Here is a 72,089-nt window from a genome sequence, read left to right on the forward strand (position 1 = left end):
CAATGAGTTCCCCCTCTTGAGGTGTGGATAGTACCATATTTAATTTTAGAGAGAATATATAATTATACCTTAAACATACCCTAAAATTATATCGAATGATTTTTTAATAGCTTTTTGATTTTTCCATTTTTTTTAATGTCTTTACCTCTATCTTGACTAGATGGTAAGATGTTAAGCCTTATATAAACCCCATGTTGACCCTAAAACCCATTTTATTGAGTGAATACATCTCTATTGTTATGTAGGCTAGAACCTCTCATGCTCTCGTTTTATTATAATTGTACCCTTTGTCTCCTATACACACACACACACACTAAGGAGACCTACCTTGAGAATCATCAAGTATTATATTGTACATTGTATTCATCACAAAGGATGTTTCCCCCTAAGAGGATTGTTCCCCCTTAGAGAAGTTAGAAAATGGGAAAGAGACCTACCTGGAATCTGTAACAAGCTTTCCTTCCTCCTTGCTTGTAAGCTCCAATTGCAGCTCCAAGTGCTATAATTAAAACCTGCACACATGACTAAAACAAGTAAAGGATCTACAACAACCAAGTAGCATAGTCTAACATATCTATTCAATGAATCAACAAGGAATTAAAATACATGAATGTAAAAAGAACACAACACATATAGGAAAACAAGATACTCTTCGTATTAATAAAAATAGGGGAGCGTTTACAACCATAAATAATATCTGATCTTGCATATGTCTCCCCAAGTTGACTTGTCCTTCCTTGTCACAAAGCACACCTCAATATCAACCATAATACATGAAGACGATGACTCCTTTAGGCTCAAGGAAACAACGTGAGTGAACAATCAACCTCCATGAGCTAACCCTGATGCTATGGATGGAAGTAAATTTATAGGAGAGGGATGGTAGTTTAGGATTTACCATAATGAGCTTAAGATCCACTAATGATGGAAGGATGAGATCAAGGGATAAGGTGTGAAATCTCCAAGGTAGGATCAGATAGGATTCAAGCTTCTTATCAATGGTAAATGGTTAATGCGTTTTCTTCATAATGAGTAGAATATGATACCTTTCTATTTGATATTAATCATAACTTTATTCAAAGTTATTTATTATAGTTCACAGTGTTTCCTCTTTGTATATTATACTTGCTTGGCTTTCAAATCTATATATCTAGATATATATCTATATATATATATATATATATATATATATATATATATATATATATATATATATATATATATATATATATATATATATATATATGCATTTATAGTGATTATATTATTTTCATACAACTATAGGCTAGGGTCAGCAAATGTAAGATGCTTTTATCCAAGTTTCTACATTTGATCCTTGCAAGGCCATTATCAAATAGAAAAGGACTGCATGCAAACACATGTTAGCACATAAGTTATTTTTCTTACTACCAAATTGTACACATGCTAACCTTATCTCTTTTATCTATCACTTAGCCATTTCCGGAAAATCTTCCCGACTGGGCAACTTGTTGGTGTCCAAGTATGAACGATTTATTCACCCTATTCCGACATTAAATTATCAATCCAAGTGCGTATCCTTTCAAGACAATGCGCAAGGTATATGCAAGGGAAAACGCATAATCCGTTTCGACCAAGGGTTCGCGGGTTAAGATTCAAAACATGGTTGTAAGATTGAACTAATTACAAAACTTCAGAAATAATCATAAACAGGAAAGAACTATAACAACAAGCATAAACTAATAAATGTCACACACAAAAAGACGCAACACCTGATCAGAAGAGCGGGCCCAACTCTCTGATCAGGGTTGTGTTAATCACGGAAAGTATTGGAGCAAAAAAATAGATGGTATTTTATTAATCTGTAACAAATGATTACAATAGCAATGGGAGAACCCCCATTCACAGGAACAATCTGCATTTTATACACAGCGAGGGAGATTAACAGAGCTCCCTGAAACATGGTAACCACATCTTCAAAATGTACATCAGTTGGAACAACACCATCACCAGATGTCCGAGATAGGAAAAAGGTCCAAGAATAGTTCCAAGGGAATCGTGACTCCAGCTGCACAGCCTCCTGATGGCTGGCCATTACCAGATCTGTTGTGAGGTGCTGAAACGAGGGTTCCTGTTCTCCAAGCTATGGTCAAACAGATGTTTTAGTACCACAAATAGATAAGACTCCGTGAAATTACTTCATTAATTAAAATATTCCAATTGCGCAAGTCAGGGGTGTTTACCTTGTAGGTTTAATATAACAACATAGGTAAATGAGTACAAAAAGGTCAAAAAGGATAATATAAATGAACGGAAAGATGACCCGATTTGGTACCCAACATCTCCCCCAACCTAGCTTTCTGCATGTCCTCATGCACTCCACCGCCTCTTCAAGTCTGGGTTTTGCAAACTATAAGTCTCATGAAGCCCAATGAGATCATATTCTGAGGCCATCTCTGTTCTTGGAACTTTAAACCCATTCGAAAGGAGAACTTCCTTCCACCAATCCCTTGGAACATCATAAGATGGAGTGTAAGTTTCGGCAGGTAGCCAAAGATTAGGAAACTGAAACTAGATCCCCATCCACCGGGCCCCACATGTCTGGACACATGCCACATATTTGGGCACTCTGGTAAGTACTCGTGCAAAATTTGGTGCCCCAAATGGTTCCCTGTTCTAGACAACTGTAGGTGACATCATCCACCTTCTCTGACAACGATCAAGGGCCCCTTTTTGAAATGTGGTGAGTTTCTTGACACAAATATCAAGACACCATCTTTGTGTCCTCACCATTCTATCTCTGTTCTCCCCAATTCCCAAAAATGTGTTATGCTTATTGAACATTGTGACTGACCTCTCATGCTCTCCTCTTACTATAAATGGCTTTGTAACTTGATTGGATTCAAAAGTGTTACAAGCCTTCTGCCAGTGAATCTGATTGAAAGCATAAGAGGTGAGTGCCCTTAAATGAATGTCCCCTACATATCTCTGTCCAGACGCAGTAGATACCTGTGAAAGTAAAACTCACACATTAGATGTTGAGTTGGCACGTCACGACTCTTCAAGATTCAGAGGAATTGTACTCTATCTTCTGTCTCATAGCTGACCTTGTTTCTGATGCTTTCCATGCAAAATAAAAGGAAACGTTCATGCAAAAATAAAGAATAACAAGAAGCAGGGGGATGACATGCCATAACCTCTTGCACCAGACTGAACATCTGCTCCTTATCGGCCTTCAGTTTTGCCATTTGCTTTTCTAGTTGCTCCATCTTGAGCTACTGCTTCACATGCCTTAATCTCATAACATCTATGCGCTCCACATATCCAAAGATGGTTGTGGAGGCTCTTTCCTCGGTCCTTCTGATCTCATTTTTGTATTGAGCCGCAGTGGATTTCCAAGACTGTATTTCAGCTATTAAGGCATATTCCCGGTCTTCAAACAGTCGTTCGACCGGGTCTGTTTGAGTGGCAGCAGAGGTTGTGGCTGTCAAGTCCACTTGAGTTTCTGCTTCAACCCCGATGGTCTTGGACTTTTTGGCTTGCTGCTTGTACTTCTTTATCTGTTTCTACATTCTGTGCACCTTCTTTCTCAGTTTCCTTACCTCCATTTTGAGCCGCATTGTCTGAGGATTCATATTGTAATTATTGAAATACTGAGATGGATCTGGGTACATACCTTGATTTCCCATCGGTGGTCGAGGTTGCCATGGATTCTTGGATCCCATGAGGTACAGTTGCTCCATGTCCTCACCCATTCCTTGAAATATTGCTTTCAGGCCTGGCAAGGAGGGGCATGAGCTTGTCACATGATTGAGCTCACAGATCACACATTCCTCTATGGAATTTAGTGGACATTCCCTTTCCGGGTGCTTCTTCTTGCACTTCAGACAAAATATTTCCATGGTCCTATCCAGTTCTAGCTGCTTCTGTTTTACTTGCAGAGTGTCCATTTGTGCTGACAGGGTGCTGAGGATATCTGTCCTCAAATTGTCTAGCAGGTTTCCGATTTCTGCTTTTGTAACACCCCCGCCAGATCCTTTCACTGATCAGATCCCAAGCTTATTCCTTGCAAGCCCCCTCGAACACTGAATACATAAATTGCAAATATCTTCGAATGTCTCCTTGGAGATGTCTCCCTTTCCCACAATGTTCAATAGTTCCATTAAGTCCTCTCGAAAAGATCGAAGGAGGATAATCTTTAAAATTTCCTTATCCAGGTTAGAATGACCTGACCTTTGTAAGGTGTACTTGAACCTCTCCACACAATCCTCCAAACTTTCATCTTCTTTCTATGTGAACTTGAAGAGTTCCTCCTTGATGTTCTGGGATTTACAGTAATCCTGGTATTTCTCCAGAAAAGCTATTTGCATATCATCCCATGTGGAAATGGATTTTCCTCCAAGGCCCATGAACCATCGCAGAGTCATCCCTTTTAGTGTAGACGGGAAAATCTTTAACTTCTGGGCATCTTTTGTGTAGTCATACCCTCGACACACTATATCAAACTCAAATAGAAATGTGTTGGGGTCTTCTGAAACGAGCCCATGAAAGTTTGTTAAGGCTGCCAATGGAATAGGTTTTGTAGGCATGCCAGCTCCTAGATCCCCGATCGGAAAATTGATGGTGGAGGTTGTGGGAGCCATAAATATCTTCCAATACTCGCTGGGGATTTCAACAGGCTCTGTGGAGGGTGGCTGAGGATTCTTTACTATTGGAACTCGAGTTGCTTTAGTAGCACTTCCCCGGTCTCTTGGTGATGCAAGTTTTTCCTCGTTTCCTTCTCCTGAGGCCTGATGGCTTGACCCCTCAGCTGCAACTTCCTTTCCCTTACTGGAGCAGTCTGACCCTGTCAATGTCCTACTTGCAATTTCTTCCTCTGCTATCACCAGCGCAAGATTCTCTGGATCAGGTCTACTACTAGATATTTCTTCCACTACTAGAGGAACCTATTGTGTCGAATTACCAGAGAATGCCATAGCCAACACTGGTTGCTCTACCGACTATCCTTCGGACTTCACTCTCCTTGCCCCTGGTCTCGCAGCTACATGAGAGGATGCTTCTGATTCAGCCTTTGCTATGATCTGTTGGATATAGGTTTTTCTTCCCAGATTTGGTCCTGCCCTCTTTGGGGCTCTCCCTCCGCCCCTCTTATTTGATTCTTTGTTCATACAAAAGTTGATATGATGGAGGGTCTTAGTATGAACCTATAATGTTTCAATCCTGGAGTAAGGTGTTAGAGGACCATTCCTTCCCCAAGATGAAAAAAAACTCACAAAAAGAAAGGCATATAACAAAACAAAGATCTAGGGTTTCATGCCCAGAGCAGGGTGTCAGAGGACTCCTCCGTCTTCGGAACAAGAACTAGAAATAGACACACGCTACGGGAGCCCTAATACTTCTAGATTTGAAGCAGGGTGTCAAAAGACTCCTCCCTCCCCAGGGTAAAAGCTAGGGTTTTTCCGAAAAAGAAAACACACAAGGGTTAAAAAGAAACAAATCTCGCTCAGGGCCTGGAGCAGGGCATCAAAAGACTCCTCCCTCCCTAGGACAAGAGAATGGCCCAAAATAAAAAAAAATAAAAAAAACAAAAAAAAATAAAAATAAACAATCAGAAAGAATACCTACGCTCAGGACCTGAAGCAGAGTGAGAAAACTTGTTCTCTCCCTAGGACGAGAGATTGACCCTCTGGTTGGTCCGGATCGTTGTTCACACCTTGTTAGCCTCCCTGGCAATGGCGCCAAAATGTTGGTGTCCAAGTATGAATGATTTATTCACCCTATTCCGACATTAAATTATCAATCTGGGTGTGTATCCTTTCAAGGCAACGCGCAAGGTATATGCAGGGGCAAACACATAATTCGTTCTGACCAAGGGTTTGCAAGTTAAGATTCAAAACATGGTTGTAAGATTGAACTAATTACAAAACTTCAGAAATAATCATAAACAGGAAAGAACTGTAAAAACAAGCATAAACTAATAAATGTCACACACACAAAGATGCAACACTTGATCAGAAAAGCGGGCCCAACTCTCTGATAAGGGCTACGTTAGTCACGAAAAAGATTGGAGTAGCAAAATAGATGGTATTTTATTAATCTGTAACAAATGATTACAATAGCGATGGGAGAACCCCCATTCATAGGAACAATCTGAATTTTATACACAACGAGGGAGATTAATAGAGCTCCCTGAAACATGGTAACTACATCTTCAAAATGTACATTAGTTGGAACGACACCATCACCATATGTCTGAGATAGCAAAAGTTTCCAAGAATAGTTCCAGGGGAGTCGTGACTCTAGATGCGTGGCCTCCTGATGGCTGGCTGTTACCAGATTTGTCGTGAGTTTGCTGAAACGAAGGTTCCTGTTCTCCAAGTTGCGTTTAAACATATGTTTTAGTACCGCGAATAGATAAGACTCCATGAAATTACTTCATTAATTAAAATATTCCAATTGGACAAGTCAGGGGTGTTTACCTTGTAGGTTTAATATAACAACATAGGTAACTGAGTACAAAAAGGTCAAAAAGGATAATAGAAATGAATGGAAAGATGACCTGATTTGGTACCTAACACAACTCAGCTTCATCGAGCCTTGATTGAGCTGCACACTGTGCAGTATCAGCCCTCATTGATTTGACCTCGCTCCCTAGAACTACGTAGTGCGCAGTCACTGTCCTCCAAGTTTGTTGTACTACCCAATCCCAATTCTCATTAGCCTTCCTTAACCCCCATAATTACGTAGTTGTGCCTCCCAGTCTGCCTTGAACTGCACACTTTACACTTTTAGTCCTCAATCTTTTCCCTTTCCTGCTAGAACCCTGCAATGCACAGAGATATCAACCTCCCTTGGCCTCCAGAACTGTGCAGATGTGTCCTCGAGTGCCCTTCCTTTAGTCAGAGCTCACTGCCCTCATGAACTGCGGAGATTTGTCCTCTAGGTCTCTCTACTGCCTAGTCCCCCTTGCCTCTAAAAACTACACATAAAAAACCTCTCAGGGCCTCATCCCACATCAACCACTACTTGCTTGAACTACACAATTTTGACTCTCAGTGACCACCGCACAATTTTTCTCCCTAGTAGGGACTATGTTGAAAAATTCCTCGGTCAAGCCTGAGTTGCGCTCTCCGCAGTCTCAGTGATCAAGCTCTCTCCCTATCACCTGGAACTGCATAATTTGTAGTTACTAGGCCCTCTCTCCCAGCTTTTCATTTGTCCCGGGCTCATTTCATGGATAATAATACATCATATTAGACTAGGGAGTTTTCATATTGATGTGGTCCTATCATGAGTGAATTGCAGGAAAATGTACACTATCAATTCATGGCGAGATGATGAATAAGGAGAAGAATGAGGGAAGCATGCCTAAAGACTCACTTGTAGGTGAACAGAAAATGGGACCTACCAAGAGAAAGCAAAGGAACACAAGTGTGGAACCACCTGCCAAAACCGAAGATCATTGAAGACCCCACATTACCAAGCTATGCGGAGGAGAAGGGAAAGCATATCCAAGAACACATATAACACTCAGCGATGACAACGACTTGACATTGCCACATCATCAGGCTAATCCATGTCAACATTGTCATGTCAAGCCATATCATGAGTTGTCATACGTCACATCACTACTGTGGGCCATGTATATTGTAAATAAGATGTATTGTGAAGCGAAAGTCCAATGGACACACATGAATATGAAGATTCATGTAAGTTGAAAAGTCATAGGAAGTTGACCATTCATGAGGGCTGTCAAAGAGTCACAAGGGGTAAGCATCATCTCTTGGTTATATATACCCCCTCATTGTATGAGAAAAAGATTTTTCACCTTGTCTCCTCCCGCAAGGCATTAGCGAGACCAACTATTTCTTTGAGGAGCAAGGAGTGGCTCTAATGTATCACTATTGGGGCTAGTAATGTACAATGTAAATATGTGTCTTGGAACTTTTTCTTACTAACATAAGCCTTTCAAGGCCAGTACGTTCTTCATGCATGACTTATGAATGTTTGTAAGACTATTATGTGGACATTTGTATTTCATGTTTGCTTTCACATGTACTAAGATAGTTGAACTATTTTGGTTTTTTTAGTGCTTATCTTGTTGAGAATGTGCTGCAATGGTCGTTATAGATGTCCCATCCTTGTGGACTATTTCACAGGATACTAGAAAAATATTTCTTTACTTATTGGTTATAATGACTGTCACATCCGTCATGGACTATTCTGCTAGATGTTAGACGAACCTTCCCTTATTTGTTGATTGTAACGACTGTCACGTCCGTTGTGGACTATTCCGCTGGATGATAGATAAGTCCTTCTAGTTTACGTGTGTCTCTTCGTGGGTGGTACTATTACCTCTCACTTAGAGGCTCACTTTGCTTCCCCCTTTTGTAGTAAGAGAACCTAGACACAATTGTGCTACACAGTCACTAGACACACTTACCTTTCTTTTCGAAGATACCATTGCATCACTCCCTTGTGCTAACAGCTAGAGCCAAGGAAAATCTTTAAGGATTCGACAACCGAACTTTATACCATATGGGACTCCTACACCAAACGTTGTGAGGTATGATTAGGAATTCATATCAGGGAGATCCCTTTGGTTGATGAATTTCTAGCAACATTAAAAAATGGCACTAAAAGGAGGGCCAGAAGACAAGCTAAGCCTATTGCATCTGTTTTGAATCTCTTATCCAAAATCGCTCATACACAAATCATACTCCTGAGGTGTTTCTCCAATTTTTCCCTTCATCAATTTTCAACCTTCGATAAACCTCTCAATCACTTGTCCCAGTTAAAGTTTGATGGTGATGATGGAACATCCATATCCGAGCACATTTTTTATTTTCTTAAATTTTTTGAATCTTACAAAATCGATGATGAAGATTTGGCTTGTGTTATTTTCTTCCCCGCCATTGAAGGTTATGCTAATCGGTGGTGCCATACCTTTCCATCCACTTCCATTCATTCCCTTCGTCACTTCCTCAGGGAGATTCATCAAGCCTTTAGTGGGTATAATTACCAAAAATAATTGTAAGAGAATCAATCTCTTAAGAATGGGGCCTAATGAATCAGATGAGAATTTTTTTGATCGATTCCTTCACATTTTCTATGAAATTTCAGAAGAAGATTTGAATTGGGAATTCTTGAAACAAGAGTTTGAGCACTTGGTTCTTATTACTTCACGCAGTGAACCTGAACCCCCTGATTTTTCTGCTTCCCCAAATCTTGTGGATCATGAGACACCTCTAATTTCAAAGGAGGAATTTACTGTCCCTTTTGTTATTTGTCCTCCTCCTTTTCCAGTTTTGATAGGGGTGCCTCTTTACGATGGTAACAAATTTGAAAAGTCCAATAATAAAATTCCCAATCCATTTTCTCATTCTTCCCCTACCTTTCATGACTCAAATTCAATGGAGGAACTCTAGAATGGCTTATGAGGCCTATGACGAAGACTAACTCCTCCACTCCACAAGATGATGTCACTGTTTATAACTCGAGTCTCAAATATGACCTAGATTTCTGCCATCCTCTATCATCTACAGGCCATGACTCTTTGTACCATGATCCACTTGAGCAATTTGTTCCACCAGCTAGTCTTCCACACTCTCTTGATTTCTGTGTTGCTGGTTCAAATTGCGATAAGGTAGAAGGCAGTCAATCTACACAGGCAAAGGAGCAGGAAGGTGAAGGTGCTTTCAATATTTCTTATGTGTAGTGCCCCACTCTAGTTGACTGACAGTGATATGACACTAACATTTATTTAGCCCTAAGGCCCACACATTATTCTTTGAGGACCTCAGGTTGAGGATCTAGGCACATGACTCTATTATTAGTGGTTGAGATATTAGTGGTTGTGATGTTTATGTATGTTCTCCATTGATATTATGATGAAGATAGCATTAATGGTTATGTATGTTATCTATTGGTATTATGATGATTGTAGCATTATTGGTTATGCATATTCTCTATTGATATTATGATGATGGTAGCATAAATGGTTATGTTTGGTCTCTATTGAATTTATGATGATGATGGAAGTAAAGGATATGTATGCTCTTTATTGATATCATGATGATGATATCTTTGATGGATAGGTATGTTTTATATTGATGTTAGGATGTTGATAACTTTGATGGATATGTATGTTTCGATTGATGTTATGATGATGATAGCCATGATGGATGTGTCCCCTATGTTACCTACTTGCATTAGTTCTGGTTCACAATGAACAATGATACGAATGACTAGGTGATGTTGATGATGCTATTATGAAAATGAATAACAACGAGAAATCTTGTTATTGATGATTATTGAGTATGGTAGGAATCCAATAGAGGCACTCGCATATGACGAGTTGACGACACCTGGTTTGATGAAAATTTATATTGTGTCTTTGAAATTCTAAGTCAATTTTGAAACCTGCTATATATGTTTATCTATATTTTGATGATATGTTAGTGGTTTCAGGCACAAATTAGTTGCTTGGACGAATGACCCACATATGGGTGATGGGGTTGTACAATTGGATGGAACTGCATGGGAGGGGTGGGGTAGTGTCCCTGACATCACCCACTAGCACTCCCGTCGTGACTTGGGCTGGAAAGGTTGAAACACCTTCGCCTTGAAGATCACGATGTCATGAGCGCAGGTCCCAAAGTTGGGTCGCTCATGAGGATTTTACCAGGGGGCTTGCATCAAGGAAGATTCCTTGATCCCCGACACCATTAGTCTCACTATATCAAGCAACATAAGAGATGATAGTGGTCTCTGTCGTTGTGCCTATACTTTCCCCTCGTAGCCACTGAATGCTTGAAGGGAAACTGGCGTGGAACCCTTGGAACTTCAAGGGAATTTCTTGAAGGGCACGACCAACTTGGCACCCTTGGCATCACAAATAAATTGTTAGGCATGACACCCTTGGAACTTCAAGGGAAGTTCTTGAAGTGCACAACCAAACTTCGCACCCTCAAAATCATAAAAGAAAATTTAATAAATATAATCAAGATATGAAAACCAGGTAAATTCACATCAAGGGTAAATGATGTTATAAACCGAGGTAATTAAATCAAGAATAAAACTTGGGTTAAGAGGATCATTGGAAGAAATACAATATTTTACCTTAAAAACTCTACCTTTCCCATGTTGGAAAAGATTAGGTAGATAATGTAGTTTAATTAGGTAAAAAGCGGAAAGAGGGACATAAATGTAAGGATAAATATTAATCCTAAAATAGTTAAAACTAATTAAGATAAGTGGATGGTGAATTAAAATAAGATTAATAAATTAAATCTTAGAGAAATTTATAGAACCTCCATGTGGCAACAACCAACATAAGAATATCCATCTAAGAGATAACTTGAGTTAAATTAGGGAGTAGATAGGGGATCAAATCTTGACTTATCAATTGACTTTAGTAATGAACACAAATTAAGGAGTAAAAATGGGGATCAAGAGACAACCAGGAGAAGAAATAGGAATCTTGTTTAGGTGAGGAAAAATATTATTTTTAAATTAAAATTTAAGTAAATAATTTTGGAGACCCTTGATGAGAGAGTGACACATGGGTGGGTGAATAATGGAACTATTGAATTATCAAAAATAATTAATTATGCATGAAATGCCAAGTATCACCTTTGAGGACTCCTATAAAAGAAGGGGCAGGCCATGGGAGAAGGGACTTTTTCTTGACCCTATTGTTGGATGCATGAGACTATGTCAGAGTAGTGACTATGACCTATAGTGTGTTTGGTGAGGTAGAGGACTTTAGAGAGGGGACTCTTGAGCCAAAGAGTGCTCTCCTCTACCAGCTATTACGTTCGTCCATTGTACAACCCCATTGTAGCTCGGGGGTCCGCGGGGAAGGCGAGTACCCAAGGAGTAGGCTGGGAGGTCAACTAGTGGGTCATTGCATTCGGATTAAGCACGTCGAAATTCACACTTGGAGGTGACCGACAACAAAGGAGGGCAATTAGCGGCAAGTCAAGTTTGAATCTCATCTCCTGGTGAATGGTACCTATGTTGTTATAATATTCTTTTGTATGACTTCATTATGGTTTAGTTAATAACATGTAAATTAGATGATATGTTCAATGAAATGAAATTCAATAAAGTTTTATATAATGCTTAATAATTTTTGAGTTCCCAATTCTATTTTCCTATGGTTGTATTTTTAGTATTTAAAAAAAAATTAAAAAATTATAGGGTTGGTCCCTACACTTGGTATTGGAGCTATGTTGAACCCTTGAGACCTATGGCTCCATCCATGCATGACTAGTTTTGTTAAAATCTTTCAAGATATTCCATTCCAAAATATGCATAGAATAACTATATAGTAAATGTGGGTGGAGTTGCTGTATAACATAAACATTAAGTAAATGTGGGTGGAGCTACTTGATAACATAAATGGTGTGGCTATTCTCTATATAACATAAACAAGGTTTTCCAAAACTTTCCCCGTATAACATAAACAACAGTCAAGCTTGTCAAAATTACTCACCATATAATACAAGCATTTGTTGCGCACTGCAAGCTTGTAAAAAATAAAAAACAACCCCCAAATGACCCAAAGCACTAGCCAAGCCAGCTGTAACATTGTCCAAAACAGTGACCGAGAGACAATAAGTACTATTGGGCTTGACAAATGGGGCTACCAACCAAATTTTGCTTGAATAACATTGGAATCAAATGACGTGTAGTGGACACTCATAATTTATTTTTTGTATGACTTTTTTCCTTTCTGTTCGGTCTGTTGCTACAAACATCATCCAATACCATATGCGTAATAAATGTAAAAATAACACTAATCCAAACATTAATGAACAATTTCTTCGGAGTAATTGTGAAAGAATTCAAAAGACGTCATTCCATTTCTTCAACAGTGGTAGAGGGTTTTCATTCTAAAGTTCCTTCATGCGGATTACATTATAAACAAAGAGGAAATCAACAACTTTAACATAGATTACAATGCAAATACCTGGAAGAGTCAACCCATTGGGTTCTTGCTTGTTATGCCCAGATCTCCGTGGATGCAACATGGGTTTACACTACTGAGAAGTTAATAAATGAATGTTTGTATATGTAACATAGATTAGAGCGCAGATCCTATGAAGAGTCATTCCATTCAGTTCTTGATTGTTATGCCTAGATCTATGTCTTGAAGGAAAAATCACATTTATGGATATTGCAGGGGTTTACACAGTTGAGAAAAAAAAATTAGATAAATAATTGTATATATAGATAAGCATGGCGCCCAAGGAAATTCGTATTCCGTACAAACATTGGATCAGGCACAAATTGAATTGTCTGTGGTTTCTGATTCCGGTGAATCGAATTTGAGACCTAAAAATAAAGAAACAACTAGATCTGGAAATAATAATAATAATTCTAATAAGAGGAAAAAGCAGCGTTAATCCACCCTACGTAAAGCCAAATCAGTGGCCTGCATCGATTTTGACAATGTGTTGTGCATATGAACTTGAGATCAATTAACAAATGTATAAAATTTCTAGATTCGCTCTCCAGATCCGTAAACGAAGTTGTCGGAGCTCAACCATTCGTGTGAAGCATGGTAAGGAGCAGTGACATTGGAACTCGATAGATAGTTGTGTTATTTCATGTGAATATCGAGCCTGAGGCTTATTAACAATCCTGCTTTTGAGTTCTTGTTGTTGATTTTGATTTTTGGTTGTGTGATAGTTTCATCTAACTTCCAATGTAAGAATCTCCAAATTCTCCCATTTGAAGGTTCAGGATGCCCACACTTGAACAGCATCATGTGATTCCTTCAAAACAATTTCAAATTTCTAACCATTGTTCCAATCCAGTTGTCTGACATCTCTTCCTTTAGCTCACTGTTTAGGGCTTTCAAAGAGTGATCAGTGCCAACATGAACCATATAAACATCTATATCAAATTTGGCTATCATTACAACCTATGAAATTTTGGTAGTCATTGCTCCTGTTGTATCATGTGCTGTAGTGGCCATTTTCACTGCATTGTTCATATGAGGCAACACTGGTTACACAATTGACCAACTGCGATCTTCATTCACAAATGTGCCAGAAAAATGAAGTCATAATCACTGATTTCTTTTAGCAGCAGAGAATTTGCCTCTGTTGGGGGTTGATCAAACACTCCTGGAACATCGGTAAGGAAGACAACAAATTATGGCATTAGTTCTTGTGCAAGTTGGCGTATAATGACATCCCCACTTAAAATTGTGCAACCCTGAGCGCTGTCAAACACCGCATCTCCATGTAACACATGAATGAAGCCTGAATCAATGATGTGTGCAACTTCAGAAATATTGGCATTTTCAACATTTCGTTTGTGAAGATTTTTGAACCTAAAATTGACTGGTTTTCAAAAGAGTTTTAGCTTTAATTTACATACTTAAATGATTTGATGAAAAATTTCAAAGATTTTGTCTCCTTCGCTGTTTAGAGGTTTTAGGAGAGAAGCGTGTGTGGATTTTGCTTGAGGCTAGGTTATAAGAGATAAACATGTGGAGATTCTTCTTTGAGGCTAGGTATAAGAAAGAAACGTCTATGGATTTTTCTTTGAGGCTTATTTTTCGCTTACTCCATGGGTGTAGAACTTGTCGTGTGTTTATTTATTTTCTATAGTTTAGAAACACTTGTCGATTTCGCTTCGAAGTTTATTTTTCGCTTGCTCGATGGGGGCAGAACCTAGGTGCATTCAATATCTCTAGAAGCAATCGAATTGGTACCAGGTGAGTATTCTTTATATCATTTCAATTTGTAGTGTTGTTTTTGGGATAGCAATGCAAAATGTTATGGTCTTTAAAGTAAAAATTCAAGATGGATTTGGCACATAAACAAGCAATGCGTTGCCCTATGAGGTCTCTAAAAGACAATTAAGGATACAAGAAATCATTTCCTTGGAAAACAAACCAGACATTGCTAAGGCTCAAGAAGAAATTTGGGACAAGAAAATAGCTCTTTCAATGAAGATAATGCATCACCAAAAATAGGACATTGTGGCGCTGAAAAGGGAATGTACCTTGCTCAGATGCAACCAATGAATTAATGAATCACTGGAATATGGCACATCTCTCAATTGGATCTTCAAGTAACAAGGAAGCTAAAATAGTTCAGCAACATCTTGCTAACATGGAAGTGGAAACGGTTGGTCAGAGCCCAGTAAGCACAAACTTCAAGCTTTATTGACTCAGACTGTTCTTTAGTATTGTTTTTTTATGTATTTCAAAATATGCCTTTTATTACAAGCGTAGAATTCCATGAACTGAAATTCTAAATACTAAAACCAGTTTATGTGATCTAACATCAGCATATCCACCATGGAGGTAATTGAGAATTGAATTAAGTGTAAGAATACATATAGTTAAACTTACTGCTTACATGAAAATACAAGGATAAGTTCATAGAAACAAATTCTAGTATTGTCATTTCTGCCAAAGTTTTGGCATACTAGGATGGAGATCCGCTTGCTCTGCTACTAGGATTAGTATCTTGCCTTGTTCAAGTTTTCTAGTATTTCTCAACATATTTGCATGAAAATCGCTGAAGCCTGAAAATAATCATTTTGCTAGATTTCCAACAATCTCCTTTCAAAAGTTAGGATCAGCTCCTACAAGATCTGTAACTTTTCCCCCATTTTGTGGAAGTGAAAGGTTGGCTGCAAAACAAAAATTAAAAACAATTCATAAGTATTTCTCTTTTGCTGGGATCTAAACAACCACAACTGGTTTTAAAGATGACAAGTAAAACAAAATGTGACTTGTGATCACAAGGACAATACACAAACATTAGCAGGCATCCAATGATCTTAAAACACAAAATTCATGAGACAGAGTGAGATATGGGTAGATGCTCATTCAAATCATGCAGGCTAGGACTCTAATAAAAAAAAATTATGGGATTACAACAATTCTTCTGATGTTAGAGTATCAGCAATCAATGGATGCTATAAAACTCTTAAAACATCACAAATCAGTTTCGTCATGTATAACATCTTGTTTCCAACATCTTGAGGCAGTAAGAATTGAACAATGACTTCATCCAATCAAATTTTATTTGACCAATGAAAAATACATTAGGAAAAACTACATCAAGATTCATTTTTAGTGGATAGCAAAAGTCCGCCATTTCCTAAGGTATTGACAGAGCAACAAAGGATATTTTTAAGCTACATAGTTTAGTGTAGGAAAAAAATGTATATTTAGATAGACGAGAAAGAAACTAATCAACCATGACACTTTCATAAGAAAAAACATTGATGATGTAATTATCACATACTATACTGTACCTAACGATTGAATGTCATCCCCCACAAATCCTGCTATGACATAACTTCTCTAGCACATAATAATATCCAACTATCCATAGTTCATTGCACCAACATAATTTTAATATGATAAATACCGAAATTTACCATTTCCCTGAATATTGATAGGTTGCAAAGGATATATTTAAGTTCCGAATTTATAAATATTTCAAAAAAATAAATGTTCTGATTGAAAGACATTGGATTTCAAAATAAGAGACTAATCAACTATGACACCATACTATATATTTGCCACATGCAAAATTGACATGTAGAAATGGCATGTGGTATGAAAATAAATGTAGGAAGGATGGTAAAGGATTGTGAGGTGGACCTGGGTGTATGTAAGACCAAGGTATCCTTGCACTCTACAATTTTAGGAGTCTATGACATAGTTATTGGAATGGATTGGTTGGAATGACATGAAGCACTCCTAGACTGCAAAGATAAGATTCTACATTTCACAAACGATGACGACCAAAGAAAATAATTAAGGGGAAAGAACCAAGAGGTGTCCCTGAGGTTCATCTCCTCCATACAACTAATGAAATATAGGTGAAAGGGATATCAATTTTTCTCGGTGTTAGCTCTAAACGATAAGGGTGATTCTGAAAACCTTGATAAACATCCATTTCTTGTTGAATTTAAGGATGTATTTCCCGAAGAACTACCATGGCTACCCCGAAAAAGGGAAATTGATTTCACCATTGACCTTAAACCAAGCACTGAGCCTATTTCAAAGGCACCCTATCGTATGTTGGCTCCAGAGATAAAGGAATTGCAGATCTAATTAAGGAATTGTTGGACTTGGGTTCATATGACCTAACATATCTCCGTGGGGAGCCCCTATGATTTTCGTTAAGAAGAAGTATGAGTCTTGGCGACTGTGCATTGAATACCTCCAGTTGAATAAAGTGACGATAAAAAATCAATACCCTCTGCCAAGGATAGATGACTTATTTGATCAAATGAGGGGGTGACTATGTTTTGAAGATAGATTTCAGATCGGGATATCATCAGTTGAGGATCAAGGAATAAGATATCCCGAAGACAACCTTTAAAACAAGATTTGGGCATTATGGATTTGTAGTTTTACCCTTTGTACTGACAAATGTCCCAAGTGTTTTCATGAGTTTGATGAACAGAATATTTCAAGATTACTTAGACAAGTTTGTACAAGTCTTTATCGACGACATTTTGATCTACTCAAAGACCCCAAAAGAGCATGACGAACACTTGAGGATAGTTCTACAATGTCTTAGAGAAAACCAATTATACAGGAAGTTGTCAAAGTTTTCCTTTTACCAAACCAAGATTCATTATCTTAGACATATTATCTCTAGGGATGGTATCGCAGTAGACTCGGTAAAGATTGAGGCCATCATGGAATGGCCAACACCAACCAATGTTCATGAAATACGAAGTTTCATGGGCATGGAAAGGTATTATCGTAGATTTGTCGAAGGGTTTTCGAAGATTGCAAGCTTCATTACCGAGCTCCAAAGAAAGAACAAGAAATTCATTTGGACTGAAAAATGTGAAGAGACATTCCAAATGTTAAAGGTGTTGTTAACGACATCACCAATTTTGAAGGCGTCGGATATGGAACAAGAATTTTTGGTTTGCACTGATGCCTCCAAGGAAGGGCTGGGTTGTGTTTTGATGAAATAAGGAAGAGTAATAGCTTATGGATCGAGGAAACTTAGAACCCATGAAGAAAACTATGCAACCCATGATCTAGAAATGGCAACAATTGTTTATGCACTAAAGATTTGGAGACACTACCTTCTAGGAAGGAAGTTTGATCTTAGGACTGACCATTGTGGGCTACAACACATATTCACTCAAGACCACTTAAATGAAAGACAAAGACAACGGTCTGAGCTACTTAGTGAATATGATTTTGATATCACTTACGTAAAAGGAATGGTAAATAGGGTGGCTGATGCTTTAAGTAGGAGGCCTCAGATACTTCAGTGATTCCCTTAAAGAAAAATTTGAGGGAGAAACTGCTTGATTTACAATTTAAAGACACCTGGTATCAGGAGGTTAGCAAAATTTTGAGGGAGGATGAAATGAGGGTCCCAAAATATGAAGGATACTTCCTTGATAATGATGAGCTACTACAATTTCGGGGAAGGATATATATACCACCAAATGAAGATATACGCCAGTTAATCTTGAATGAAGTACATCGCGTAGTATACATGGCACACCCTGGTGTTAAGAAGATGAGTGCGGACCTGAAACCACTATTATTTTGGAAATGGATGAAGAAGGACATCGTGAACTTGGTAGCAAGATGATTAGAGTGTTAATGAGTAAAAGCTGAACACAGACATCCAACAGGGTTATTTCAACCCCATGAGATACAAAAATCTAAATGGGAATTTATATCAATGGACTTCATTGTGGAACTACCAATGACCTCAAGAAGATATGATTCCATATTTGTAGTGGTGGACACGTTGACCAAGAGCGCCCATTCATACCAGTTAAGACTACATATAAGGCACCTAAAATAGCCAGAGTTTTTATTGATGAGATTATGAGATTGCATGGAGTGCCTAGGAAGATCATATCTAATAGGGAAGCAATGTTTATAGGAATGTTTTGGACCAGTTGCCAAGAAGCCTTGGGAACCGAGTTGAACTTCAGCAATGCTTATCACCTTGAGACAGATGGGCAGGCAGAGAGGACTAATCAAATCCTTGAAGACATGCTTTGGATGTATGTGATGGACCAACAAAAGAGATGGGAGGAGTTTTTACCCCTCATGGAATTTGCTTACATCAATATTTATTAAAGTTCCATTAATATGGTGCCATTTGAGTTCTTATACAGAAGACCTTGCATAACACCTCTTAGTTGGGACTGACTAGAGGACCGAGTATTAATAGGACTAGAAGTGGTGCAAGAGATGGAAGAACAAATGACTATGATTAGGGGGAGGCTAAAAGAAGCACAAGATCGACAAAAAAGATATGTTGATGCTCATTGGGTAGACCGAAGTTATGAAGTGGGAGATAGGGTGTTCTTGAGAGTAAGGCCCCAAAAAATCTCTATAAAATTCGAAAAAGGGAGAAAAATTGTCTCCACGGTTTGTGGGACCTTTTGAAATCTTAGAAAAGAAAGGGCTAGTGGCATATAGGCTTGCCTTACCTCCATATTTACCGCGTATGCATGATGTGTTTCATGTGTCTGTTTTGCGTCATTATATTTCAGATCCTTCGCATGTTATTGAATTTGGTCATTTGTAGGTTTCATATGATGGAACAGTATTGGCCGAACCAATTTGCATATTGGACCAGTGAACTTTGCCGCTTAAACGATGGTTAGTGGACCAGGTTAAGGTCAAGTGGGACAATTATAGTCCCAATTCAGCTACTTGGGAGGATGCCGAGGAGACGCGTCACCGTTTTCCTTACCTATTCCAAGGACTTCGAGACGAAGTCTATTATTAAGAGGGGGTGTATATAGTGCCCAGCTCTAGTTGACTAATAGTGATATGACATTAACATTTATTTATCCCGAAGGCCCACACATTATTCTTTGAGGACCCCAGGTTGAGGATCCGGGCACATGACTCTATTATTAGTAGTTGAGATATTAGTGGTTGTGATGTTTATGTATGTTCTCCATTTATATTATGATGAAGATAGCATTAATGGTTATGTATACTATCTATTGGTATTATGATGATTGTAGCATTAATGGTTATGCATGTTATCTATTGATATTATGATGATGGTAGCATAAATGGTTATGTTTGGTATCTATTGAATTTATGATTATGATGGTAGTAAAGGATATGCATGCTCTCTATTGATATCATGATGATGATAGCTTTGATGGTTAGGTATGTTTTCTATTGATGTTACAATCTTGATAGCTTTGATGGATATGTATGTTTCCATTGATGTTATGATGATGATAGCCATGATGGATGTGTCCTCTATGTTACCTATTTGCATTAGCTCTGTTTCACAATGAACAATGATGCGAATGACTAGGTGATGTTGATGATGCTATTATGACAATGACTAACAACGAGAAACCTTGTTACTGATGATTATTGAGTATGGCAGGAAACCACCAGAGGCACTCGCATATGACGAGTTGATGACACCTGGTTTGATGAAAATTTATATTGTGTCTTTGAAATTCTAAGTCAATTTTGAAACTTGCTATATATGTTTATTTATATTCTGATGATATGTTAGTGGTTGCAGGCACAAATTAGTTTCTTGGCCGAATGACTCACATATGGGTGATGGGGTTGTACAATTGGATGGAACTGCATGGGAGGGGTGGGGTAGTGTCCCTGATCTCACCCACTAGCACTCCCGCCGTGACTTGGGCTGGAAAGGTTGAAACACCTTTACCTTGAAGATCACGATGTCATGAGGGCAGGTCCCAAATTTGGGTCGCTCATGAGGATTTTACCGAGGGGCGTGCATCAAGGCGGATTCCTTGATCCCCAACACCATTAGTCTCACTATAGCAGGAAACATAAGAGATGATAGTGGTCTTTGTCATTGCACCTATACTTTCCCCTCGTAGCCACTGAATGCTTGAAGGGAAAGTGGCGTGGCACCCTTGGAACTTCAAGGGAATTTCTTGAAGGGCACGACCAACTTGGCACCCTTGGAATCACAAATAAACTGTTAGGCATGACACCCTTGGAACTTCAAGGGAAGTTCTTGAAGGGCACAACCAAACTTGGCACCCTTGGAATCATTAAAAATAAATAAATTAATAAATATAATCAAGATATGAAAACCAGGTAAATTCACATCAAGGGTAAATGATGTTAGAAACCGAGGTAATTAAATCAAGAATAAAACTTGGGTTAAGAGGATCATAGGAAGAAATAAAATATTTTACCTTAAAAACTCTACCTTTCCCATGTTGGAAAATATTAGGTAGATAATGTAGTTTAATTAGGTAAAAAGGGGAAAGAGGGACATAAATGTAAGGATAAATATTAATCCTAAAATAGTTAAACCTAATTAAGAGAAGAGGATGGTGAATTAAAATAAGATTAATAAATTAAATTTTAGAGAAATTTAGAGAACCTCCATGTGGCAACAACCAACATAAGAATATCCATCTAAGAGATAACTTGAGTTAAATTAGGGAGTAGATAGGGGATCAAATCTTGACTTATCAATTGAATTTAGTAATGAACACAAATTAAGGAGTAAAAGGGGGATCAAGAGACAACTAGGAGAAGAAATAGGAATCTTGTTGAGGTGAGGAAAAATATTAATTTTAAATTAAAATTTAAGTAAATAATTTTGGAGACCCTTGATGAGAGAGTGACACATGGGTGGGTGAATAATGGAACTATTGAATTATAAAAAATAATTAATTATGCATGAAATGACAAGTGTCACCTATGAGGATTCCCATAAAAGAAGGGGCAGGCCATGGGAGAAGGGACTTTTTCTTAACCCTATTGTTGGATGGATGAGACTATGTCAGAGTAGTGACTATGAGCTATAATGAGTTTGGTGAGGTAGAGGACTTTAGAGAGGGGACTCTTGAGCCAAAGAGTGCTCTCCTCTACCAGCTATTACATTCCTCCATTATACAACCCCATTGCAGCTTGGGGGTCCACGGGGAAGGAGAGTATCCAAGGAGTAGGCTGAGAGGTCAATCGGTAGGTCATTGCATTCGGATTAAGCATGTTGACATTCACACTTGGAGGTGACTAACAACAAAGGAGGGCAATTAGCGAAAAGTCAAGTTTGAATCTCATCTCCTAGTGAACGATACCTATGTTGTTATAATATTCTTTTGTATGACTTCATTATGGTTTAGTTAATAACATGTAAATTAGATGATATGTTCAATGGAATGAAATTCAGGAAATTTTTATATAATGCTTAATAATTTTTGAGTTCCTAATGCTATTTTCTTATGGTTCTATTTTTAGTATTAAAAAAAATAAATTATAGGGTTGGTCCCTACATTATGTTTCTCAAGATCCTTCATGTCAAGATAATGCACTTCCATTCTTGGATGCTTGTCAATCTTCCAATCTTGGTCGTGAATCAAATGTAATCAATTCTTTCGATTAATCCATATCCTTGGGAAAAATCATTCTGATGAAGATAATTTTTCTGTAGTACGTGGTAACAAATGCCAAGTGCATCATATGATCTTTTTGTTAGAAAATTATATATTATGGAGCAATGGAACACATAAAATATTGTAGAAATATAAACACAGAAAACACATAAAACAAGAGAGACACAGATATATGTGGTTCACCCAGTTTGGGCTGCGTCCATGGAGAAACAACCAGTCCTTCCTTTTATATTATCCAGCAAATTGAAAAGATACAACCTACAGCAGATCCGCTGTAACACCCTATTCGCTCTCAATCTCCTCTCTCTTTCTCACTTAGAATACAGATCTACATAGACGCAATACAATTCCCTCATATATAGTGAGGAGTTGCCTTCTAGGGCAAAAATTCCCTAAATTAAACATAACTTCTACTGTCAGATCTCCGCCTAATGAACGGCCCAGATTGACTAGAAATTACTATACTTTTACAACGCAATTTTACATCTATTCTTAGCTTCGGGGGCGCTGCCATTTCGAACTGGGGTCCATTGTGGCGATACCTTTGAATACAGAAGATAATCAGGCTCCACACCCAACACTTTCGGTTCTCATGAAGATATTACCTTTGATCCAAAATATGACTCGGTCAAAGAAGATGTTCATATTGAAATTTCCTCTTCACCTCACTATCCCTAGTGTCCTTCCGTTTGCAATGCATCTAGTTGCGACCGAGATACTCCATGTTCTTTAGTTTCTTCATCTGATGAGTTATCACAAGGCGGTGAGGTTATCTATGATGAGATTGAAAATAATCAAAACACAGAGTATCCTTACCATCCCTCATCATCTATTTTCTTGCATGAAGACAACTCTTTAACTCATCTTTCTCATGAAATTTCCCTGAGACATTTTTCTTTGAATTTGCTATCAAAAGAGCCTTTCCATTTGAGTAATATGATTGTTGAAGTTGAAAAATCCAGTTAAACCTGTGACAGAGGTGGCTTCCATCCAGTGAGCATTATTGAAACCAACAATAACATCTATCCTCAAACCATGCATCATCTAGTTCAAGCTTCAAAATGTGATTCTACAATCCTTGGAAGTTCTGGGACCTGCCAGGGAGTCAAGGCACTTCAACTTCCGTTGATGGTTATGTCAGGATCTCGTGACTCTGGTAAGCCCCCCGAACTAAGTCAGATCTGGTTTTTCTCACACAATCCTTATTTTTGCATGGTTTCATTCAATGTAAATCTCTTTCTCAAATATGTTTGGTATTTTGGATGTAATCTTTCAAACTCTCGAGATTTTACTTCTGACCAAACTCGAGAATATTTTTCGGTTCATTCATCTTCATACAAGTCTCTTGGAAAAATCGAGTTTAGAATGTGTACCTCTCATGGAAGTTGATCATTCCAAAGACCATCTTTGGCTGAAGGAATCATATCTATCATATGTATTTCATGATGAGCAACTCCTAGCTTTCCTTGTGAATATCATATCTCGAATCTTGTCCTTCATTGCACCCGAAACCCTCTTAAGTGCAAATGTATGTACAAGTTATTGTGCGAATCAATCTCCTTTCTATTTATTCCATCCTAACTGGTGCCATGTGCCCATTGTACTAGAATCCCTTCACACTTCTCCCGATGATTATGATGCTAGTACAGTGTGTTACCAATTACGAAGAAATGGATTGCCATATTCATCATGCAAAGAAGATGATTCTATTATTCAAAACATTTGTGAAACTGTTCATCGCAAACTGGGAATTTAATGCTATGATCAACTCATTTGATCATTCCTCTGTCCTTGATGACTGTCATTCATCTTAATATTTTCCCATCAGCACATCCAAGGACAATGGTTTTAAATCTCTTGACTTTCATTGTTCAATATATCATTGTTCATATTTTTGTCGAGTAGTTGAAACAATTCAACCTTCATTGATAGTTATGTCATGTCCTCACTGTCTCAACGTGACTATTGAAAATGATCAGATATATTTTCCCCTACAAGATTCTCATCATAATCCCTTGCTTCTAATTGAAAACTCAAATTTTCAAAGATTTCAAGAGGGTTGTCATGAACTGTACGATCCAATCGCTGAATGGTTGGAGCAATATTACCTAGAAAGTTCTATCACAAACAACAAGTTTTGATCTTCTCTCGCACTTGCTAAAGAGTTCAGTGTACATGGGGACACATCAATGAGAAGCTTCCAAGGTTTGTTGAAATATGGTATTCATTGGAAAGGTAAGAATGCAAATTGGATGAAAGTAGCGGTTGTGACATATATTTCTGCCCATAGGCAAGACCTTCCTTTTATTGTGCAAGTTATTCAAGTCCTTATCTTTTCCATTGCACATTTATTTATATCTATTTTAACTGTTCGTATCTCTGTGAATGCAGGTCAGGAACAACTACAGTGGCTTCACTGGAAATTTCATTATATGTGACCCCGACCTTCTAGCTGTTAGGTTAGGAGTATGATTAGTTGCATCCTACTGTTCCCTTTTTGCACTCAATCTGCATCCATTCCCTATACTTTGTCCTTGTTTCCTTATTCTAGTTCTACATAATGTTTGCTTTAGCCATTTTGTTTTCTTATCTTCTAGTTTTGTTTCCTTGTTGTGTGTTTTCTTTCTTTTTGTCTTTTTTTCTTTCTTGTTGAGTTTTTCCTTTCCTTTTCATCATGTGATAAGTGTTGTGCCTGGACCTATTTTGGCTTATTAGTATGTGTGTGGCCGAACTATAAAAAGTATTGTGACACATACAATGATTGGATAGCCTTATGACCTTCTTCCTTGTGTTGGTTGCATCTTTTTGCCAATGAAGTTCTGACAGAAAATATGATCCGTCCGTAAGGAGATTTTTGGTCCAACCATGAACCCATGTCTAGCCTGGAAACTTCATGCCTATACTCAATTTTCTACTTTGGTGTTTTCAAGCCTATCCAACTAGTATAAATGGAGAAGGGGAAAAATCTAAACGATCAAACCTAAATCAAAGGTATTTATATTCTTCTTTGAAGAGGCAACCTCTCATGCTCTCAATAAGTCGGGATCCCTCTTCCACCCCAAAATAAATAAGTGTTGATGCACAATTATCTTTAAATAAATAGATAAATGTGAAAGAAGAGAAACGATTCTTGTGCAAAGGTGAAAAAAACAACTCCGTCGGGGTACTGTCCAGGCTTGTTGGCAGGGGAGCAATGTTTGTGTTCTTGTGTGACTGTGCCAGGGTACTCTCCAGGCTTGCTGGTAGAGGAGCAACACCAGAGATGAAAAACTACACTCTGAAAATCTTAAGCTCGCGAGCTAAACTACGCTTCCCAACTCGAAATATTGTGATTATGATGAATCTTATTTTGTGTTCAACCGAGAAGGTATAGAGGGGACCATGTCTTCCCATGGGGTAAGTGGGGAAGCCAAAGTAATATGCATGATGAATCAATACTCCCTAAAGGACCAAGGCCCCACATAGAAGAAACTAACCAAGACAAAGAAGTTGGAATTCAACCAGTGTGTCGCCAAGTGTTGTAGCTGTTGCAACACCCTCCAAAATTTTGCTTGCACTTAAATTTCAAAGCCTTCCTTGGTCTTTCCCTTGATTGTTGCAAACACTTAATCTCATTTCAAGATATTTCCCCAAGTTATTTGGACCCTTTCACTTCTTGGATTAATTTTCATCTTTTGGCATGTTTGTGAAACTTTTATGGTGGTTTATAAGGTTGGTATTTGTGTATACAAGTTGTCATAGCCATGTAAACACCTGTCACACTCATACACCTAGTCTTTAGCATTGCCGCACAAGTGTTGTCATGGTCATCCTAAAGTCTATCTCAAGTGTCACACTTGTCACTTCTTGTCATGAGACAGTCACACAGAGGGTAATGATTTGTTTGTTGTTCCGATGGTCTATGTTGTCATGTCGTCAAAGTATGCTAAGTGTGTGATCACAGTTCAAGTTTATCACAAGTCTATCTTCCTCCCACACTTAGCCATTTTCGGAAAATATTCTTGACTGGGAAACTCAACTTCACTGGGCCCAGACTAAGCTGTGCACCGCGCAACCTCAACCCTCATTGATGTGACCTTGCTTCCTGGAACTACTTAGTGCACAATCACTATCCTGCAGGGTTGTTGTACTGCACAATCCCAAAGCCCAACAACCTTCCTTGACCCCCAAAATTGCGCAGTTGTGCCTCCCAGTCTGCCTTGAACTGCGCACTTCGCACTTTCAATCCTCAAGATTTTCCCTTGCCTGCTGGAACCCCAAAATGTGCAAATATATCAACCTCCATTAGCCTCCATAAATGTGCAAATGTGTCCTCCAATGCCCTTCAATTAGATCTCACCGCCCTCATGAACTACGCAAATTTTTCCTCTAGGTCCCTCTACTGCCCAATCCCCCTTGCCTCTAAAAATTGTGCAGAACTAACCTCTCAGGGCCTCATCCCGCATCAACCACTTCTTGCTTGAACTACATAATCTTGACTCTCAGTGGCCACTACACAATTTTTATCCCAAGTAGGGATTGTGTTGAAAAGTTCCTCAGTCAAGCCTGAGCTGCGCTTTGTGTAGTCTCAATGATCAAGCTCTCTCCCTGTCACCTGGAACTGCGCAATGCACAGTTATTGGGCCCTCTCTCTTAGCATGTCACTTGCCTCGGGCTTAGTTCATGGATAATAACGCATTATCTTATACTATGGAGTTTTCATATTGATGTTGTCTCGTCATGAGTGAATTGCAGGAATGGGTACACTATCAAGTCATGATGAGATGACGAAGAAGGAGAAGAAGGAGGGAAGCATGACTAAAGACTCATTTGTAGCTGAATGGAAAAGGGGACCTATCACGATAAAGTGAAGGAAAACATGTGTGAAACCACCTGCCAAGACCAAAGATCATTGAAGACCCTGCATTACCAAGCTATGCGAAGGAGAAGAGAAATCATATCCAAGAACACATATAGCACTAAGTAGCAACAACGACTTGACATTGTCACATCATCAAGCTGGTCGATGTCAGTAGTGTCATGTCAAGCCATGTCATGAGTTGTCATACACCACATCATTACTATGGGCCATGTATGTTGTAAATCAAATGTATTGTAAAGTGGAAGTTCAATAGACACACATGAATATGAAGAGTCATGTAAGTTGAGAAGTCATAGGAAGTTGAACAATCATGAGGGTAGTCAAAGAGTCACAAGGGGTAAGCATCACCCCTTGGTTATATATACCCCCTCATCGTATTAGCAAAGGAAATTTTCACCTTGGCCCCTCCTGCAAGGCATTAGAGAGACCAACTAGTTCTTTGAGGAGTAAGGAGCGGCTCCAATGTCTCACTACTGAGGCTAATGATGTACAATGTAAATATGTGTCTTGGAACTTTTGCTTAATAAAATAATCATTTTAAGGCTGGCACATTCTTCATACATGAATTATGAATGTTTGGAATACTATTCTGTGGATGTTTGTATTTCATGTTTACTTTCACATGTACTAAGATAGTTGAACTATTTTAGTTATTTTACTGCTTACCTTGTTGAGAATGTGTTGTAATGGTTGTTATTGTTATCCCATCCTTGTGGACTATTCTGCAGGATACTAGACAAATATTTCTTTATTTATTGGTTATAAAAATCTTCACATCCGCCGTGGACCATTCTATTGGATATTAGATGAACCTTTCCTTGTTTTTCAGTTGTAACAGTTGTTATGCCTGTTGTGGATTGTTCTGCTGGATGGTAGACATGTCCTTCTGGTTCATGTGTGTCTCTTCCTATGTGGTACTATTACCTCTCTCTTAGAGGCTCACTTTTCTCCCCCCTTTTGCAGTAAGAGAACCTAGACACAGTTTCGTTTCACACTCACCAGGGACACTCACGTTGTTTTTCGAAGATACCATTGCATCACTCTCTTGTGCTTGACGGCTAGAGATAAGACAAATCTTTAAGGATTTGGAAAATGAGCCTTTATACCAGATGGGACTCCTACACCAAACAATGTGAGGTCTGATTGGGACTTCAAATCAGGGAGATCCCTTGGTTGACGTATTTCCACCACTGTCATCAGGATACCAAGGTGTAAATGCACAATTGTGATCACTAGATGTTCAAACATATATATCCTCTGCTCAAATAGATCTCCAAAAAGTTATCTAAAATCATTCTAAGTTATTTGGAGAGATGACTAAGGGTCTTCCACCTGTCATAGATCATGACCATGTTATTCATTTGCAACCAAGAAGTGTACCACATAACATTAAGCATTACACGTATCCACATGCACAATATAGTGAGATTGAGTGTATGGTTCAAGAAATGTTGGAGGCGAGAATCATTCAACCTAGATAGAGTGATTTATATTCACCAATGGTGATAGTTATCAAAAAGGATGTTTCATGGTGTATGTGTCTATATTACAAAAAACTCAATAAAATTACAATCAAAGATAAGGTTCCTATTCCTATCATTGATGAATTATCAGATGAATTACAACGAACAATTTTCTTTACTAAGTTGGATATTCACTCTCGATATCATCAAATCATATTGAGGAAATAAGGCATTCCAAAAACATTCTTTAGAACACATGAAGGTCATTATGAATTTTTTTTTATGCTATTTGGACTTACAAATGTGTCTTCAACATTTCAAAGCTTAATGAATTCTATTTTGAAACCCTTATAACATTTTTATTAGTATTTTTTGATGACATGCTAATCTACAACAAATATTGAAAAGAGCATGTACAACAAGTTCATAGGGTCATAACAATATTGGAAAAGAAAATATATATAAAAATCCTTCCAAATGTGCTTTTGGGATTCAATAAGTCGCAATATTTAGGTCATATTGTATCACATGAGGGTGTTAAGGCAGATCCTAAAAATTTCAAAGCTACGAGGGGATGGCCAATTCCTAATACCTTGAAGAAAATCAGAGGATTTTTAGGATTCACGCACTGTTACTGCAAGTTTTTCAAGAATTATGGTCAAATGGCACCACCTCTAACAAAATTATTGAAGAATGAAGAATTTTCTTATACTAAAGAATCAAAAAAATCTTTTGAAGAACTTAAAGAAGTTGTGTACAACTCTCAAATTGGCGACACCTTACGTCACAACAACCTTCTTTGTGGAATGTGATGGCTTAGGACATGGCATTGGTGTAGTTCTAATGCAAGAATGAAGGCAAGATTAGAAGGAAGACCCCTTTCCTTTGAAAGTGGCAGACTTGAAGGAAAGAACTTACCCATCTATGAAAAGGAAAAGTTGGCCATTATACATGTAGTTAAGAAATGACATCCATACCTAATAAGAAGGCACTTCATAGTAAAATAAAGCAATGATAGTATGAAGTACTTCTTGGAGCAAAGATTATCTTTAAAAGAGCAACAAAATGGGTCACAAAGATGTTGGGTTATGTCTTTGAAATTATCTGCAAAAAGGGAAAAGAAAAATTGTGGAAAACACACTCTTAAGGAAAGAGGAAGACATAAATGGTTTATTATGCGCTATTTCCATTCCACAATCTAACTAAGTAGAAGAAGCAAGGATATATTGGGAACAAGATGAGAATATATGCAAGATAATTCCACAAATATAGGAGGACCCCAATGTAGTTTAAAAATTTATGTGGAAAAATGACTCAAATAGAAGGTCCTTTCAAAATTACACACTTCTTATATAGGAGGACTTTCAAGTTTTTTGAATACATACTATAGGATCATTAAATATTTTTTGGGGGAAGGTATCAAACAAGATGTGAAAATTTTATGGCAAAATGTGTGGTATATCAACAAAATAAGGGACAAACAATGAAGAGTCCAAGGTCCTTCATCCATTTTCCATACCAAGCCAACATTGGGAATAGATTTCAATAGATTTTATTATAGGTTTACCCAAATCTGAATGAAATAGTGTCATTATGGTACTGATAGATCGAATGACAAAGTATAACCATTTTTGCTCTCTTTCTCATCCTTTTAAAGAAAGTACAATGGCAAGAAAATTCATGGAAACAATCCAAAAGCTACATGGAATACCAAAGATTATTGTAAGTGACAAAGATCCAATTTTCACTATAAATTTTTAGGCTAGACTGTTTTCTTGTTTGAGTACTCAATTGGATCATAGCTCATCTTTCCATCGTCAATCTGATGGGAAAACTTAGATTGTGAATACATTTATGAAAGAATATCTACGTTGCTTTGTGTATTTAAATAGACGTAATGGGTTCAATGGCTTCCCTTGGAAAAATGGTGGTACAACATATCCTTCCATACTTCATAAAAAATGTCACCATTTATGGCACTTTATGGATATCATCCTACATCCATTATGAAAATTCAGAAACCTGGATCCTATTGCAACAAATAGAAATGATTCTCCTAATTCTTAATTTTAATTTAACAATTAATTTATTGTTTGCTACAAAAAATACTGAATAAACCACACTGCAACCTACACAAATAAAATTGCGGAAGAATAAACGTTCGAAGAAATGCTAGCACACAAATAAAAAAACACAACTATTTTTGGACAAATGTCCTCGAAAAAACCCAACTTAGGAAAATCGGTGCAACAGTGAGGGTTTTATTTTATTATGCAACATTGATATCTGAGTACATCTATGGATGCCCAAATGGAAATCCAAAAAACAAGAAAATATGGTAGATATATTCCCTAAGAAACCCCAATAATTGCGCTTCCCGCATTCCTGTTGACTGCACTTGCAATGCTGCACTCGTACGTTCTTGCACTCGTGCATTCCTTCACTCATGCGCTCCTGCACTCACGCATTTATATACTCTTATGTTCCTTCACTCTCGTTCCTGCACTTGCGCATTCTTGCACTGGGAACAACTCAACCTCTTGTTGTTGCCTCTCTGGATCTGAAAATATTCCTCCAGATCATTGTCCTTGCCCCTCACTGACACTAATTCCCTCTCTGGATCGAACTCTACTGCTGCTAGCTTGATCTGCACAAGGAACTATTGCTCAGGTGTACTCTCCAAGTGCCCATCGACTTCTTCGTATAATCCTTTGTTGGGACTCCAACGACTAAGATTAAATCTTAATCGATGGCTAGGATTAACTAGAAGTCGATTTGTGTAAGTTTCTAAAAGATCCACACCTTGAATTAATTAATTTTGATTAATTAACCATATTCCCTAAGTTTAGATTTAGGAAATATTTAAAACTGGCTAATAATCTAATTAAGTCATTTCTAGGTGGAATTTCCATAAACGATTTTTGGGTTTTGGAGATCTCATGTATTCTAGCCTCTCCACAAAATTTTGTGGCTAGAACACATTCGATGCTACAAAAGATAACACTCCCTCTTAGCAAGGAATGTGTTATAGTGCTCTACTACACATCCTATGAGAGCACTCTGTCTCTACATCATCTTATGTCACATTGCTAATGTTTGGCACTACTGCCCACCAACCACTGCACAACTTTGATATTCGTTGCATCTGTGTTGTTGCTGACCCTAATGAACTGCTACCAACATTGCATCTGCACTGCAACTACCTCTCATCTATTGTTGCTGCAAATGCAACAAATGTAACTAAGAAGAATCCAAAATATTGAATCAACTGTGATCAATATGATGCATCTGTCTCCTGAATCCGTGACTGCTAATAGCATCTGTGTTGTCACTGAGAAATCTATGTTACTGTTGACTCTACACTGCTGCCAACTCTGCATTGTGCTCCTCAACATCTGACTGCTACTAGACTGTACATCTGTCACTCTGGCATCTAATTACATCTACTACCACTGATCCATCCTTCTACCGAATATTTTGGGCCCTTATAGCAAGTTATTGATCCAAGAGGTGGACTTCCTCAAGGATCCTGCCCATCTAACACACTAGAGTCTCATACTTCTCCACCTCATGGATTTAGTGCTCAACTATATCCTTTTGAGCATAGTCCTTGGTTGGGACCCTTCCTTTATTTGGAACTCAAACTAGTCAAATTTCACTTCCTATGGTACCTATCTCCGACAACTGGAAGTTGATCTACTGCCCAGATTTGCATTCTAGCTAAATTGTATGACCTCCTACGGAAATCTCGTAAGATCATCCCTGCAAAGATGAAAAATCCATGAAACTAAAAATTGGAGAAAATAAACTCGAAAATATCCCTCTTTCGCTCTTCTTGGCTACTTCTTCTACTATTTGCACTCCCTTCTAGAGTGAGAATATCTGCTAATAACTACTGCCAATCTGCCTGGAAAATTCATATCTTTAAAGCTCGAGATCCCGTGAGAGAATTGCTCCCTCTGTGTGTGCTCTTCTCCCACCCGACACTAGCTCTACACTAGCAAATTGCTACAAAACCACTGTGTCAAGCTAGAGATATGCTATGCGAAATTACTAGGTTTCTCCCTCTACCTTTGGAATCCATCGATCTGGAGAGATCAAATTTTTATGTGCCTCACTCAGAAAAAATCGAATCTCCACAAGAAACTCAACCTCTCAGCGAAGTGACTACGTAGCCTCTGGGTTTCGATCTGTTGCCCACACTAAACATCAAAACTCCTTCTATCTTCGCTACTGAGCTCTCCAGCTAATTAACTAAGCTTTGATACCTTGTCAAAATTTGGAAACCTGAATCCTATTTCAACATCTGCAAATTATTCTCCTAATTCTTAATTTTAATTTAACAATTTATTTATCGTTTTCTACAACAAATACTGAATAAATCACACTGCAACCTACACAATAAAATTGTGGAAGAAAAAACGTTGGAAGAAATGTTAGCACACACACATAAAATAACATAGTTATTTTTAGACAAATATCCTCGGAAAAACCTAACTTGGGAAACCCAGTGTAGGAGTGAGGGTTTTATTTTATTTTGTAGCAGTGAAATCTAAGTACATCTATGGATGCCCAACTGGTAATCCAAACAATAATAAAAATTGGCAGATATATTACCTAAGAAAGCTCGACACTCACGTTTCTTGCACTCTCGTTCCCGCATTCGTGCGTTCCTGCACTCGCGCGTTCCTGCACTTGTGTTTTTGCACTCGCACGTTCCTGCACTCACATGCTCTTGCACTCGCGTTCCTTCACTAGAAATAATTCATCCTATTGCTACTGCCTCTCTGGATTTGGAAATATTCCTCCAAATCACTATCCCTGTCCCTCACTAACATTGTCTCCCTCTCTGGCTCAAACTCTACTGCTGCTAACCATTGATCTGCACAAGGAACTATTTCTCAAGTGTACTCTCCAAGTGCCCATTGACTTCTTCTTATAATCCTTTGTTGGGACTCCAACGACCAAGATTAAATCTTAATCGATGGCTAAGATTAACTAGAAGTCAATCCGTGTGAGTTTCTAGAACGTTCACACCTTGACTTAATTAATTATGATTAATTAACCATATTCCCTAAGTTTAGACATAGGAAATATTTAAAACTGGCTAATAATCTAATTAAATCATTTCTAGGCTAAATTTCTAGAAACGATTTCTGGGTTTTGAAGATCTCATATATTTTATCATCTCCGTGGCTAGAAGACATTCGATGCTACAAAAACTAACATCCATCACATCAGCCTTGAAAGGGACTATAAAGGCTCAAGCAGTAAAGGACCAAGTACAATACCAAAAATAGGTTCTCAAATTATTGAAGGAAAACTTGGTTATCACACAAAACAGGATGAAACGAAAAGCCAATCAACATCGTAGTGAAAGGGAATTTGAAGTGGTAGATTGGATATTTGTGAGACTACAACCATATAAAAAATTGTTCCTCAAGCAATAAAAGAAGGAAAATAAATTAGCACCAAAGTATTATGGCCCCTATAAAGTGTTGCAAAGGATTGAAAGTATGACTTACAAATTTGAGTTGCCTCCATCTTCACGTGTACATCCAGTCTTCCATATTTCTTGCTTAAAGAAGGTAATTGATGACAGATCCCAATCCATATTATTCTACCAGAGATCAATGAAGAAGGGAAAATAATACTAGAACTATAAACTTTCTTAGAAATAAAGATGAAGTAGCTGAGAAATTGAACAATTATTAAGTAACTCATCAAATGGAAGAAGCAACATGGGAAGATGAGTTGTTCATGCAGAAACACCCACAAATAGTCAAGTGTTGAGGAAAACACTTCTTTGAAGGGGAAGGGAATGTTAAGCCATATATACGCCCCATGTTAACTATAAATCCATTTTTATTGAGTGATTACATTTCTATTATTATATTGCTATGTAGGCTATAACCTTTTATGTTCCCATTTTATTATAATTGTGCCCTTTGTCTCCTATATCTATATCTATATAGATATACACACACACACACACACGCTAAGGAGACATAATCTTAGAATCTTCAAATGTTATCTTGCACATTTTATTTATTGTAAAATGAGGTTTCCCCTTGAAGAGAACTATAATTATTGGTTTCTTATCTTTTTTAAGGCACAAGGTTCATAACACTCTACTTGTTGATTTCATCTCCAAGAATTTATCCATCCATAATGAATTTCTTGTTTAACTTGCTTCTCCTTTTGACATTATTGAGATAGGTAATTTGACTTCCCACAATGAGGTAATGATGGAGATCAAAAGACTAAATCTTCATATGACCAGCTCTTTGACAATGTTGACACTTATTATCAAGGTCTATTGAAGTGAAAATCTAACACCCCCATTTTTGTGTTATTTATTTCAATTAATGGGAACCCTTTCCGTAATTTTGGCTAAATCACCTTTTAATGTTTTCTTTTCGTTAAGTGTCCTACAATTTTTCCAAATTTTTATTTTCTTCGGAATTCCATTCTAATTGCTTCATTGTGTTTGAATTTTTGTTAGATTTCCATTCGTTCTTGTTGTTGGTATCATCCTATGACCTCCTGTTTCCTCCTAAAACATATCATTTGCCTACCTCTTTCCATCATATATCTCTTAGAACCCTTGGAAATTGATTAGTTAATAGTCCTATAGTTATTAAAATGCATTGAAATTGATTTAGGAGCTTTATGTTAAAGAATTAGGGATTTTTGATAAAATGGCTACAGGAAGTTCCAACATCCTGTAATTGGTTCATTGTTTGACATGTGGCATGACAGCTGGGCTAGAACGAAGGGTAGGGATGAAAAGTAGAATGTCCAAGCATGGACGAATACCTATCCTACAACAGAATCGACCTTCCTACATGCGCGGTCAACAGTGGTCAAAGTATAGCATGTTGGCGACAAAGGCAACAACAGCAAGCATTCTAAATTGATTTAGTTTTGTTCCTTTTTTAAATCAGTTTAGGATAGAAACATTTTAAAAATCTCGACATGGTAAAAGTGGCAACAACCATATCATGAATGTACATTCGTTTTCGAAATGTAAGGGTTGTAAACACATATGTAAATACAGTCTTGTGTAATCAATGTATTGGTAATCGTTGTATCATTTTAAAACAAAGTTTGAACTTAATATCAAGAACACAGTTACAGTTAGGATCTTTGTCTTGTTGCGTTGATTTGATAATCGGTTGAACCACAGTCCAGTATACCTCTGGAACGCGGACGGGCCCTGCGTTAAACTGGTATACTGTTATTTCCTTTTCATTTGCAACTTAGGGTATTACATGACATGCACAGTAATTAGAATTGGTTGTTGATTTCAATCGAATGCGTATGGTTTATGTTTATGAGATCGCTTGAACAGTTCATCACTGGGATCGTGAATCGTATCCTGTAAGGGATTCGATCCTCTGTTGTCCTCTAAAGCAATGTTATGAACTCTGCTTTCATTTCAAAGTATGTTTATAATTTCCAGATGTCTTTAGCTTGCATGAATATTAGTGAATGCTGAGTATTTGTTAAACAGGGGTTTCGTGTATGGTGTCTCTGTAAGGAGATTGAAATCTTGGTTTGAAGTGATACGCAGTGTTTTAATTTGATAAATGAATTGAGTGACAGTGTGGTAATTAGGTAGATTAACTGAGTGACCTAAGTGTTTGGGTGATAGGTAACATACCTCAGTCTTCCGTGAAGAAGTCCTGTGACCTACCATCATAACCACTTAGCTAATAATCCTTTATGTCTATATACTTTAGACGCATGCCTCTAAGTCTACGCATCCTGGTCGATAATAAATATAGCCTAGTCTAGCACCCTAGATAGGACACTACACTTGTTTCATCTCATTTGGATGTACGGTTTGTGAATGGTGCTCATTCGAAGTTCGATAATTTTCACTGTCATGGCTAAAAAATGTACAAAACATATATTGTTATTATTATTTTTAAATGTAAACATTATCAATTTTAATTATTTTCTATTAATTAAATTTCTAATTAAAACATCCTACAAAACCACCGTGGCCGAGCCGTTTATATATAATCAAAACTAATAATGTATAATATTTATTTATTTATTTATTTTTCGGGATCCTGACCCATACAATATCGGGACTCATTAAAATGTTTCCCTGATATTCCTTTTAAGAACTTCCGATACTCCTTTTAAGAACTTTTGATACTCCGATATATAAAAGTTTCGATATAACATACTCCCTGCATATTTCCAATCTCCATATTGGAATCATTATCGAAACATTTGTTTAAAAAATTACGATATGGGAGATCTCTAACATTTCAAACTCCTCATATTTATTTACTCTAATAGCTATTTAACTTTGGCGTTATTTTAAAAACATCGGAACCTCAGAGGCCTTTGAATATCAAAGAATTTGTTTACAAACTTACGATATGTGAGACCTCCCATGATCCATGACAATCGCATGACAAATATACTTAAGATCATTTGGTTTTGAAGTCAACATTGTTGGTTTTGAAATTAATACATAAATATACATGGTGAATATGAAATGAAATGATATTTTAAGGTCCACGAGACTGAAAATAGTCTCTGAGACAATTAGTTCCCTGTTTTTCGCTCTTTGCAATTCAGTCCTTTTCCGATTCAAATTGATGATGAGCTGACCCAACCTTCCAACAATCCCCTCGCTAAAAAGACAATGCCAAGAAACTGATGCTAACATGTTCTCATAACTTTCTTTGATGTCTTTGAATGCATCACATTCCAAAATGAAATGTTTTTCCGATTCCACAGCCCCAAATGTGCAAAATGTACACACCCTTTCTTCCCAAGCTTCTTTAGGCCTTTTCCACCGTCCTGTTTCACACCGAAGTTGATGTGAGTTGGTCCTTAATTGAGCAATAAGAACCTTTTCCCTCCATGAAATGCTAGCTCCAATGAACTCTTTTTGTTGTAAATCACACGTAGGGTTGAATTCCTCAATGTAATATTTCTTCTTTCTACCCAACTCTTTTCCCCATACCCTTTTATGAAACTTCTCCATAACAAAATCCTTTAGCTCCTTGCTATTTGTGGGATAGGCATTGAGGTAGATATTCCATTTTTGCATCCATGTGTAGTTTTGTTTCATCCATGTTTTCTTTCTTTCACTAATTCCTTCATTGAAGATAACATTAGGCCATCTACCTACTCTCATTTGTTCAATTCTTTTTAGGTATCTTATGAGCCGCACCATAGCAATTGCTTCAATGGAAATTGCTCCTGTTTCACTCAACATTATCTCATAAGGTACCAAACTTTTTATTTTGAACTTGCTCATGATCAAGCGTTTTTGGATTTTCTCAATTTGTTTCCATTTTGAGACGGGAGTGTTGCTAGCCCACAATTCACACCCATATAGCATCACTAGACAAACTAGGAGTCCAAAAGCACTTTAATCGTTTTCTAATCCCATAACTCTGCCTCTCTACATCTGTTTTGAAGAGCATATAATGCTTTCCACCCTCCTAAAATTCTCTTCTTTCTGCAATCCTCCCAATTGAGTTTGTTGTTGAAATCAATTCTAAGGTACTTGTACTCCTTTACTTCTTCAAGAACGTTGTCTTCAAAGAAGAAAGAATGTTGTAAATATATTAGTTTTTTAACTAATTAAAATATCTTTTAATATTTTAATAATTTTCAATCTATATATAACCTAATTAACCTGTAAATAAATTAGCTTATAATTAGTTTAATTAATTTAATTTAATAAATCTATTTAATGATTTGTGATTATAATTTTATAATTTTTAATTGAATTGCAATTAAATTGTATATAATTAATTTTATAATTGTAATTAATTAATTTTAATTGTATATTCAATATGAATTAGATTTTTAATTAAATTTTCTGAATTTTAGTGCAGGGAGATGTTTTCCAAAATTTTTATATTTTTAACACTTCATCTTTGGAGAGACATATATGGAGATTTACTCAACCAAATGAGGCTTGTAATAGCTCGTTAGAAAACTAAGACAAAGGAGGATAATATGAGATGTATAATTTTAGGAAATCTTATCATTTAATGACCCAGAAATCCAGTGGAAGACAAAGTAACGATTTGCATCAAAAAATTTTTTTTTTTAGGTTGATTTAGGCAAATGTTATTGCCTTTGGAAACTCTGTTGTTATTCATTCCTCCTACAACATTAATCAAAAGCAAATTAGACTCAACAGAAACAATTACATCTTGAAATTTAATTGGATTTTAATTTATTGTTTTATTTTTAATAATTTGTTGAGAATGAGTTTTGTTTTCTATTTTATTCATCAAATCTGTTTTAATTTCTGAATTTCAATTGTTTGTGGCAGGAGAGTAGTTGAGGAGATGAAGAAGAGAATAATTGTAACAATGAAATTTCTCCAACAAGAGAGGAAAAATAATTTTAGCCAATCAGTTTGTTGGAGAAAATTTATTTCTCCCACAACTCTCTCATTTTGGTTTTCATTTTGTAATTATAAATACGACTTTTAGAGAATGAATAAGGGGTTCTAGATCTAAAACTTGGGGAGGAAATTCTCTAGAAAGAGAGAGTTTTTTGCACTATTGTAGGAGACAAAATTTTTGTAAAGAACTAACCAATTTGGACCAGACTTATGGATATTAAAAGAGATGTATTTCAACTCTGAAAACTTCATGCTATCATGAAATTTTCTGAGAATTTCATATACTCAAAGGATTTGATCAAATTATTAATTCTTGTACACTATTGTCAAAGATAGAGGCTAATTGGTTGTCTGCAATTAATAAAATTTGAGGCAATTCTTGATCCAGATAAGTACGTGTTTGTGAAATTTTGCACTATTGTAAATTTATTTAATATGTGCTTATTTTAATAATTTGAAAGTTATCTTTTAATGATGAATCTAATTGTTGTCAAGTTAAATTCCGAATTCAAATAAATAAACATGGCATACTTTTTAACTATTTAGCAAATTCATGTCAATTTTATCTTGATTTTAATAATGATAATTTTATGAGAACTATTTCCTTAATAAAATCACATTGCTTTAGTTTGAATTCATTTTATTTGAATTTGGATGTATGTGCACCAGAGATATGATGACCATTCATCAGATAGTTGAGTACATATACATGCTTGAACTAGTAATAAGTCTTGGAACTATTTCCTTGGCTTATTGACTTCATTTTTATTCCAAATTCAAAGCTGGTCCAAATTCCCCTTTTTTACCTTTCTCTTGGTTGAGAGGGGGACTAATCCTTCTTTCTTTTTTTTTGCTCAAGTAAGAGTGGGACCTTCTATTGAACTAGTAAAATACATAATGTACATAAATCTACACCTGCTCTGTGAAAATTCAATAGTAGTCGGGCTGTCAAAAAACTGAAACAAACTTCAAAAACCAAGAAAAGCCCGAACAAGACTACCGAGGAGCCTGTTAGTCGGACTGTCGTGCATCAAAATAGAAAACTGAACGCCTTTGAGGACGGGCCCACAGATCCGATGACCCACACAACTTCAATAAAAAACCAACCATAAACTGTTAATTATCTTGCTATCCTGAAGACCGTGCGATCCAATCTTCCAAGATCCAACAGTCACGCGTTAATTTTGGGCTGACACCTCTTCCTCACTTTAACTCTGCTTACGGACCCGAAGAGGACTTTAGGCCACTTATCTAAACTTTTTCGGGTCCGAATGCCGAATTATCATTCGTGCATTTTCTCTGCTCGAAATCCATAGGATGGAGGAGAACCAAAGGGATCACGACAACTAGCCCCCTTTTTAACCTCTCTTATGGATCTGAAAAAATAAAAGCCCCCTCACTATAAAATTTCGAGTCTGGATTGAAAAATAAAGATCAAGCATATTTACGCCCAAAATGCATAGGATGTCAGTGATCTTGGGAAATAGCTCGCCCTTTAACATTTCTTTCAGACCTGAAGAAATAATGGGCCACCAATCTATATTTTTTCGGGTTCAATTGTAGAGTTAACCTACGCGTATTTTCCAGCCCAATATCCATAGGATGATAGAGATCTGGGCCATCTTTGGTCAGGATCCTTCCAACCTGCCCGCTGTTTACCTTTTTCTTCTTACCTGTGCATGGTCCTCTTTCTTCAATTTCAATTAGTCTTTGCTTTGCTTATCTCTCAAGCTCTGAAAGTGCTCCCGATCTATGTTAGCCTGTTGCTGACAGTCTTCACGCAATTTTCCTGGGGGAGTCAACATCCAGTTATATCTTCTATTTCTTTTTTAACAGAGTACCCTTCATTCGCCAACCGATCTGCTAGCCTGTTGGAAGTTCTATGAACATGAACAAAATTGAGGGTTCTCAGTGTTTTTAGGTGGGATTGGATACATTGATATACCTGCAATAACCGCCAGTGTTTCGACACTCTTTCTAGTGCTGTGCCATTGCATATTTTCTTGACTGAATTGATTATCAACTCAGAGTCAACTTCGATGATGGTGTTATGCAAATTTGATTCAATTAAGATTTCTAGGCATTGCTCCATGGCCATGAGTTCTGCCATATTATTAGTGGCTTTCCCCAAATAACTATGAAAGATGATTTTTATGTATCCCTTCTCATCTCTTATGACTCCGCCATAACCAGCCACCGAAACGTTTCCTTTCGAGGCTCCATCTATATTGCATTTCAAAAATCCATGCGGAGGAGGTTGCCAGAAGTCCTTATCTGCTGTTATGTGACTAACAATCTTTCTTATGCCCTGGGTGAAAGGCACCTGAAGATCCAGATGCATAAGTATTTGAACATCCTGGTCTTGAGGTGGGTTCTCGGGGGGTTTCTTTATAAGGATGACTACAGTCTCTTTGAGCTATCTAATGATCTGAGCTATGATGTTATGGGATGAGGCCATTCTGTTCTTGAAAATCCTATTGTTGCATTCTTTCCAGACTTCTCAGACTAGAAAGCCTGGAACTAGAGTCCAAGCCTTGTTGGTTATTTCATAATCAGAGAAGTTTCTCCTCTAGTTCTTCAAAGTTCCAGTAATGCTGAAAATGTCCCTATCCGTTTGTCTGAAGATTGAAGCCACCCAATTCCACAAGGTGGAGGTAAAAGGGCAGAGATTGAGAAGGTGTTCCATTGTTTCTTCCTATAATTCACATAACTGGCATCTGGATGGGCCTGCTACACCTCTTCTCCGAAGGTTGTCCCAAGTCAGAATTTTCTTATGATGCACCAACCACATGAACATTTTCATTTTCATCCAGTTCAGGTTCTGCGATATGTCCTTCCATACCCTATCAGGGTTTGATAAGTCAAGCCCTAGGGTCAATCTCTTCACTTCTTTAAGGTTGAAGTTGCCTTCGTTGTTTCTACCTCATCTCAATTGGTCTGATGATGTTGATGTCAAAATCTTTCTCTATTCCAAGATCACTGCAAGAGATTCTGCCTAGGCTTTCAGAGGGGTCTCTTCACTATAAACCAATTCCTTCCATGTTCTCCATTTGCCCTTGATCCCAGTCTGATCCCAAAAGTCACTTACCCTAAGTAGGCCTTTATTGTCAGTGTCATTCTTGAGATAGGCTAGTTCTTCTCTTAATAGAGTAGGTTCTTGTTGCCAGTTGTCCTCCCAAAACCAAGCTAGGTTTCCATCTCTGATCTCCCAGAAACTGTGTTTCTGTACAATGGCTCTATTCTCCCATGCTTTGTTCCAAATGTGGGAGCCTTTGATGAGCCCAGACATCCGAATGAGATCCCTTTCTTGCCAACTATTTGCATACTTCTGTTTCCAGATCTTGGCCCATGGGGATACCGTTTCCTTTAGCCATCTCCACCACAGTTTAGCCCCCAAAACTCTGCTTAGGGTTTCAGGGTCATGAAGTCCCAAGCCTCCATGTGTCTTAGGTTTACAGACCTTATCCCATGCAACTAAAGCCCATTTCTTTTTCTCTTCCCCTTTGCCCCAAAGAAAGTCTCTTTGGATATTTCTGATCTATTGCACAACTCCTTTAGGGGCAGGAAGGGCTGAAAACATGAAGATGGGAATAGTTTGTAGTACAGCTTTAGTTAGCACTAGCCGACCTGCTAGATTCAAAGACCTACTTGTCCATTTTCGGACTTTGTCCTGGAGTTTATTAGTGACTGACTCCCAAACAACCTTGCTCAAAGGTTTGTCCATTAGGGGAATACCCAGATATTTGGAGGGTAGCTGATCTCTTTGAAAGCCCAGAATTCTAGTGAGGTTTCTCTGAATAGCAATGTCAGTATTAAAAAAGAAAATTTTTGACTTGGTAAGACTTACCTCTATCCCAGCAGCCATAGCAAAGTCGTTCAGGATTTGCTTGAAAGTTTTAGCTTCCTTGACCATGGGTGTACCCTGCAGCATAGTGTCATCCACAAATTGTTGGTGAGTCAAGGCATCCCCATTCGTGGTGAGTTTAAGACCCTGGAGTTTACCTTTTGCCTTGGCTGATTTGATCGCATAGCCTAAACCTTCCATCATGAGAATAAAGAGGAAGGGGGAGAGAGTATCACCTTGTCTGAGGCCTCTCGAAGGCCTAAAAGTTTTGGATGGAGAGCCATTAAGCAGGATTGAAAAACTAACTGTGGTAACAAGGGCCATTACCCATCTTATCCAGTTGTGGTCAAAGCCATACGCTTTTAGTACTTCCCTGATATAAGCCTAGCTTAGCTTATCATAAGCTTTTGCTAGGTCAAGTTGGATGATCATACCTGCTTGCTTATTTCTCTTGAGAGAATGTACCACCTCGTGAGCTTGGATGATGTTGTTTAGAATTTGCCTTCCTTCCACATATCCAGTTTGTTCCTCAGACACAAGAGTTGGTAGAAGGGGCTTGAGCCTGTTTGCAATTACTTTGGATATAATTTTGTACACCACATTGCATAAAGCTATGGGTCTAAATCTATCAGGTGTCATAGCTTTTTCCTGCTTTGGAATCAAAGTTATGAAAGAGGCATTGAGCACCCTCAAGACAATTTTATTCCTCCTCGAGTCCTCCACTACCTCCAGGATATCATGTTTGACTATTTCCCAACATGCTTTAAAGAAATCTACATTGAACCCATCCGGGCCTGGAGCTTTCCCATTTTGCATCTCTTTGATAACTTCGTTGACCTCCTCTTCAGTCACTAGCTTGTTAAGATTGTAATTGTCTTCTCTAGTTACCAACCTAGGAATGCGCTTTGTGAAGTTATTGATAAATTGTGATCTGTCTATGAGAGGCTCCTCTGCTATGCTTTGGAAATGCTGAACCAGAGCAGATTCTATTTCTTTGTGGGTGCTGAGCTAGTTACCTTGAGTATCTCTGAGTTTTGAAATCCTGTTATGAGACCTGTGTTCCATGGTTGACTTGTGAAAAAACTTTGTGTTTCTTTCTCCTTCTTTTAACCATTGCACTCTCGATTTCTGTCTCCAAAAGATCTCCTCTTGCTTGCATTTTTCCTCCCATTCCTGTTGGAGAGAGTCAGCTTGTATTTTCCTTTCCTCGGTAAAACCATCTGAGATGAGGACCTGGTTAATTCCCTGTAGTTTCTATTCAACTTCTTTTTTGGCTTTGAAGATATTTCCAAACTCACTTTTGTTCCAATCTTTTAGCCTGAGTTTGATGTGTTTCAATCTCTGGTGTAGAAGGAACATAGTAGTTCCCTGAACGGGCATGTCTTTTGTCCACCATTTTTCAATATTGTTGATGAAGTCAGGGTGTGTGAGCCAAATATTCTCAAACCTGAAAGGTCTATTTCTCGGAGTGCCTATAAAAGAAGCTTCCAGTTGGATGGGCCAGTGATTCGAGCCTCCAAAAGGGAGAATTAAAGTAGACAAGTCAAGGCCTGTGAGAATGAGGTCCTCAGAGATTATAAATCTATCAAGCTTAGAGGCAACTTGAGAAGCCCCTCCCCTTTTGTTATTCCAGGTAAAGGTGCCATTTTTTGTCTCTGTATCCACTAGCCTCATGTCATTTAGGAAGTTCTGAAAGGCTATGGAGTCTCTGCCTAGTGTTCTGGTCCCACCTTTTTTTTCCATAAGAGATCTGATCATATTGAAGTCCCCTCCCAGAATCCAGGGCATATCAGGATATCTTTCTCTTAGCTCCTCTAGAGAGATGAGAAGCTTGAGCTTGTCTTCAAGTTTTTGAGGACCATAGACATTTGTGAACAAATAGACTTCCCTGTCACCCAAAGGTTGGATTACCATCGATAGGTAGTTCCTAGATGCTTCAACATATTGGATTCCAAGCTTCTGAGGGTTCCAAAGTGTAAGAATTCCTCCTGCTATTTTGTCTGCTTTAACTTCTAGATATTCATACTTGATGAGCCATTTACTATGTATTTCTCTTATTTTATCTATTGAACATTTTGTTTCCTAGATAAACATCATATCTAGTTTTTCTTCTTTTATTCTATTGCTAAGATTTCTTTGTTTCCTTTTACTTCCTAGTCCCCTAATATTCCATGTGGTGAGCTTCATTAAGAAAGGTTTGTAAAAGAGTAACTGGTAAGATCTTTCATCTTACCTGAGTTGATCATGAGTTTCCCACACTCTATCAATAGCTCTTTCTGTCTTTTTCTTCCTCTTTTCCTGCCTGGATTCTTGGGATCGTGTCTCGGTGTTGCCTCCATAGTTTTAACCCCTCTGTTTTCCTGGCTATCATGGTTCCTTTTGACTCCAGAGCCCTTTGCTTGAGATCTCCAAAGGAAGAGTTTTTGTACTCTGTCATACTCTTCTTGTGGTAGGGAATCAACCCCTTTGGTGGTTCCCTACTCCAAGAACTTTTCTAAATCGAGATTCTCCCTTTCAAGAATTTCCTACAACTCATGGTCCTCTGTTCCAACCTCGCTTGGGGTCATCTCATGGTCCCTGTCAAGTTCCATAGTGCTAGGCAGATCCTCCTTTTGTTTACTGTTTTCAGGTGTATCCTCCATGCTATCATCTTTTCCATTTTCTACAAGACTATCCTCCATTACCTGGTTCATCCCATTGTTCCCATCTTCTTCTTCTAATATTTTGACGCTGTTATAACTTGGTCGCTGCTCCTCATTGATTTTCTTTTGGTTCTTTTTCTCTCCTTTCCCTTTGCCTCCCACCTTGGTAAAGTGTTATGAAACCAACTCACAAAAAGATAGAAAAGATAAATCAACGCCTTAGAATTCAGCCTCTTCGAGGGGGCAACCTCCTTTACATTACATAAATGAACAATTCTTTGATGATTCAAATGACAAAACCTCCTTTCTATATATAGGAGTCACAATATAACCCAGCCGACCTAACAATAATAATATAAAGCCACAAAAATAACAATAGAGGGATTCTATGGGGCACAGTAATAACAATATGGGGACAATAGGGGCACAAAAATATTAATAAAGGATACAACTACAATAGTAATGGGGTAATCACTAGTATTATAGGGACCTAACATGCCCCTCCTTCAAAAAAGTGTTGTCCTCAACGCCTAAGTAGTTCTAGATGCTTCTGTATAAAATTTTCATCCTCCCATGTGGAATCTTTAGCGGATAAGTTCTTCCACTTAATAAGATACTCCGAAATTGATCGACTTCATAGCTGTCGAGTTCTTGTTTCTGTGACTGCTTCCGATTCCAATATAATTTTTCCTTCCTGGTCAAGTTATGGCAATATTGTTTGAACTGGGAGCTTGTCGCCTATAACCTTCTTTAAACATGAAACATGGAAAACTGGGTGCAATCGGGAAGTTGCAGGAAGCTTTAATTTGTAAGCCATAGTACCAATTTTTTGCAACACCTTGTACGGACCATAATACTTTGGTGATAATTTATTATCCTTCTTAGCTTGCTTGAGGTACATTTGCTTATATGGTTGTAGCTGTAGGAATACCCAATCACCTACATCAAAACTTCTTTCGCTGCAATATTGATCTGCCTGTCATTTCATTCTATTTTGTGCCAACACGAGGTTATCCTTTAAGAGTTGGAGGACTTGTTGTTGATGTTCGATGTGATGTTCCACTGCTTGAACCTTAGAATTTTCTCTTAAATATGATGTGATGTGTTATCACTGAAAATATTTCAAAGGAAAAGGGTAAGGTAAGGGAGAATTGGTCTTGGTTATTCTCATGCTCCTTTCATGCATAAGAAGCACATGGCAAAGCTCAGGTTCAACATACATCAGAGTTTTCCATTTAAACTCAAGTAAGGCAGTTAGCACTCAAGAAGAAGAATGTAGCTTTGAGGAAGTCAGAAAAGAAATTGATGTCTACCAACCTTGAGATTGCCCAATTCAAGGAAAGGGATTACTTACAAGGTATAAACATCAAGCAAAGGAGACAACATGGTCAGCAGAAGGATTCGAAGATGAGCATAAGAATGAAACTCTAAAAAGGAGGAGTTTTGTTTCCCTGTTTTTACTAGTCAACTTCTAGGAGCGTTTCTGAGCAGTTAAAAAACTCATCTCTAAAAATGGAAAGAGGTTTTCATTCCTAAGATACTTAAGTACAAAAACCTCTTCCACTTTCTCCAAATACATTATGATCTGAGAGAAATTAATGACCAAAGTTGCGCTACGAAACTGCTGTAGGTGCAGTTTTTCATCTCCTGTTTTACACCTGTTTTTCAAAGACACATTCTGGGCAGTAGGAAATATGTTTCAAAAAACCAAGAGAGGTTTTTGTTAAGCATGGATTGGTTCACAAAATTCTCCTTCAGTTTTTCCAAATACAGCTTTTATGAGAAGATATGAACTCTGTCCCAAGACCTATGTTTCAGCCAGAACAGTTGCAATGTGGTTGCTATCAGTGATTGATTCCTTTAATAGTGAAAGTAAAGTGGCCATCATGGAAGCAGGGGAACACTTCTTGTGGTTGCAAATTCAGGAGCAGCTGGAGGTATATTACAATTTAAATTACTTAAAGATACAATTGAGCCAGCTACAAGAATCTCCATAAAGAAATCTCACTGCAACGGGAATTTTGAAAGGGGAATGTCTACAAGGCATACAAGGCATCATCTGAAGCTATCAACATTCAACCAGGTCAAGACAGGTGGAGAAAATATATATTCAAATCCAACTTCAAATTTTTGTCGTAAAGTGAGCACATTTACCACAGTTCAGGATATATCAAACAGTTTGCAAGAAACTTTTGCCTGCACACATGTACATGGTAAAGGGATGTTGCTGCAAAGGTGTAATCAAATCACTTGAGAATGTTTGAGCCCTAATCGAAAAGGAAATACAAGAAATGAAGACATATACACGTGCTCAACCTTGCGCTGCGAAATCACTGAAGCAACGTTTTTCAGGAGAAAAACTGTTTTAGGTGGTTAAATTCCAGGAGGTCTCTAGAGAAACTGAAAGCATATTTTTGGAAATTGAAAGAGGTTTTTATTCCTAACACATTGAACTAAAAAAACCTCTTTCATTTTCTTCAAATTGAATATGAGCTGGGAGAAACGGGTGACTAAAACTTGCGCTACGAAACTGCTGTAGGTGCAAGTTTTTCACAGGCATATTTCTCTGTTTGATACAGGTTTTTCAAAGACACATTCTGGGAGGTAGGGAAGGTTTTTCAAAAAACCAAGAGAGGTTTTTGTTCAAAACGGATTGGTTCACAAAAGCCTCCTTCAGTTTTTCCAAATACATTTTGTACGAGAAGTTATGAGCTCTGTCCCAAGACCTATTTTTCAGCCAGAACAGAGCAAGGGACAGTTTCCTAGTTTCTAGGAACAACAAAAGGATGAGTCATCAAGGGCCAGCTGGAAGGTTATGGGCTTCATCAAATTCGACTTCATGGAGTTTTATGTGTCAAATGGAGTGTTTAATGCTTAGATAAGGTTGTTGTAATCATGATAAGGAGTTACACTCCTAGTTGTATTAGGTCTCTAGGACTGCTAGTTAGGTGTCATTTGAATTTAATAGTTAGTTTTGAGTGTCATTAGGTGTCAGGTCAGGTAGAATTCGAATTTTCCTCTTCCTAGAAGAGGAATCTAAGCATGTAAAGAGCTCTATATATAGCAGAACATCTGATGTACAAAGGGTTGGAAAACTTTATGGAAAAGCTTGTATTTGGCCTATGTAAGACTCATTTTCAGTAATACATGCTTGACTTTACTTCTCAGGATTCATGAAGGATTTTTTATGTTCAGAATATGTGATGTTGTCCTTTTCTTAATTCTTACACTGGTATGGATGTATAATCACTCAGAATTCACTGAATGTGCTCTGACTTCCTGTATACATTTATAAACTGTGTGGTCCCATATGAGTTTATGTTCTGAATGTTTAAATGTTGAATGCCCTGACTTCCATGTAGGGTTGAGTTCATTGTTATATTGAGGTGTTGTTGACTCCATAAGCCCAATGGATAGTTTTGTTTAATGTGTTTCCACCATTCATATTTTTCACAGTTGTTCTATAAGAGTTAGCCATCTTATCTTTAATCAAAATCATTAATCCATCAAGAGAGAGCCCTCTCAGGTTGAGGAGGCTAAGCCTCAGCCTAAAGTAGGTTGAAATAGTTACTTAGAGTCAACCTGACCAGCAGCCTATCAGGATCTGATTTTGAGATAACATTTTGGTGCGTCTGCCGGGAGTCTGAAGATTATTCATTCCCGAAATCAAGAGACTGAACTTCTGAAGGTAGCAGGAGCTCAGAAATCTTTTTGAGGCTGCAAATATACCTTGGCGACTCCATTGTTGAAGAATTCGAAATTCATAGATTCATGGTGATTCCACTGGAGTTATGAAGGACCCAGATGCTACCATTCTTATTTCAAGGTATGCATGCATAAATTTTTCAGGAATTCATGGTTTCCCAAATCATTTTCCCAAGGATGCATATTTTCTAAGGAATGGTCCAAAATTCAATGGAGAAGATTTGAGTTTAACTTTGAAGCATATATCAGATTTTTGTGATTTTACAGAGCTTCTTAGAGTTAAACATGAGGATGTTTGCATTATGTTGTTCTATGATTCATTTCAAGGGAAATGTAAACAATGGATTGAAAGCTTTCCTACCAAATCCATTAAGTCATTTGAAGACTTTTGGCTTATGTTTTTGGAGGAATGGATGGATAGATCAGATGCGGTGGCAAACTCTCCTTCAATTCAAGGTTTCAAACAGTGGAATGATCATCATATTAATGAAGAAATAGTTGAAAATTTTTCTTTGTCCTTGTCTTCTTATCTAAAATCATTTGACTGCAAGGCAGAGGATAAGATGAAATTTTTGGATGAATTTGCCAAAGACATTGAGAAAGATATTGAACGTTTACAAGGTCAAATTCAACCATATAGTCTTCGTGGTTGTGATCATTCTTTTCAAAATATTTTTATGGCAGCACATAAGGAGAGAGTGTTGCTTCCTTTCTCTTTCACGATTGAGGAAGAGTACACTGTTGTTGAAGATCAGTTTTCACAACCAGTAAGTTACAAGAATCATCAAGCTGATCATGTATTCTGGGATCCTATAACCAAATATATGGAAGAGTTTTACTCTCCAGTGTTTCAGTTTTTCTATGAAGATCAGAGGCAATTTCAGTGGCAGTGGTCATCACAATATCATAGTGGCTCTGAACTCCGATGCAGTCAAAGAAATCAAACATCAGATAAGACAAATGATTGGCTACATTGGAAATTTCACATTGATTGAGCTGAAAGAAGTTTGAAATTGATAGGGTAGGTAGGTAGCAAAATGCAAATAAGCTCAAGGTTGACTGAGCATTAATTTTTTTTTAGTAGATGTAGATTTCTTTTTCCTACAGTGATCATCAAGCTTAAGCCTGAGGTGAAGGCCCCAGAAGCTTGAAGGGGATGCTTGTCAAGCAAATTTCAGTTTGTCATAAGAGGATAAGGCACTGGACCTGCGAGTTCTTAGTGTACCACAAGGGCACACTATCCCAAGTGGAGCCACTGTTATCACTGAAAAGATTTCAAAGGAAAAGGGTAAGGTAAGGGAGAATTGGTCTTGGTTATTCTCATGCTCCTTTCATGCATAAGAAGCACATGGCAAAGCTCAGGTTCAACATACATCAGAGTTTTCCATTTAAACTCAAGTAAGGCAGTTAGCACTCAAGAAGAAGAATGTAGCTTTGAGGAAGTCAGAAAAGAAATTGATGTCTACCAACCTTGAGATTTCCCAATTCAAGGAAAGGGATTACTTACAAGGTATAAACATCAAGCAAAGGAGACAACATGGTCAGCAGAAGGATTCGAAGATGAGCATAAGAATGAAACTCTAAAAAGGAGGAGTTTTGTTTCCCTGTTTTTACTAGTCAACTTCTAGGAGCGTTTCTGAGCAGTTAAAAAACTCATCTCTAAAAATTGAAAGAGGTTTTCATTCCTAAGATACTTAAGTACAAAAACCTCTTCCACTTTCTCCAAATACATTATGATCTGAGAGAAATTAATGACCAAAGTTGCGCTACGAAACTACTGTAGGTGCAGTTTTTCATCTCCTGTTTTACACCTGTTTTTCAAAGACACATTCTGGGCAGTAGGAAATATGTTTCAAAAAACCAAGAGAGGTTTTTGTTAAGCATGGATTGGTTCACAAAATTCTCCTTCAGTTTTTCCAAATACAGCTTTTATGAGAAGATATGAACTCTGTCCCAAGACCTATGTTTCAGCCAGAACAGTTGCAATGTGGTTGCTATCAGTGATTGATTCCTTTAATAGTGAAAGTAAAGTGGCCATCATGGAAGCAGGGGAACACTTCTTGTGGTTGCAAATTCAGGAGCAGCTGGAGGTATATTACAATTTAAATTACTTAAAGATACAGTTGAGCCAGCTACAAGAATCTCCATAAAGAAATCTCACTGCAACGGGAATTTTGAAAGGGGGATGTCTACAAGGCATACAAGGCATCATCTGAAGCTATCAACATTCAACCAGGTCAAGACAGGTGGAGAAAATATATATTCAAATCCAACTTCAAATTTCTATCGTAAAGTGAGCACATTTACCACAGTTCAGGATATATCAAACAATTTGCAAGAAACTTTTGCGTGCACACATGTACATGGTAAAGGGATGTTGCTGCAAAGGTGTAATCAGATCACTTGAGAATGTTTGAGCCCTAATCGAAAAGGAAATACAAGAAATGAAGATATATACACGTGCTCAACCTTGCGCTGTGAAATCACTGAAGCAACGTTTTTCAGGAGAAAAACTGTTTTAGGTGGTTAAATTCCAGGAGGTCTCTAGAGAAACTGAAAGCATATTTTTGGAAATTGAAAGAGGTTTTTATTCCTAACACATTGAACTAGAAAAACCTCTTTCATTTTCTTCAAATTGATTATGAGCTGGGAGAAACGGATGACTAAAACTTGCGCTACGAAACTGTTGTAGGTGCAAGTTTTTCACAGGCATATTTCTCTGTTTGATACAGGTTTTTCAAAGACACATTCTGGGAGGTAGGGAAGGTTTTTCAAAAAACCAAGAGAGGTTTTTGTTCAGAACGGATTGGTTCACAAAAGCCTCCTTCAGTTTTTCCAAATACATTTTTTACAAGAAGTTATGAGCTCTGTCCCAAGACCTATTTTTCAGCCAGAACAGAGCAAGGGACAGTTTCCTAGTTTCTAGGAACAACAAAAGGATGAGTCATCAAGGGCCAGCTGGAAGGTTATGGGCTTCATCAAATTCAACTTCATGGAGTTTTATGTGTCAAAAGGAGTGTTTAATGCTTAGATAAGGTTGTTGTAATCATGATAAGGAGTTACACTCCTAGTTGTATTAGGTCTCTAGGACTGCTAGTTAGGTGTCATTTGAATTTAATAGTTAGTTTTGAGTGTCATTAGGTGTCAGGTCAGGTAGAATTCGAATTTTCCTCTTCCTAGAAGAGGAATCTAAGCATGTAAAGAGCTCTATATATAGCAGAACATCTGATGTACAAAGGGTTGGAAAACTTTATGGAAAAGCTTGTATTTGGCCTATGTAAGACTCATTTTCAGTAATACATGCTTGACTTTACTTCTCAGGATTCATGAAGGATTTTTTATGTTCAGAATATGTGATGTTGTCCTTTTCTTAATTCTTGCAGTGGTATGGATGTATAATCACTCAGAATTCACTGAATGTGCTCTGACTTCCTGTATACATTTATAAACTGTGTGGTCCCATATGAGTTTATGTTCTGAATGTTTAAATGCTGAATGCCCTGACTTCCATGTAGGGTTGAGTTCATTGTTATATTGAGGTGTTTTTGACTCCATAAGCCCAATGGATAGTTTTGTTTAATGTGTTTTCACCATTCATATTTTTCACAGTTGTTCTATAAGAGTTAGCCATCTTATCTTTAATCAAAATCATTAATCCATCAAGAGAGAGCCCTCTCCGGTTGAGGAGGCTAAGCCTCAGCCTAAAGTAGGTTGAAATAGTTACTTAGAGTCATCCTGACCAGCAGCCTATCAGGATCTGATTTTGAGATAACATGATGGATGGTGGCTGATATCCATAAAGTGTCATAAATGGGGTCATTTTTGTTGCTGTATGGAAGGAAGTGTTATACCACCATTCAGCCAGAGGCAACCATTTTACCCATTGTGTCTGTTTATTAGATACAAAGCAACGAAGATATCCTTCCAAACATTTGTTTACTATCTCAGTTTTCCCATCAGATTGAGGATGACAAGATGAGCTATGAGCTAACTAAGTACCAAGACAAGAAAATAATTCTGTCCAAAAATTTCCAGTGAAAATGGGATCTCTGTCACTTACAATAATCTTTGGGCTTCCATGTAGCTTTTGAATTGTTTCCATAAATGCAGTGGAAATTGTACTGGATTTAAATGGGTGTGATAATGCACAAAAGTGTGCATACTTGGTAAGTCTATCAACTACCACCATGATGACACTCTTTCCCTCAGACTTGGGTAAACCTGTGATAAAATCCATTGAAACCTCCTCCCAACGCTGGCTTGGAATGGATAAAGGTTGTAATAGACCCGGTGTCTTAATTGTTTCAACTTTATTTTGTTGGCAAACCAAACATTCTGCCACAAACTTTTGAATATCTGATTTAAGGCCATCCCAAAAAAATTCCTTCTTAACCCTGTGGTAATTTTTTAAAAATCCTGAGTGCCCTCCTAAGGGAGAAGTGTGCAATTCCATAAGAACCTTTTGTTTTAGTTGGGAATTCTTATAGAGGTATAAGCGATCTTTGTACCATAACGAATCATTTTGCCAACTAAATGTATCAGATGTACTAGAATATTGTTGTAACTTTCGAATAAGTGCCCACACTTCTTCATCATTCTTCCATTCCTCCCTTGATTCGTTTATCCAATCTGGTTGGATAATCGAAATGGCGCACAACAATGCTTCCACATCCTCATCCTTTCTTGAGAATGCATCTACCACCACATTTTGCTTCCCTTTTTTGTAGATGATTTCAAAGTCATAACCCAACATCTTTGTGACCCACTTTTGTTGCTCTTTAGAGGATAATCTTTGTTCTAAAAAGTGTTTAAGGCTATCATGATCCGTTTTTACCTTGAAGTGTCTTCCCATTAGGTAGGGTCACCATTTCTTAAGTGCATGGAGTACTACCAACATTTCCTTCTCATAAATAGCCTTGTGTAAAAACTTTCCCTTGATTGGACGACTTTCAAAAGCAATGGGTCTTTCATCTTGCATTAAAACAACACCAATTCCATTTCCTGAAGCATCACATTCCACAATAAAGGTTTTTGTGAAGTCCGGTGTAGCTGAGAAGGGTGCTTGGCACATTGCCTCTTTAAGATGTTCGAAGGCCTTTGTTGCTTCTGGAATCCATGAAAATGCATATTTCTTCAATAATGTTGTTAGAGGTGCTGCTATTCTCCCATAATTCTTAACGAACTTCCAATAATACCCTGTCAACCCGAGAAATCCTCGCAGATGCTTTATGGATGTGGGGATTTTCCATTCCTTAATGGCTTTAATTTTGCTAGGGTCTACCTTAACTCCTTCATGAGATACAATATGCCCCAGATATTCCACCTCTTGTACTCCAAAGAAGCATTTGGATCTTTTTGCATATAATTGTTTCTCCTCCAATAGTTGTAGCACCCTGTCAACATGTTCAACATGATCCTTCCAAGACTTGCTGTAGATTAGTATATCATCAAAAAATACTAACACAAATTTTCCAAGGAAGGGTTTAAAAATGGAATTCATCAAACCTTGAAATGTAGAAGGTGCATTGGTAAAGACAAAAGGCATGACCAAAAATTCATAATGACCCTCATGAGTTCTAAATGCTGTTTTCGGAATGTCTTCAGTCTTCATTCTGATTTGATGATATCCTGAACGAAGATCCAACTTGGTGAAGTAAATTGATCCATGCAATTCATCCAGTAATTCATCAATGACAAGAATGGGAAACTTATCTTTAATAGTGAGCTTGTTGAGCTCCCTATAATCTGGACACATGCGCCATTATCCATCCTTCTTGTGCACCAATACTACTGGAGCAGAGAAATAACTTTGGCTAGGTTGAATTATACCCACCTCTAGCATTTCTGCAACCATATGTTCAATTTCACTCTTTTGGGCATAGGGATATCTGTACGGCCTGATGTTTGGAGGAACACTTCCTGGAATTAGACGAATAGCATGATCATGATCACGAATAGGTGGGAGACCTTTGGGAGTCTCATATACCTTGGAATGATTATCCAAGACCTTTTGGAGATCTGGAGAAATAGATGATTCCAATGTGGAAACATCTAGCGAACATAATTGTGCAATTACACCTCTTTGTTCTTTTTTTAGAAGCTTTGTCATACCGTTAGAGCTGATTATCTTTCCCAGTTTCCCTACAATACCCCTTAATTCAACTTCCTTTCCTTCCATAGAAAATTTGATGAAAAGTTCTTGAAAATTAAAATCTATTGTACCCAAGGATTGTAGCCATTGGACTCCTAGTACAACATCAGCACCTCCCATTGGAATGGAAACCATTGGGCTATTCAATACATATTCTCCCATGGATAGCTTGATATTATGGCACTTTCTAGAGCAATTTATCATTCTTCCATTTGCAACCATCACTTGACACTTTGGTGCTGGATATAGGAAGCAATTCAATTCTTTTGCTATCTTACAATGAATAAAATTGTGGGTACTTCCTGAATCAATCAACACTATTACCTTTTTCTTCTTGATTTGTCCTTCTATCTTGATGGTTTGAGGAGTGGTAATTCCAGCTAATGCATTACAAGATATAGTCGAATTCATTTCTTCTTTATCTAGGCTTTGTTCATGGAGTATATCCTCTTCTTTTGACCTTTCTTGCTCCTTTTCTTCTTCCTCTTCACAATCGATGTAGAATAATTTCTTCTCAACACACTTATGACCTTTAGTGTATTTGCTATCACAACTATAACAAAGCCCTTTTGCTCTTTTTTCTTCCAATTTTTGTGGTGTCAACCTTATGGGTTGTGGAAGACTAGGGGCAACAACACTTCCATCTTTATAGTTGTGAGTGGTATGCTTCCTGGTTGTCATAATTTTGCTTTCCATTTTTCTTGCTAACCTGAATGCCTTCTCTAATGAATAAGGTTCCCAAAGGCGAACATCATGTTGGATATTATCCTTTAAAGTCCCTATGAACACATCAATCCTATGCTCTAGAATATTTTTTACCCTTATGTTCAATTTTTGGAACTCCTCAATGTGCTCCATTATTGAACCCTTTTGTTTGAGACTTATCAATTGGCTAAAAAAAGTGTTGTTTTTTGTATCCTCATAATGTGTTTTTAATTCTTTCGTAAAAATTGCTCAAGTGATAATTTGTTTACGAGAGCAAAGCCATTGATACCATACAAACTGATTTGGTTCCAAATATAAAGTTGCAATACGTACCTTTTGTGTGTTTTTCACATTATTGAGATTGAAAAATTGCTCCATTTGTAATATCCATGTTGCGGGATCCTTGCCATCAAACTTCCTCATATCGATTTTTGGAATATGGTGGGTCTTCGGTCCAACATTAGAGTCTATGAAATCATGATTAACATTTCTTTTGTTCTCATCATGAGTTTCCTTTACTACCCTTTCACCATTAGTAAGCATTTCTTGTAGAAACTTTGTCAAATTTGTCTTCAAATCTATCTTCAAATCTATCTTCAAATCTTCCATGCCTGTCTTCAAATCTATCTTCAAATCGTCCATCTTAGCTTCCATGCCATTCATCTTAGCTTCCACACCTTTTATCTTAGATTCCACACCATTTATCTTAGCTTCTGTTAGCTTTTGTGAGAGTGACATTTGTTGCACTTGGTCTTGTAATTTTGATATATCATGTAGCATTTCTTCCTCTTCTTCATGAGTCATGCTAGCGCTTTCAGGTTGCTTACTAGGTGTTTGCATTTTCTTTCCTCGGGGCATCAATTACCGATAATAATGCTCTACAATTCCCTTTGAATTCTTCAAAATAATTTTTCAAACCAAGCTTAAGAAAAAAATTTAAAAAATCAACACACTTTTTTTCACTTTGTAGGAGCTCGATATTGCCTCTGATGTATCTCTATAATTTCAGATCATCCAATTCTAAAATTGTGATCTGAAGTAGTCCTCTATGTTCTCTTTCCAATGCCACTAGTCTGATCAAAATTGGATTCTCCAAGGAAGGGTTATGCCAAATCTCCCACAGTGACCTGATTATAGACTAGTTCAGTAGAGCGAACTTGTATGACGTTCCGTGAGTCACTGTTTCGACCTTTTTCTCTTAAAAACATATACAAGAAACTACAGTCCGTCTCTTTCTGCACCTTCTTACGAAATTTCAATCTGATGCTTAGAGAGAAAGTTATGATGATTTTTCCCAGGTCACCTGTTTGGAATGTAATTCAGGAGTCTGCAAAAAGACCAACTTCCTCATATCATATCTCCGCAAATATAGTGCGAAAAGCTTTGAAATTCGGACCCAAGGTTCAGTGCGATTTCTTCTCAAATGGGTTTTTTTTAGCTTCTGAAACGTTGCAAATAAAAAGTTATAGCGAAAATGCCTTGATCACCTAATTGGAGCAGCGAAACCCTAGAATCCAAAGCTTTGATACCAAATGTTATGAAACCAACTCACAAAAAGATAGAAAAGATAGATGAACGCCTTAGAATTTAGCCTCTTCGAGGGGGAAAACTCCTTTACATTACATAAATGAACAATTCTTCGATGATTCAAATGACAAAACCTCCTTTCTATATATAGGAGTCTAAGGAGTCACAATATAACCCAACCGGCCTAACAATAATAATATAAAGCCACAAAAATAACAATAGAGGGATTCTATGGGGCACAACAATATTAATAAGGGATACAACTACAATAGTAATGGGGTAATCACTAGTATTATAGGGACCTAACATAAAGCCCTCAGTATCTTTGCCTGTGTTGGTTTTAATATTGTTCTCCATCTTGTTCAATGGGCAGTCTCTGAAGAGGTGCCCGTGTTCATGAAATTTGCGGCATCTAAATGGGACATGTTCATAGTCCACTGCCTGCACCCATTCTTCATCATAAACTTCTAGAATTATTTCATCTGGAAGTGCTCTAGATAGGTCCATTTCTACGCATATTCGGGCAAAGGAGGTGTATTTCCTTGCAGAGTCGCGTTTGATTTTTTATAAAATGACCTAGTTTATTGCCTATGGCTTTTAAGGATTCTGGCAGCCAATAATCTAAATGTAGGGAGTAAAGTCTTATCCATACTGACACTGATGTGAATGTCTCTCATTCCAGGACGAAATTCATCACCCATGGTCGCATATAGAGGCCTGCAGCCGCGTAAAAATATGGTCCTCCTTCGAATACTCTGTCCTTGTCCTCTAAGTTTGTAAACACGACTGTGAAGAAACCCTTGGACCCAAGGTGAAGATTTATTTCACCCTTAGGTTTCCAGTGGTTCTTTATCCAATCCCATAATCCCATAAATTTGCATATTACTGCATAGGTCACCATGTGATCTCTGTGCAACTGAAGCGCCGAGTCACTTAAAATAACCCGGGGTGTGATGATTGACCTAGGTTTGCAGATACCTGTCATTTTCTTATGCTTCGGTCTCTGACTGCCTCCCCCCGTTCCCTTTACTTTTCTGCCTTCCTCGTGATTCTCTTCCTGTTCCTGGTCCTGAGATCTGATGTTTCCCTGTTTCTCAGTGTTGATGCTCCCCGTCCCTTTCTCCATTGGCTTCTTGAATCGGTTGGAAACTACATGACTATAGGAGGGAGTGGAACTCCCACTCCTCGTCCCTCCATGGTGACCAACTATGAACCCTGTTGTAAACCCTAGTTCAGCATGCTTGATGTGGAGCTCCCTCTGCGACCCACTTGGGACTAATCCTTCTTTCAATCAAGATAGATTTAAGATTTATTTTATGTTAATTAGAGCAGATTTTGATTTAGTTTCAATTATTGCATTCTAGATGTCCTCTTATACATGGGAAAACTTTAGAGTGACTTGGTTGAGCCATTAATTCAGCTTAAGGATCACTTTCTTGCATGAGTTTTGCAAGAAGGAAAATTTGATGTCTCTTCTCTTTTGGAAAGTAATAGATATACTATAAGACAACATAGTAAAAGAAAGGGTAATTGGACCCAATTGAACCAGTCAGAACCACCATTTCAAACATAAAAGGAGTTGTTTTAAGTTCCTGACCAAGTGGTCTCTCTTATAATGTTGATATGGTCATTTTGGGCCCTCAACATTTTTGGCGCTAGAAGGAGAGTGTGAAAACTTGTTGTCTTTTGGAGTTTTTGTATTTTTTAAGTTTTTATTTAATCACAATGATTCCTCCCAAACTTCTAATTTGGAGTTGTATCTCTGGATTTGCATCTACTAATACTCCACCAGAAATAGTAAGACACTTGTCGAAGGTAAAATTTGATGGTAAGAATAATGTTTCTGCATTTGATCATGCCTTACAGTTTATTCAAAATTTTGTGAATTCTACTTTTCATGATATTGATGAAGGTGTTTTATGCAAAATTTTTACTCTTACATTCTCAGGAAAAGCTAGAAGATGGTGTCAATCTCTTCCAGTTGCCTCTATTCACAGTTGGGATCAATTTATCACAAAATTCCTTTATGAATTTGATGGTTATAATTATGAACATGTATGTGATAAATTTGAATATTTACGAAGGTTTGAAAATGAATCTCTTATTGATTTTACTATTAGATTTCAATTAAATTGTTTATGATTCAAAATTGAAGATAAACCTTCAGAGATTAAATTGATGAATTGGTTTGAATATGTTTGTTCCCTTCTTTGCATTCCCAATCCATATGAAACCATTACAAGATTTGATGAACCTTCTTCAACCTGTATTAACATAATTGAGAATTTCAATATGGAGGTGCATACCAAATATAATGAAGTTGCCTTTGCTATGTATGATCAATTCCTTCATTTAGTGCACACTTCCTACATCGTTGATAATGATTGGTGCACTCACATGTTAATGAAACACAATCACAAAGCTTGGAAAATTTTGCTAATCAACTGCAAGAAGATACCAACAACAATCTTGAAGAAACAACTGCCTTGAAATTAGAAAATCAACTTGAAATTAATTTAGAAAATTAGTCAATAAATCAGCAAGCACAAGTAGAAATCAATGATTCCAATATGAAATCTACTGTAGAAATTTCTGAATTTCATCATGTTGATAAAATGCCAAATTCAGGGTAGCGAGAAAACATTCTTCAAGAAAGCGTAAATAGACAAATGAATGGTCATAAACATGAAATTTGTAATGGAGAAAATGTACAAGAGCCTACAAACAAAGATATTTTCTGATTCATAATTTTTAACTCACATTTCTCTCTTTATCCTGATAGTTTTGTTAATAGTAATTTGTCTCATCTTTGCATTAATATTGTTCGAGAAAACAGAGAGGTTGGTATTAATGAATTCCCAATTAGTTTTTATCAAGATAGAGAATTATTCATTGATCATTCTTCTAACCATGTGCTCAATATTCCTTCTTGTCTTGATATATCATGTGAAAATAAAGGGAATCCTAATGAATATCGTGAAGTCATTTGTGATTATTACTCTAACACTGAGGATGTTGATCTATCTTCTTCTAATTTAAATCATCATGATCAAAGTCATATCATATTTGAGAATGAAGAAAACTTCAATTCAAAAATTGTTCCAATTAATTCTCATTCTCAAACAAAGAATCATCTTCTTGATTTCAGTATTCAAGAATCCATTCCAATTTATGATTCTTATGATGATCAAGTTCTCACTCCTCTTCATAGTTTTGATTATTTTCCTCTTCCACAAGATGATCATTTTGATTATATTATTTTGGCTAGTTCTTGTGAGAAGGAAATCATTTCAAATCATTTCAAATCATTATCAATTGTGTTGTAACATTAATTACAGTAACAATAGTGTAATCTACGATTTGATTTTATTATTTTTCCTTCATGTTTTTTGTTTGTTTTCAAATTTGTTTTCTATTAGCATTTTTCACTTTTTAGATGTCATTTGTTGGCATATTAAGCAATTAAGTGTTGAAAATTCACAATCTGCATTGCTGGAATGTGGAGAAGAATCCCAAAATTTAGATCATGACCATCAAGAGATCTTAACTTTCCAATTCCATTTGATGGTCATATCTTATCAGCTTACTTTTCCTTCTAGAGTGCATCTTCAACATGAATCAACACTTGTGAGTGCATTGATCCAATATAACCAGTTATTTAACCCAATTGAAGATCTTCTGACATATGCACTAAGCCTCCATCCACACTTCACTGATCCATTTCAAAGATGTTTGGAAGCTTTATGTTCTTAGAAGATTGCTAATAGTTTGTCTTATGTACATAACACTAATGGTTGTTCAACTCCTCTTTCATTTAACCCCTTCCATTCTCTATCAAATATTCATCCTTATTTTTATGATCCCATAGAGATTTGGTTGGAGAAAAAGTTTCAAGAAGGGGTGTTTGTAAATAAGATGCCTTTTGTAAATATGTTAGCAATAAGTGTACATATTTCATTATATTTGTTTTTGTTGGATTAATTGTAATTGTATTTTTGTTACTGATCTTTGTCCTCTACATACATGTAGGAAATAAAATATTTTTATTTATTTTATTATTGCGGATTTTTAATAAGCATGTAATGAGCCTATGATACTAAGGGTGTTCGAAAAGTATTATTTTTTAAATTATGCTTATGTCGTACTTTCTTATTATTGTCGATTGAACCTCTTCATCACATTGCTGAAATTTGCGAAGAAAATTTGGAAAGGTGAAGTTCTAAAAAAATATTTACAATCAACCGCTCTTGAGAAATTCAATTTTCAATTCATAAGCATTTCTATATGATCACTTTTCCCACTCTTGTCTCTCAATGTTATTATAAAGTAAATGCAAATCAATAGATCATTACTTAGCATTTTAATTTAGATTGATAAGTAGATGATTTGAACATGTGCCAAATTAAAGATAATACATGAGAGAATTTCGAGGTCTATAAGGTACACTTGTAGTCAACATTATTCCAAGTATGCATTGTCATGTTCATCTTCATCTGTTGTCAATTTTTCTTTTCATTAGTTTATTTCTTATTTCCGTTTTGCTTCTTTTACAGGTTTTCATTGGTTTGATCCAGTAACTTGATTTTTATTAATTAACTTTAGAAATAAGAAAGCAACTAGTCTTTTCAAATTCTCAACATGTTTAGGGAAGTATTTGTTTTCTTATCATAATTTTTGGTACTTTGTATATATGCATATTTCCCTTTCTTTTCAAATTTAGCGATATGAGTCAATAATCATAATTCTGTCTCTCGTTGATGTAGCTGAAATTAAATTCTTGACTATTTCTTATTCAGATTTGCTACAAGAAAAGGAAAATTTGCACAAAACTCTTGTAGAAAGTTATAAAATGATCCTATCCATGATTTCATCTCTGCCTATTCTGAATCTTACATTTTCCATGTTGATTTGAGCCTTTGCATTGCACTCGTTCATCTTGCATCCACTTTAGTCACATTCCTTTATACTAAAACAACTCAGAGCCTTTAACTGGTAAATCTTGGAAACTCGATCCTCTGTTATTCATTCTTCCGAGATTTCCATTTTTCTCTGAGCCTTTTAATTTCTCGGATTAGTGAAATATCATATTATATAATCTTGTTGACATGTCGTCAATTCATTTATTGTTAAACAATCTGGTCTATCACTATACTCACATGGAGTCCCATTTGATTATCTTTGTATATATGCTGACTTTTATGTTATCATAGTATTCGAGAGCCTGGATGTATTTTTTACATCAAACTCCAAGCATTTATTCCTCAAGGTGACTATGTGACTTTAAGGATATCCATTCTTTAGGGTGTGTGCACATGGATCTTATCTTTGTGTCTTCAATGGACATACATCTTCACATGTAGATGGACCTCTTTTTTTAATCTTCTTGACAATCTTTCTTTAAAATGTTTATCATTTGTGGCTCGTTTAATTTTTGTCCTTGTCCCACTATTGGATGCCCATTTCAGTGTATGATCATCTTTTAATATGAATCCTTTTAATTTTTTTTCAAAGACACTTTTGAACAACCACTATAATATTGCAACAATTGATAAGGAATTTGAAACAGGTAAAGGTAATAGATCATGGGCAACCTATTTTTTTTAATTCTCTTGTAGTTTTCCTATTTCTAATGTATCACTCCATATTTATCAAGTGAAGATTCAAGTCCTCTCCTTATCTTCACAAACCATTGTTGCATTTTTGGGGTCTTGGTCTTGTTTCTTGACATTTCATGAAAATCATGAAGCACATTTCTGAAATATGGAATCTTAAATATAAATAGAACAATTGTTGTTGCAATTCATAGAGAAGTACATCATCCTTCTCATTTCTGATGGATTTTATTTACTTCAGATTTCTTGAACATGTAACATTTTTTTCTTCTAGTTTATTGTCTGATTTTGTTTAGATTTAATAAATGATTATTTTGGGTCATTTAGATTTCAAAGAGTACAACTTCTTCATGCTTTTACTTCCAATTAAAAGAAGAGGTTACCTTTGTTGGAGAAAACGATATTTCTCAGGTAAAATTAAATGAAATTTTCCAATGGTAAGTTTCATACACCCATTTTCATCCTTTTCCACTTATTTACATTTTGTTTTTAGTTTTTTCTCATATATATATATCTTTGCTTTGCAGGACCTCAAGAATTGTTTCATACCCCTATTGGCTCAGATTTGGAGCTCATTCTCCTTGTTTGCTTTCAATTTCTTGAGAGAAGTAGTAGCGATCATCAAATCAGCTAAACTAGGGAGTCCCTTAACTTTTTAATTTGTTTCTTAAGCATTACTTTTATTTAGAAAATCGTTAAGATGTTTTCATTGCAGGATTTGCTACGAAACAAGAAAATTTACAGCAGGTAGAGACTTCTCATTTGGTTTAATTTCACCACATGACTGTTATTCACCTTACTGTTCGGAGCCTAATTTCTTATAACTCTGCAAGATAAAATTCATTAAAATCTCAACATAAGATGAACACACACATGGTTTTCCTATTTACTCTTTTGTTGAGACATTTTATAATTAGTCTTGTTGGGGTTTGTCTTTTAAATTTGGGTTTTTCTTTCAACTTCTCCTTTCCTCATTTTTATATTTTTGGAGTTTGTTTATTCCTTTTTTTACTTCCATTTGAATTTATTTTTCCCTTTTTATATTGGTTATGGTTTTATTTTGGTGACTCCGCTAAGACTTATGTGAAAGACCTTTTCCTCGCCCAAATTTGGTTGGCATACATGAGAAATTTCTACTTTTTCTATTTCAATGAGTTTCAATTACCTTCAAAGTATATTTTTATGCAATCCTAAAGGCCTCTTACTTTAAATATTTTCCATACAGAAACATGTATCCTTTCTAAGTGATATAGTTCACATTTTCAAGGAAATAACTGACTTAAGTTTAACTCAATGGATCCTTCCCATCCCTCCACTTTATTAAAAACCTATGATTGATAGTTACGAGGATAATTGGATTCAACATTATGAAAGTATTATACACATTCGCATAAGTCTTTTTTACCGTCCCACCTCTTTCACTTAGATACATCATAAACTAAGCTCACAAATGTGCTTATCAAAAGGGTGATCAAAAGGGGAAGCATGGAGAATACAAGTAAACTCGTCGGGGCTATGGACGCTCGCTGGGAGAGGGGCAATGCTTGTATGGCATTAAAGACAACTTCATTGGGGTACTGTTAAGGCTCGCTAGCAGTGAAGCAATGTTAGAGACCATTCATAGTGATGAATATATGCTTTATCAGAAAAACTCTTATATGTAACTTCTTCTATTTCTCATACGAGGTAATCTTAAAATAAAATTTTCCGAAAATTTGGATTCATATTTTTAGACATAGTATGCTTTGAGTACTTATATTTTTAAATTTATATTGCTTAATTTATTTAATGTGGAACCCATGCGAAATGTTTTACTGATTGACGGTTTGATGGAATCCATCATTTTTAACCTTTGGGTAAATTGAAATTCATCATTTGTTTTAACCAGAGATAAATGGTTCTTCCCCCTGTGTCGCTATTGTTGAGGTGAAAACTCAACACCCCCATTTTTGTCTTATTTATTTCAATTAATAAGGACCATTTCCGTAAATTTTGGCTAAATCGTCTTTTAATGTTTTCTTTTGGTTAAGTGCCCTACAATTTTGCTAAATCTTTATTTTCTTTGGAATTTCATTTTGATTGCTTCACTGTGTTCAAATTTTTGCTAGCTCTCCATCAGTTCTCGTTTCATTTCATTTAAATGCATGGCTTGCAAATGATACTCATCCAAAGTTCAATAATTTTTATTATTAATAATTTTAAACGTAAATATTATTATTTTTTATTAATTAAATTTATAATTAAAAAATTCTAGAGAACCAGCGTGACCAAAATCTTTATATATAATCAAAACCAATAATATATAATAATAATAATAAAATTGATCAAAACCCTGCCCCATACAATATCAAGACTCGTTAAAATGCTTCCCCAATGTTCCTTTTAAAAACTTTCGATACTCCTATATATAAAAGTCCCGATATGATATACTCCTGCATGCTTCCAATCTCCATATTGGAAACTTAGGGGTCTTTGAATATTAGAGCATTTATTTTAAAAGTTACGATATAGGAGATCTTTGATATTTCATGCTCCTGATATTTATGATATTTATTTACTTCGATAGCGATTTAACTTTAGCGTTATATTAAAGTTAATCTCATGACAAGTATACTTAAGATCGTTTGGTTTTGAAGTTAATAAATCAATATACATGATGAATATGTTGGATGGGTTTTGTAAATATATTATATTTTTAACTGATTAAAATATAAATTTTTAATATTTTAATAATTTTTAATCTATATATAATCTAATTAACCTATAAATAAATTAGCTTATAATTAGTTTAATTAATTTAATTTAATAAATTTGTTTAATGATTTGTGATTATAATTTTATAATTTTTAATTGAATTGTAATTAAATGGTATATAATTAATTTAATAATAGTAATTAATTTAATTAAAAATCAAATGAGAGTGGTAATAGCTTGTTGGAAAGCTAAGAGACAGGAGATAATTTGTGATAATTAGTTTTAGAAATTATTATTATTTAATAACCCAAAAATCCAGCGGAAGGCAAAGTGACGAATTTGCATCAAAAATTATTTTTTTTATGTTGATTTGGGGCAAATGTTATTGGCTTTGGAAAAACTCTTGTAATTAATTCCTCCTCGAGAATTACTTAAAAGCAAATAAGACTCAATAAAAGCAATCATATTTTGAAATTTATTTGAATTTTAATTTATTGTTATATTTTTAACGATTTGTTGATAATGAGTTTTGTTTTCTATTTTATTCATCAAATCTGTTTTAATTTCTCAATTTCATTTTTCTGTGGCAAGAGAGTAGTTGAGAAGACGCGGAAGAGAAGATTTGGAACAATGGAATTGCTTCAGCAAGAAAGAAAAAAAAAAAAAAAAAAATTGGCCAATCAATTTGTTGGAGCAAATTATTTCTCCGTTCTCCCACAACTCTCATTCTGGTTTTCATTTTGTAATTATAAATATGACTTTTAGAGAATAAACAAGGGGTTCCAAACCTGAAACTTGAGGAGGAAATTCTCTGCAAAGAGAGGGTTTTTTTCATTACTATAGGAGGCAAGATTTTTGTAGAGAATTAACTAGTTTGGACTAGACTTATAGATATTAAAAGAGATGTATTTCAAATCTGAAAATTTTATGTACTCAAAAGCTTTGATCAAATCTTTAATTCTTGTACACTATTGTCAAAGATAAAGATTGATTGGTGTCCTACAATTAATAAAATTTGAGGCAATTCTTGATCCAGATAAGTATGTGTATGTGAACTTTTGCAATATTGTATTTAATAGATGCTTGTTTTAGTCATTTTAAAGTTATCTTTTAATGATGAATCTAATTGTTGTCAAGTTAAATTTTGTATTCAAATAGATAAACATGGCATATTGGTTAACTATTTAGCAAATTCATGTCAAGTTTATCTTGGTTTTAATAATGATTGTTTTATGAGAATTATTTCCTTAATACAATTACATATTTTTAGTTTGAATTAATTTTATTTGAATTTGGATGTATGTGCACCAAAGATCTGATGATTATTCATCATATAGTTGAATACATATACTTGCTTGAACTAGTAATAAAACTTGGAACTATTGGCTTATTGAATCATTTTTATTCCAAATTTAAAGTTGGTCCAAATTCTCTTTTTTACCTTGCTCTTGGTTGAGAGGGAGACTAATCCTTCTTTCAATCGACATAGATTTAGGATTTATTTTCTGTTAATTAAAGTAGATTTGCATTTAGTTTTAATTATTGCATTCTAAAAGTTCTCTTATATAGGGGCAAACTTTAGAGTGGCTTGGCTGAGCCATTTATTCATCTTAAGGATCACTTTCTTGCACAAGCTCTTCAAGAAGGCAGATTTGATGTCTCTTCTATTTTGGCAAGTAATAGATATACTATAAGCGAGCATAATAAGAGAAAGGGTAACTGGACCTAATTGAACCACAGAACCACCATTTCAAACGGAAAAGGAGTTGGTTTAAGTTCTTGACCAAGCGGTCTCCCTTATAATGTTGATATGGTAATTTTGGGTCATCAACGAGTTCTAAATATCTTCAAGAAATCTTATACTCACAAAGTAAACTAGTTTGGACAAATATGAAATTTGTAAGATGTTTACTTTGCCATATTCAGGACCATGTCAATTTCTATTGAATGGTAATTCTCATCATGTCCATTATGCACATCTAGACATTTTAAGATGTATGAAATAATTTGTTGGTTAATTCTTAATTTTTTAAACTTCTAATCTCCTTAAGTTTGTACACATTTTGTTTAATGGTGGAATGAAAAACACACACATCAATAGATTAGATTGTAGGGATTTTCATATTTTTCATATTTATTTTATATCCTTTGTGAAATGGGACAATTTGCATGTATAAGATGTGATTTTGAAACATGTTAAAGGTATTACTTTTATTAATGAAAAATTTCACAAAAAAAAATAATTTTAATGAAAAATTGGAAAACAAAAATCACCCACAATTATGGTCCCAATACACTAGGTATAGTGTTACAAATAATGCTTTTAACATTTCTTAAATGAGTATTGCATGGACAATCCAAAGGGCATTAGTCAAATGGATGTATTTTGTAGAGTTTTACGTTGGAAGGAACTTAGCCTCCAAGGGGCAGTTCAATTGATCATGAGCATGTTATAAAATATTATGTAAGCTATGCGATTTGACGTTAAATCCCTTGAATTAACTTTTATTTGTGAAAAAGGCATACATAGGAACTTAGAGTTTACAGTTGTAGAAATCAAAATCAACTTTATGTCATGTGAATATGAAACTAACCTAATTATCAATCCCTCAAAATAAAAATAAAATATTAAAAAAAATTTCAATCACTCACCTTCTAACTCATGCATATCTTTAAAAGTAATATATATATATGCACATTCCTAACAAATTATATGAGGAAAAATAATACTCAACTAAGAAAAAAGTAAAACAATTACACATCCAAAGACAAGTATTAAAGTATTATATCCAGTCTCCATAGATCTTCGTTAAAGACGAACATTAAAAAAGAGTTGATTTCTGAAATTTGTACACCAAGTAACCAAATGGCCTCTCTATGAAAGGATTTTGTCAATGACAAACAATTCATTACATAAAGATAAAGGTATTAAAGTATTATATCCAACTTTCGTGGATCTTCTTTAAATATAAAATTAAAAAAAAAATGATTTCTGAAATTTGTACACCAACTACATGACCTCTCTAGAAAAGGATTTTGTAATGACAAACAAGTCATTAGATTCAAAAGCTAAGATTGGCTCATTGTTTTGAAAGTATTTATGAGAAAAATATTATATCAATGTTTATTTCCAATTGCTTTATTATGGGGTGTGTGGAAGCAATATAGTCTTTATGTTTTGATATTTGTAACAAAATAAATATGTATGTGACCACTTATTTTTCTATCGAAATTAATGGGGTTAAATAATTGTGTCTCAAAGCTTGATGTTTTCCTAGAAAGGTATACAAAAGTTGGTGGGTGACATAAATTAAATAGATGATAGGTGGATGTGTGTGCATGTGCGCACATGTGTTTCCAAAATAAAACACATGTTATGATGTGTATGAATATATAATAATACTAAATATATATATACATGTTTATGTGTTTCAAACTCATTGTGTATGTGTAATAAAATCAATGAGTTTGAAATTCAAGACTTCCTTTGAATAATGCATAATAAACAAAGAAATATAATAAATTGTTAAAGAAGCAGATCACAAAGGAGGAGATGTAGGATGCTCTTTAGTTGATGGAAATAGATAAGGCCCCAAGTCCACATGTGTTATGAACCCACTTTTACATAACATGCTTGACAACCATTAAATAGGATTTGAGGCAAATGTTAGAATGCTCCCAAAAATGTTCAAAATTGGAGGTGGAATAAATTCATTCCTATTCTTATCTCAAAGGAGGAAACCCCATGTACTTTCACATGTTCCAACCAATGTTTCTATGCAAAAAAATCATATAAAATTTATACCAAAATCATATCCTTGTCTAAGTGGCCTACTACCTAAGATCATTTCAAATGAGGATAGTGGACTATGAAAGGGTTCTAGATTAGTAAAAGTTTAATCCTTCTTTAGGATGCCATGCATTTGATATGATTGATAGGAGACAAAGGACAGATTATCAAGCAAAAGCAAACATCTTTGATAGGTTGAGAAATATTACTCCATTTTAACCTTCAATTACTCTATTTTTAAACAATGAGTCCACCTTCTTTAAATAGGGTTTAAGCCAAGGATTCCCTTTTTATCCTTCGTTATACATTGTGATGGCATAAGCTTGGGGTGAATACCTAAGAAGGCCAAGAAGAATGAACATCTCCCATGATTCTAAACCTCAACATTAAAGCTTATGAATTATGCTTAATTCACAAACAACACACATACACTCCTAATGGTAAAGATCACTATATTAATTGCAAAACACTTTAAGACCTTCTCTACTCATATATGGATTCCTTTATAGGAATTGAAACATAGCCAAAATTCTACATATGCAAGTATTTGCAAAAAGTATTCAAAGAAGGATTTCTCATTTAGTGGAGTTCTCATTAGAACCAAACTTGAGGTTCTTCAAGTACTTGTTTATCTCAATGGTTCTAAGATCACATAAGTTGAATAAGTGGGTCTTGACATTACAACATATTAAATCTAGAATTTCTTTTTCAAGGGTGAAATGGTTGACTCCTCATGATTAGATGGTTTTTATCAAATTTACCTTCATGACTCTACCCATTTTCCTCTATTAATTTATATTCTTCCTCGTGGAAATACTTCATGAGATTGAGGAGATAAATATGCATGAATTAACAAGGAGTTTACGGCCATACATTCATTCATTGATAGGGGCAATATTAATAGACACTAGCATAATATCATTTGGCTTCATCTTGATGTTTATCATTAGAAACAATAATAGTTTATCACTAAACTTTATTGATTTACAACCATAAATTAACATGATATTTTTTGTTGCAATGTTGTACATATATTGTGTGAAAGAATATCTTCTTTTCACGGTTATACATTGATTTTAGTATATACTTTTTCTTCGAAGAAAAAGTGTAACTTCATATTTCAAGAAGAGAAAAAGATACATTCAAAAAGTGCAACCTTGCACAAGTTGATTTTTTGTAGGTCTTCTACCAGTAATTAATTCTAATTACATTCATATAAGATTATTTCATATTCACATTAATAATTAAGCAATTACATGAAAGACCTTCAACAATAAACATTAAAATCATAGAGACTGCCAAATCAAGAACACAAGCATTTACCCTGGGAAAACCCACACGAGGGAAAAGCCCAACAACCTTTTCCTTAGAGAAATTATTTAGTTCAACAAGAGACAAACCTAGATCATTTAGACAACCACAAGGTCAAACTAGCCAACGAAATAAACTTTGATCAAAGTTGGTCCAACTGCCTCCTAGTCAAGTCATAAGCCTGCCCACTAAACTTGGTTTTGGTTTGGCTATGTCTACTAGGGAAAAAAACTCAACCCAGTTGCACTAATACATCTCAATAGTTAAGTCCTGCACTTTCTCATAAATTCAATCCTGCACCACCTCAAAAACTTGGTCTACACCATCTCAAAAATTTGGTATGCACCATCTTAGAAATTTGGTCTATATCATCTTATAAATTCGGTCTGTATTATCTTAGAAATTTGGCCAGTATTAAGCCACAGATTCACCATTGAATGAGTCTCATATTTGTCCTTGTGTAAGCCTTAGATTTTCCCTTCTTGTTTGCCTCAAAAAGTTCAAATTGCTTACTTGAGAGGAGGACAAAATGCTTCTATATATAGTCATATTGTAATGCCGAATGGGTGCCTCTTCACTTGGGCCGACTTGACTAGGAGGAAGGCCAATTTGGCTTCTTTGGAGTCAAAAAATTATTTTTTCAAATTCAATTTTTTTCTTTTTAAAACCGACATGAAGAACATGTCATATATTTTTCTCTTTTGACAATAGCATGAAGAAACTACCTTATATTTATTATAAATACATTAGGGGCTAAAATATGAATTATGAAGACCGACCATAGCTACAAAATACAATGACACCTATTATAGAAGTAACATTGTTAGAAATGTCAATGACACCTATTATAAAAGTAACATTGTTAGAAATGTCTATTATCAAAACCTATCTTCTACCATCATCCTTTAAAATACATGTTGAAAGAAACATCAATTACCAAAACCTATCATCTATCATTATCATCTTAAAAAATTGCATTACTTATAACCTTATATAAGAATAAAA

General features: G+C 36.2%; 1 pseudogene; it reads right to left on the bottom strand.

The window, feature by feature from the left end:
- Positions 1–13,765: 13,765 nt before the first annotated feature.
- Positions 13,766–58,803, bottom strand: LOC149170214 (isopentenyl phosphate kinase pseudogene; annotated as a pseudogene).
- Positions 58,804–72,089: the final 13,286 nt, after the last annotated feature.

This window comes from Pinus tabuliformis, chromosome 4_2, assembly GCF_031772625.1.
Source record: "Pinus tabuliformis cultivar Carrire ecotype Pingquan chromosome 4_2, CPIR1, whole genome shotgun sequence".
Lineage (NCBI taxonomy): Eukaryota > Viridiplantae > Streptophyta > Pinopsida > Pinales > Pinaceae > Pinus > Pinus tabuliformis.